Source organism: Oryx dammah, unplaced genomic scaffold (assembly GCF_014754425.2).
Source record: "Oryx dammah isolate SB20612 unplaced genomic scaffold, SCBI_Odam_1.1 HiC_scaffold_17, whole genome shotgun sequence".
NCBI classification, from domain to species: domain Eukaryota; kingdom Metazoa; phylum Chordata; class Mammalia; order Artiodactyla; family Bovidae; genus Oryx; species Oryx dammah.
The window spans coordinates 15325202-15397290 of record NW_024070201.1 but is presented as its reverse complement, the minus strand read 5'-3'; the positions used below and the strand labels follow the sequence as shown (position 1 = coordinate 15397290).

The 72089-nt window shown below is 42.6% G+C and overlaps 2 protein-coding genes across 2 annotated transcripts; both read left to right on the top strand.

The window, feature by feature from the left end:
* Positions 1-16966: 16966 nt before the first annotated feature.
* On the top strand, positions 16967-51474 carry CUNH11orf97 (chromosome unknown C11orf97 homolog). Its single transcript, XM_040257906.1, has 4 exons — positions 16967-17169; positions 22700-22804; positions 35039-35164; positions 50785-51474. Exons 1-4 carry the CDS (start codon positions 17028-17030, stop codon positions 50787-50789), a joined length of 378 nt encoding a protein of 125 aa, XP_040113840.1. The 5' UTR covers positions 16967-17027; the 3' UTR covers positions 50790-51474.
* A 17433-nt stretch (positions 51475-68907) lies between these two features.
* On the top strand, positions 68908-70947 carry FUT4 (fucosyltransferase 4). Its single transcript, XM_040257904.1, has one exon. It carries the CDS (start codon positions 68926-68928, stop codon positions 70120-70122), a length of 1197 nt encoding a protein of 398 aa, XP_040113838.1. The 5' UTR covers positions 68908-68925; the 3' UTR covers positions 70123-70947.
* Positions 70948-72089: the final 1142 nt, after the last annotated feature.

The window sequence follows — 72089 nt, the reverse complement described above, 5'->3', positions numbered from 1 at the left end:
TGATGGGCGTGAACCTGCCATTTGAGTTCTGCTGGCAAAAGCATTGCTCTCACCCCGTGAAATCCCCATGGGGTGGGTGGCAAAGTGTCCAACACGATGAGCAAGTTTCACTTATTATTAGGAGAAAGTTGCAATTTGTAGCACGAAAACACAAATAAGCAAAGAATCCATTAGTTGGAAAACATGAGAGCCATAGTAATTTTTTTTAAGTTCGTGGATTTATACAACCTGATTTGATAATTATGAAAAGGCAGTTATCAAGGCAGTATGTTGGGATTGACATATACACGTTGCTGTGTTTAAAACACATAACAAAGACTTACTGTTTAAAAATATTATGGTATTGGTGGATGAAAATGTAAACCAATAGAACACAGTCTAGAAATAGACCCAGATACACACTACTCACTTCATTTTTTGTCCCTTTTAGCAAAGTCTTTATTTTCAAGAAAAAAGTACATTTTCTCATTTTCTGTTTTGGCTTAAATTTTAATTATTTCCAGTGGAACCTTTGAAACCACCTAAATCATTTTCGGTGTCATCTAACGTGAACTTCCTCTATTTCTTGGTAAAATATCCATTCACACATGAGCTGTACAATTCGATCACTCTTTTTGACTTCAAACTTTTCTCTGCTCCATGGACTGTAATCTGCCAGGATCTTCTGTCCATGAAATTTCCCAGGCAAGAATACTGGAGTGGGTTGCTATTTCCTTTTCTAGGGCATCTTTCTGACCCAGGGATGGAATCCGCCTCTCCTGCATTGGCAGGCAGATTCTTTATTGCTGCACCACCAGGGACGCCCTTTTCCATTGGTGGTACTGGGTAATCACAGGTACTGTATAGGTTCATAGAACCCAGCTGATGCCCTCGTTGGGGCAGGGGCTGGTCCAAGAGCAAGGCAAAGCAAAACCTCATGGCAGGGCAAAACATGACTACAAGAGGGAACAGGGGGAACAAGAATAACTTCATTTTCAACAAGGATGCTGAGGAATGCAGTGAGTTCTCTTTGTTGGGGGAGGGGCAATTCTCTTAAAGAATCCAGAACAACTTAATAGTCATTTGGGGAAAAATTAATTTATAAACAGCAGAGCAGTGGTTGCTTGGTGACAGAGACATAAGTTTAATTGCACAGCGTCAGGAAAATTCTCTTGGAGGTGGTGGAAATGTTCTGTATCTTAACTGCAGTGGTGGTTTTACAAGTACATATTGTCCAAAAGCCATTGAATTCTATGCTTTAAGTGGGATGAAGTTTTTAATGCATAAGTTATACTTTAATAGGTTTGATTTTTAAAAACTGTCATCCGGAGATGACTAATTTCATCCTTTTGTTATTTTCACTAGCAAGGAGGAATACATGAGAACCTCCTCCCCAAATTCTATGGGTATATCTTCCTGGGGGCTTGCAGAGTGTTGTGAGTTAGCAAAAAAAAAAAAATTTCACCAATTCACTGGAATTTTAAAATCCAAATCAAAAAACCCTTTGTAATTGCAAGGAGCAGTTTCTTAATTAAATGATAGAGTAGGAAACAAAATATTTGCCCCCAAATAGTCACTTGACAGCATTCAGCAAATTTGAAAAAGATGGTTTATAGTTACTGTAAGAAGGATTTTGTTGGCTTTTAAAATAATTTAGATCAAGGCTGTCAGAATCTAGAATAGCATACCAAAGTGATTGTAGCATCTATTCCTCTGAAGAAAAAAACAAAAATATTTTATCCCAACATCGTTAATTGAGTTTACTCCAACAAAAAGTTTAAAAGTTAAAAATAAATAAGTTAAAAGTTAACTTAAAAGTTAAACTAAAAAGTTAAAAATAAGTAAATCCCAAAATTGTTACCAAAAAATAACATTAAACATCTCATTGCTTATTCAATTGTCTTATTACTAAGCAGAAGAAAGACTAAGATGACTTCTGGAGATGTGTTTAAAATCTATAGAATTAAATATAGAATGTAAAACTTAATCCACCCGGATTTTTTTTTACTAATATTTCATTGAGTAACACAAAGTAATATATTGACTTTAGCAATATCTTGTTTTCTTTCCTTGATAAAGAATTTCTGTTTTTACATTAAATACAATTTTTTACTTGGTACCAGAAAATCTTAGCCTTGGGTTTTGCCTCCATCTAGTGGACATTTTGGTCTTTCTCATTTAACTAAAATGAAAAAGGACAATAAGCCTTTCTGCTTTTGTTGTTCATTTTTAGTTTTTTGGAATTAAAAAAAAAAGTAAGAAAAAAATGGTAACCACAGTTCATGGATAAAAAAATATACTTATTTTTATCAATATTTATTCCCCCAAAGATCTCAGGTGGTATATAATTAGTGGCATGCACGTAATAATTGGAAACAGAAAATCAAAAGCCATTTAGGAGAAAGAAGGAAATAAACCACCTGAGTTAATATAGTTACTATAATTGATGACTAAATTATCTCCAAGTATTTTGGTACTGCAAACAAAAGCAATAATTGCATAATTCTTTACCATTTGATCAAAATAAACCACATTTTCTTATGAATAAAAAAATTTTCAGACTAATTTTTTCTAACTAAAATATGCTAATTTTTGTATAATTTTATAGAGGTATGGCAAATGCAGTAAAGTTTAGAAATTGATGAATTCTATAGCGTGAACAAGTGCATTTAACTACCACCTACATCAAGACATAGAACACTGCTGCTGCTGCTGCTAAGTCGCTTCAGTCGTGTCCGACTCTGTGCGACCCCATAGACGGCAGCCCACCAGGCTCCGCCGTCCCTGGGATTCTCCAGGCAAGAACACTGGAATGGGTTGCCATTTCCTTCTCCAATGCGTTAAAGTGAAAAATGAAAGTAAAGTCGCTCAGTCGTGCCCGACTCTTAGCGACCCTATGGACTGCAACCTACCAGGCTCCTTCGTCCATGGGATTTTCCAGGCAAGAGTACTGGAGTGGGGTGCCATTGCCTTCTCTGACATAGAACACAACAGGCAGGAATTCCCTGGTGGCCGAGTTGTTAGAATTTGGTGCTTTCACTGTCGTGGCCAAGTTCAATCCCTAGCTGGGGAACCAAGACCCCACACGCTGTGTAGTGCAGCTACCCCTCTCTGCAAAACAGAACAAAGCCAGTGCCCTAAAAGTCAACCTTGTGCTCCCTCTTTCCATGCTCCCTCTTTCCGTGCTCCCTCAAAGGTAATCACTCTTCTAGCTTCTATCACCATCATTTGTTTTGCCTACTTAAATAGAATCATTCATTATGTATGTTTTGTTTGCCTCTTTCACTAAACATTACATCTGTGAGATTCATCCATATTTCCGCATGTAGCAGGAATTTGTTCCTTTTCATTGTTGTATTCTGTTATGGGAACATACAATATATGTACATTTTAATGCCAGTTTTTGAAGCACCTTGAATTGTTCCCAGTTTTGTATTTTTGTAAATAGTGCTGGCATGATATTCTAGCACAAGATTTTGATGTACATATATGTTAGGGCTGCTGGGGTGCAGGGTATACTTATACAGTCAGCTTTAGTAAAAACTGCCAAAACAGATCTTCAAAGTGGTTATGCCAGTTTATAATCTTAGCATCAGGGAATGAGATCTCCAATTGCACCATACCCTCCTCACCCTTCTTACTGCCATGTCTGTTTCTTTAAACAGCTGTTCTAGTGCATGATGTCCATGTGTAGAGTCTTCTCTTGTGGTGTTGGAAGAGGGTGTTTGCTATGACCAGTGTGTTCTCTTGGCAAAACTCTGTTAGCCTTTGCCTTGCTTCATTGTGTAATCCAAGGCCAAATTTGCCTGTTACTCCAGGTATCTCTTGACTTTCTACTTTTGCATTCCAGTCCCTATAATGAAAAGGACATGTTGACTTCCCTGGTGGCTCAGATGACAAAGGGTCTGTCTACAATGTGAGAGACCCAGGTTCAATCCCTGGGTTGGGAAGACCGCCTGGAGAAGGAAATGGCAATCCACTCCAGTACTATTGCCTGGAAAATCCCATGGACAGAGGAGCCTGCCAGGCTACAGTCCATGGGGTCGCAAAGAGTCGGACACGACTGAGTGACTTCACGCTAGAAGGTCTTGTAGGTCCTCATAGAACCATTCAGCTTCAGCTTCTTCAGCTTTACTGGTTGGGACATAGACTTGGATTACTGTGATACTGAATGTTTTGCCTTGGAAGTGAACAGAGATCATTGTTGTTTTTGAGATTGCATCCAAGAATTGCATTTCAGACTCCTTTGTTGGCTATGAGGGCTACTCCATTTCTTCTAAGGGTTTCTTGCCCACAGTAGAAGATATGATGGTCATCTGAGTTAAATTCACCCATTCCAGTCCATTTTAGTTCACTGATTCCTAAAATGTTGATGATCACTCTTGCCATCTCCTGTTTGACCACTTCCAATTTACCTTGATTCATGCACCTAACATTCCAGGTTCCTGTGCAACATTGCTCTTTACAGCATCACACTTTACTTCCTTCACCAGTCACATCCACAGCTACGTGTTGTTTTTGCTTTAGCTCTGTCTCTTCATTCTTCTCGAGTTATTTCTCCACACTTCTCTGGTAGCATATTGGACACCTACCCACCTGTGAAGTTCATCTTTCAGTGTCCTATCTTTTTGCCTTTTCATATGATTCATGGGTTTCTCAAGCTAAGAATACTGAAGTGGTTTGCCATTCCCTTCTCCAGTGGACCACATTTTTTCAGAACTCTCCACCATGACCCATCCACCTTGGGTAGCCATACACAGCATGGCTCATAATTTCATTGAGTTAGACAAGGCTGTGGTCCATGTGATCAGTTTGATTAATTTCCTGTCATTCTGATTTTCATTCTGTCTGTCCTCTGAGGTATAAGGATAAGAGGCTTATGGAAGCTTCCTGATGGGAGACTGCCTGAGGAGGAAACTGGGTTTTGTTTTGATGGGCAGGGCCATGCTCAGTAAATCTTTAATCCAATTTTCTGTTGATGGGTGGGACTGTGTTCCCTGTGTTTGACTTGAGACCAAACTGGTGGAAGTAATAAAGATAATGGCAATCTCCTTCAAAAGGTCCTATGCATGCACTGCCACACTAAGTACCCCCAACCCTGCAGCAGGCCATTGCTGACCCACGCCTCAGCTGCAGACTCCTGGACACTCACAGGCAAGTCTGGTTCAGTCTCTTGTGGGGTCACTGCTCCTTTCCCCTGGGTTCTTGTGTGCACAAGGCCCCCTTGGGGAGGCCTCACCCAGGCTAGGAGGGAGGCAGAACAACAGGGAGACTTGGAATTTTCTATGGCCTTTATAGTAGCTTTTACTAAAACAGAAGGGGATGACGAGGAAGAAGGAAAATGGGAACCAATTCCATATAAACTGCTGAAGGAGCTCAAACAAGCCTGTCATGATTATGGGTCTACCACCCCCTATACACCCTGCTAGATGCCTTAGCTGGAAGATGGATGACACCATATGATTGGAGAATGTTTGCAAGTGCTTGCCTCCCTGGAGCAGAGTACCTCCTGTGGTTGGCAGAGTATGATAAGTTGGCTAGACTGCAGTCAGTTCAGTTCAGTTCAGTTCAGTCATTCAGTCGTGTCTGACTCTTTGCAACCCCATGATTTGCAGCACGCCAGGCCTCCCTGTCCATCACCAACTCCCGAAGTTCACTCAGACTCAAGTCCATCAAGTCAGTGATGCCATCCAGCCATCTCATCTTCTGTTGTCTCCTTTTCCTCCTGCTCCCCATCCCTCCCAGCATCAGAGTCTTTTCCAATGAGTCAACTCTTTGCATGAGGTGGCCAAAGTACTGGAGTTTCAGCTTTAGCATCATTACTTCCAAAGAAATCCCAGAGCTGATCTCCTTCCAAATGGACTGGTTGGATCTCCTTGCAGTCCAAGGGACTCAAGAGTCTTCTCCAACACCACAGTTCAGTCAGTGGAAAACAAAACCTCTAGTGACACAAAGCTCAGGGCAGTGGGATCTGTGGCATTAAGAGGAGATGGAGAATACAAATCTAACTTAGCCCAAGAAAGGTTGTCTAAAGAAGCACTTAATCAGATTATGTCCATAGGTGACTTGGCATGGAAATCTTTGCCCCCTTCCAATGGAAAATTATCCACCCTGAGTAATATCAAACAGGGATCCAATGAGAAATATGAAGATTTCGTGACCAGATTGAAAACTGCTGTAGAGAGAACTATTAAGAGTACTGAGCCAGCAGAGATAGTTCTTAAACAATTGGCTTATGAGAATGCTAATTCTACCTGTCAGGCATTGCTTAGACCTGTTAGAAGTAAAGGAAGTCTTTGGACTTACATATAGACAGCCAGGAAGTAGGAACTTCCTTTATGCAGGGGGTAGTCTTAGCCACAGCTTTGAGGGGAGAAATGGCTGCCCAAGTTATTCAGGGAATGAGAAAAAAGGTTAATCCTAGTGGAAACGATTTTACAAATAAAAGGTGTTTCTCTTGTGGCCAAATGGGGCATTTTTGCTGGCAATGTCCTGCCAAGCAGGGACAACAGGCTGTGCCAGTACAGACTAATACCAACCCCCCAAAGGTACTTTGCCCAAATGCCAGAAAGGTTATCATTGGGCAAAAGAATATAGATCTAAATTTCATAAGGATGGGACTATGCTCAACCCCCAAGTATACGGAGGTAATTTTTCCCAGTTTCAGGGAAACAGGCAGCAGGGGCAGCCTTGGCAGTTGTGTTGAATCCCTTTATCCCCTTTATCCCATCTCAGAACTCCTCAGAGCAACCCCAGGTAGTGCAGGACTGGACCTCAGTTCCACCACCGCAACAATATTAACCCTCAACGTACTGGTTACTCCGATTCCAACAGGAGTGGCTGGTCCCCTGCCTGAGGGCATTGTAGGACTTGTGCTAGGGCATAGCTCGCTTTCCCTTCAAGGAATTTCAGTGGTGCCTGGTGTAGTAGATTCTGATTATACAGGGGAAATTAAAGTTTTGATCTCGCCACCTATTAAAACTGTGCAAACTAATAAATTTTAAAGAATAGCACAGCTTTTGCTTTTACCTTATTATCAGACCAAAGAATCCTGACAGAATGTGGTCCACTGGAGAAGGGAATGGCAAACCACTTCAGTATTCTTGCCTTCAGAACCCCATGAACAGTATTAAAAGGCAAAATGATAGGATACTGAAAGAGGAACTCCCCAGGTCAGTAGGTGCCCAACACGCTTCTGGAGATCAGTGGAGAAATAACTCCAGAAAGAATGAAGGGATGGAGCCAAAGCAAAAACAATACCCAGCTGTGGGTGTGACTGGTGATAGAAGCAAGGTCCAATGCTGTAAAGAGCAATATTGCATAGGAACCTGGAATGTCAGGTCCATGAATCAAGGCAAATTGGAAGTGGTCAAACAAGAGATGGCAAGAGTGAATGTTGACATTCTAGGAATCAGTGAACTAAAATGGACTGGAATGGGTGAATTTAACTCAGATGACCATTATATCTACTACTGCAGGCAGGAATCCCTCAGAAGAAATGGAGTAGCCATCATGGTCAACAAGAGTCTGAAATGCAGTACTTGGATGCAATCTCAAAAACGACAGAATGATCTCTGTTCGTTTCCAAGGCAAACCATTCAACATCACAGTAATCCAAGTCTATGCCCCAGCGAGTAACGCTGAAGAAACTGAAGTTGAACAGTTCTATGAAGACCTAAAAGACCTTTTAGAACTAACACCCAAAAAAGATGTCCTTTTCATTATAGGGGATTGAAATGCAAAAGTAGGAACTCAAGAAACACCTGGAATAACAGGCAAATTTGGCCTTGGAATGCGGAATGAAGCAGGGCAAAGACTAATAGAGTTTTGCCAAGAAAATGCACTGGTCATAGCAAACACCCTCTTCCAACAACACAAGAGAAGACTCTACACTTGGACATCACCAGATGGTCAACACCGAAATCAGATTGATTATATTCTTTGCAGCCAAAGATGGAGAAGCTCTATACAGTCACCAAAAACAAAACCAGGAGCTGACTGTGGCTCAGATCATGAACTCCTTATTACCAAATTCAGACTCAAATTGAAGAAAGTAGGGAAAATCGCTAGACCATTCAGGTATGACCTAAATCAAATCCCTTATGATTATACAGTGGAAGTGAGAAATAGATTTAAGGGACTAAATCTGATAGATGAGTGCCTGATTAACTATGGAATGAGGTTCGTGACATTGTACAGGAGACAGGGGTCAAGACCACCCCATGGAAAAGAAATGCAAAAAAGCAAAATGGCTGTCTGGGGAGGCCTTACAAATAGCTGTGAAAAGAAGGGAGGCAAAAAACAAGGGAGAAAAGGAAAGATATAAGCATCTGAATGCAGAATTCTAAAGAATAGCAAGAAGAGATAAGAAAGCCTTCTTCAGAGATCAATGCAAAGAAATAGAGGAAAAAAACAGAATGGGAAAGACTAGAGAGCTCTTCAAGAAAATTAGAGATATCAAGGGAACATTTCATGCAAAGATGGGCTCGATAAAGGACAGAAATGGTATGGACCTAACAGAAGCAGAAGATATTAAGAAGAGGTGGCAAGAATACACTGAAGAATTGTTCAAAAAAGATCTTCATGACCCAGATAATCATGATGATGTGATCACTAACCTAGAGCCAGACATCCTGGAATGTGCATTCCATCATGGAAAGCATCACTACGAACAAGGCTAGTGGAGGTGATGGAATTCCAGTTGAGCTATTTCAAATCCTGAAAGATGATGCTGTGAAAGTGCTGCACTCAATATGTCAGGAAATTTGGAAAACTCAGCAGTGGCCACAGGACTGGAAAAGGTTCGTTTTCATTCCAATCCCAAAGAAAGGCAATGCCAAAGAATGCTCAAACTACCGCACAATTGTACTCATCTCACATGCTAGTAAAGTAATGCTCAAAATTCTCCAAGCCAGGCTTCAGCAATACGTGAACCATGAACTTCCTGATGTTCAAGCTGGTTTTAGAAAAGGCAGAGGAACCAGAGATCAGATTGCCAACATCGGCTGGATCATGGAAAAAGCAAGAGAGTTCCAGAAAAACATCTATTTCTGCTTTATTGACTATGCCAAAGCCTTTGACTGTGTGGATCACAATAAACTGTAGAAAATTCTGAAACAGATGGGAATACCAGACCACCTGACCTGCCTCTTGAGAAACCTGTATGCAGGTCAGGAAGCAACAGTTAGAACTGGACATGGAACAACAGACTGGTTCCAAATAGGAAAAGGAGTACATCAAGGCTGTATGTTGTCACCCTGCTTATTTAACTTATATGCAGAGTACATCAAGAGAAACGCTAGACTGGAAGAAACACAAGCTGGAATCAAGATTTCCGGGAGAAATATCAATAACGTCAGATATGCAGATGACACCACTCTTATGGCAGAAAGTGAAGAGGAACTAAAAAGCCTCTTGATGAAAGTGAAAGTGTAGAGTGAAAAAGTTGGTTTAAAGCTCAACAGTCAGAAAACGAAGATCATGGCATCTAGTCCCATCACTTCATGGGAAATAGATGGGGAAACAGTGGAAACAGTGTCAGACTTTATTTTGGGGGGCTCCAAAATCACTGCAGATGGTGATTGCAGCCATGAAATTAAAAGACGTTTACTCCTTGGAAGAAAAGTTATGACCAACCTACATAGCATATTCAAAAGCAGAGATATTACTTTGCCGACTAATGTCCATCTAGTCAAGGCTATGGTTTTTCCTGTGGTCATGTATGGATGTGAGAGTTGGACTGTGAAGAAGGCTGAGCGCTGAAAAATTGATGCTTTTGAATTGTAGTGTTGGAGAAGACTCTTGAGAGTCCTTTGGATTACAAGGAGACCCAACCAGTCCATTCTGAAGATCAGCCCTGGGATTTCTTTGGAAGGAATGATGCTAAAGCTGAAACTCCAGTACTTTGGCCACCTCATGCGAAGAGTTGACTCATTGGAAAAGACTCTGATGCTGGGAGGGATTGGGGGCAGAAGGAGAAGGGGACGACAGAGGATGAGATGGCTGGATGGCATCACTGACTTGATGGGTGTGAATCTGAGTGAACTCCAGTAGTTGGTGATGGACAGGGAGGCCTGGCGTGCTGCGAATCATGGGGTTTCAAAGAGTCAGACACGACTGAGTGACTGAACTGAAGTATTATCAGACAGGAAAAATCTTGACTTCTCAAGCTAGGGGTCCCAGAGGATTTGGATCCAGTGATCTAGCTTTTGGGGTGCAGGAAATTACAACTTTTAGGCAGGAGGATAATGGGACGACAGAGGATGAGATGGCGGTTGGCATCATTGACTCGATGGATGTGAGTCTGAGTGAACTCTGGGAGTTGGTGATGGACAGGGAGGCCTGGCGTGCTGCAAATCATGGGGTTGCAAAGAGTCGGACACGACTGAGCGACTGAACTACACTGAGGCCTTTGAAAGTTCTTTTAATTCAAGGAAATAAAATGTCAGGGCTGTTAGATACTGGAGCAGATGTCTCTTGCATTGCTGGAAAAGATTGGCCCTCGTCCTGGCCAACAGGCTTGACCAGTGCCACCCTGATAGGAATACGGTCAGTGGCCTCAGTCGCTAAGAGCTCACAAATTTTGACATGGTCAGATGAGAAGGGGGCACAAGGCACCTTTTGTTCATATATGGTTCCTTCACTACTTTTTTCTTTATAGGGGAGAGATATATTCTCTCAGATGGGAATGCTGTTGTATAGCCCAGATGAAAAGGTTACTAATCAAATGCTGCAAATGAGGTATAATCCTGATAGGGGGCTTGGTAAAGATCAGCAGGGAATTGTTTCTCCATTAAAGGCAGTTCCTAACAAGAATAGAGAAGGTTTAGGATATTCAAATTTATCCTAGAGGCTGTTGTTGCTCTTGCTGCCAACCCTATTACCTGGAAATCTGATGATCCAGTATGAGTGGAGCAATGGCCTTTAACAGCTGAAAATCTACAGGCAGCTGAGGATTTAATTATGGAACAACTGGCCCCTGGAATACTCCTATTTTTGTTATTAAGAAAAAATCAGGAAAATGGAGATTGTTACAAGATTTGAGAGCTATAAATGTGACTGTGGAAGACATGGGGGCCCTCCAGCCAGGCCTCCCTTCCCCAGTGGCTGTGTCTTTTCAGGATAATGTGATAGTTATAGATCTATAGGATTGTTACTTTACCATTCCCCTGGCTGTTCAGGATTGTAAAAGGTTTGCTTTCAGTCTCCCTTCAGCTAATTTTAAACAGCCCTATAGAAGGTTTCAATGGAAAGTTTTGCCTCAGGGAATGAAAAATAGCCCCACCTTGTGTCAGAAATTTATAGACCAAACTGTGCAAAATGTTAGAGGAAAGTATAAAGATCTACATTTGATATATTATATGAATGATATTTTGGCAGCTTATAAGGGCAGAGCCTTGTTGCAACAAATTTTATCTGAATTGATTGAGGCCTTGGAAAACTGGAGTTTAAAGGTAGCTCCAGATAAGATACAAGTAAATCCTCCTTTTTCTTATTTAAGGAGGGTGTAAAATACACATACCGTGAATCATGCCCCTTTGTAGCTGTGGAGAGATCATTTACTAACTTTAAATGATCTCTAAAAATTATTAGAGGATATTAGTTGGATATGCCCACATTTAAAACTGACTACTGCAGATTTAAAGCCTGTTTGATTGCTTAAAAGGGGATCCTAACCCCAGTTCTAAGAGAGAATTGACTAATGAGGCCGAGTCAGCTCTTGTTAAGTGGATGAGGCTTTAAATGATCAGTTAATTAGGATTAATATTACCAGAGGATGGGATTTAATTATTCTCACCATGGAACATACACCCACAGGATGCTTATGGCAAGAAGGCCCATTTGAATGGCTCCATCTACCAGTGACCCCAAGAAAAATAGTTTTATCTTATCCCAGCTTGATGGCACAATTAATTGTAAAAGGTAGAAAAAGAAGTGTGGAATTTTTTGGAAAAGAAGTAGCAAATATAGTGATTCCATTCAATAAGGATCAACTGCAATTTCTTTTACAAAATAGTGATGATTGGCAAGTTGCCCTGATAGATTTCAGGAGTCAAATTTTGTTTCATTTGCCCTCAAGCCCCCTTTTGCATTTTTTGAAAACACATCCAGTGATTTTTCCAAATAAATTTTCTATTTAACCTTTGGAAGGGGCAATTTTAGTTTTCACAGATGGTTCCTCTACTGGTAAAGCAGTCACAGTTATTGATGGAAAATACCATGTTCGGGTAACTGAAGAGACATCTGCCCAGGGGGCTGAGTTACAAGCAGTTATTTGGGCTTTTCAACATTTAAGAGACCACACCTTCAATCTTCTGACTGACTCCCAATATATTGTAGGGTTGTTTCCTCATATTGAGACTGCTAATATTCCAGAAAATAAAACTACCATCTTCTCCTTGTTATCTGATTTACAAAAGGAGATTAAACATAGAGATAAAAAATATTTTGTGGGACACATTAGAGCCCATTCTGGCTTGCCCAGCCCTTTGCATGAAGGAAATGCTTTGGCAGATGCACTAACTAAAATAGTTGCTTTAAACTTACATGAAAAGATTGACAAGGCCAAAAATTCTCACAAAATTCATCATCAAAATGAAGCTGGTTTAAGATATGAATTTCATATCCCTAGGGAAGCAGCTAGGCAAATAGTTATGTCCAAATTGCCCAAAATTTAATCCATCTCCCCCATTAGGAGTTAATCCCTGAGGCATTAGGCCTAATGCTCCCTGGCAAATGGACGTAACTCATATCCTGGCCTTTGGAAACCTGTCCTTTGTGCATGTTGCCGTGGATACCTTTTCTCATGTTATCATAGCCTCTGCTAGATCGGTTGAAGCAGCCAGAGATGTAATTCAGCACTTGTTTCAATGCTTTTCCCAAATAGGACTCCCTGAACAGATAAAAAACAGATAATGCCCCAGCTTATACTTCTGCTGCTTTCAAGAGATTTTGTCAACAATTTTCCATAGTACATTCAACAGAAATACCTTATAATCCCCAAGGCCAAGCCATAGTGGAAAGGGCACACCAGACTTTAAAAAATCAGATAGCTAAATTAAGGCAGGGAGAATTTAAGTATTCCTCTCCACACCATGTTTTACACCATGCTTTGTTTGTAATTAATCATTTAAACGTGGACACACAGGGGCAGACTGCAATGACAAGACACTGGACTCCTGAAGGGGCTATGACTTGGCCCCTGGTTAAGTGGAAAGACCTCCTTACAAGAGAATAGAGAGGGCCAGATGTGTTGCTAACTTGTGGGAGAGGGTATGCTTGTGTGTTTCCACAGGATTCCACTTCTCCTGTTTGGATTCCTGACAGACTGATTCGACATGTCCAGTCCAATGAGATCTCCAGGATCACAAAGACCCCCGGGGTCACTGAGATCCCTGGGGTCCTGGAGTCTGGGACCAAGGAAGGATGGGGAGACCAGAAGCTCATCGAGTCCAGACCTGAGGGAGTCAAGGAAAAGCCAAGGGGCGAATGACCCTTCATCTGAGGTTTCACCGCTAGTACATTGCTTCAGGCACCTGGTGCTTCAGGAGAGACATGCTGATCGAGTTCAACCGTATTCTGCTCCACCTCATCACCATCATCGTACTCAAGCAACCACCTCCAGCATGGTACCAACTTGGGGCCAACTAAAACATCTCGCTCAGCGGGCTGAAGAATTCATAGAAAGGGGGAGATATGAGGCCACTCCTATGGCAACGTTTGTGGCTTTGCTTGCTGTGTTGGCTTGTCAGCCGAGGCCCTCCAGCGCAGAAAAGGTTCACTGGGCCTATTTGCCTGATCCACCTTCTTTTCAGCCTGTTGATTGGATGAATGAGCCCATTCCTGTTTTTGTTAATGATACTCTTCTTTTGGGCGGGGCTTCCATCTATCCTAATAATGTTAAAACAGTGGTCAGCACTCCCTTCAATTTTTCAGGTGTGTCCATTTATCCACCTATTTGCTTTGCCATACCTTCCTCTTTACAAGGAGCAGCTCCAGTTTTGAATGGATGCATTAGCACTTCCTTGAAAGGCATGCTTACTGATTCTCCAAGAAGTGATGGCAAGAGAGAATTTTGGTCTTTACAGCTGCTGATGCCGGGGGTACAAGAAAGAGTATTTGATGCCTTAAACAAGGTAGCCTCTCATTTAAAGGACTATCCAAGCTGTGCATTCCCCACTCCGGACTCTGATGAACAAGGACTGCAGGTCTGGGAAAGCATAAGCAGAACTTCTGGCTTTGCTCATTGGAAAGAATGCTTGTATGCCCTAAGGTCACCTATTCCCATTGTTGCCACCAGACATTTTCTGATTGAATGGGGGTGCCCCTATCATTCGGATCAATGATTGAACTTGATTTTTAAAGAACCTTATAGATCCATATGAAATGATTCATTTATCCCTTATCCTTTAGCAATTATTAGATGGCATGTTAATGGATGGGTTCCTCCTTTAGTGAGTTTCGGTGGAACAGGTCCCACGCAGCCTGAATTATGGAGAGTATTGAACTGAACTGAAGGACATGAAAAATCTAACAAATTAGCAAGTCACCTAGAGATTATCATATTAAGTGAAGCAAGTCAGAAGGAGAAACATAAATATCATATATCACTTATATGTGGAATCTAAAAAAATGATACAAGTGAACTTATTTATGAAACAGAAATAGACTCACAGACATAGAAAACAAACTTATGGTTAACAAAGGGGATGGAGGGGAGCTAAATTAAGAGTTTGCAATTACAGAGGCATACGACTGTATATAAAATAGGTAAACAACAAGGACCTACTGTGTAGCATAGGGAACTATACTGTATATCTTGCAATAATCTATAGTGGAAAAAATCTGAAAAACAATCTATATGTATATATTATAATATATGTAGTGTTATACACTACATATACACATATACACAAACCAAGTCACTTTGCTGTACCCTTGAAACTATTAAAACACTGTAAATTAACTATCAGTTCACTTCAGTTCAGTCGCTCAGTCATGTCCGACTCTTTGTGACCCCGTGAATCACAGCACGCCAGGCCTCCCTGTCCATCACCAACCCCTGGAGTTCACTCAAACTCGTGTCCATCAAGTTGGTGATGCCATCCAGCCATCTCATCCTCGGTCGTCCCCTTCTCCTCCTGCCCCCAATCCCTCCCAGCATCAGAGTCTTTTCCAATGAGTCAACTTTTCACATGAGGTAGCCAAAGTACTGGAGTTTCAGCTTTAGCATCATTACTTCCAAAGAAATCCCAGAGCTGATCTCCTTCCAAATGGACTGGTTGGATCTCCTTGCAGTCCAAGGGACTCTCAAGAGTCTTCTCCAACACCACAGTTCAAAAGCATCAGTTCTTCGGTGCTCAGCTTTCTTCACAGTCCAACTCTCACATCCATACATGACTACTGGAGAAGCCATAGCCTTGACTAGACAGACCTTTGTTGGCAAAGTAGAAAGAAGTGAAAAAAAGAACAAGGCAACTATTAACTCCAAGTAATTTAAAAAGTTATACAAATGAAAAAAATGACCCTAGGGTATTAGGTGGTGGATAAACTTGTCTGCAATTAGAGTTTACATCGGAGAAGACAATGGCACCCCACTCCAGTCCTCTTGCCTGGAAAATCCATGGACGGAGGAGCCTGGTAAGCTGCAGTCCATGGGGTCGCTAAAAGTCGGACATGACTGAGCGACTTCACTTTCACTTTTGACTTTCATGCATTGGAGAAGGAAATGGCAACCCATTCCAGTGTTCTTGCCTGGAGAATCCCAGGGACGAGGGAGCCTATCTTCCCTGTCTTTTGGGTCGCACAGAGTCGGACACGACTGAAGCAACTTAGCAGAGTTTACATAGCCATAGTAATGAAAAAACACTAGACAAAATTTCAGTTTATCTATATTCAGAGTCTGAAAAATATAAAAAGCGGCAAAGTAAGCATTTGGTTATGTGTTGTAGATACTAAATTACCAGCCCAAAGACGTGAAAAGTGGAGTAAAATGGAGGTAATATGGAGGCGGTTGCATTGGACTACATTCTTTGTAGAACTTTTTAATTCTGCACATTTAGCTTTCATAAAAGTAACACCACAACATTGTTTTAAATAACTACAAAAACAAAAGCAACCTCATACTCCAAAAACCCTAGCGTTTCCATTTGCTATTCAAATTAAACTTTGAGTTTGACTTCATCTGTAAAGTCAGTTATTATATGGATTGAAATAGATTGTGAATACAAAAGTGCTTGGACACTACAAGAGTTGTTTAACAACAAGAATTTACAATCCAGAAGTTAGTAATCCTTAACATTGATTTATTCCATCATGTTGTGTGTGTAGCAAGAAGCCGGGACACGACAAACATTATCACTGCGTGAAATCAGTGACCTTGCCTGAACTCACATGTCCAGTCCCTGCTCCCGCTCTTACCTGTTCCAGGTGGCTATCTATCTACTCTTTGGCCTCTGGGACCAAACTTTTCTGAATTCGGATTCTGGCTTGTGCCACTTCTGGTTGCCTAACTCCAGGCAATGTTCTTAGCTTTTTGAATCTCAAATTCCCTACCAGGCAATAGTAAAGCCTCTCTTGGCGAAACTGCTGTGACAAACACACGAGAAATTAACAGAAAGTCCTTTGCTTTGGTGGGTAAGTAATCGGAGAAGGCACTGGCACCCCACTCCAGTACTCTCGCCTGGAAAATCCCATGGACGGAGGAGCCTGGTGAGCTGCAGTCCATGGGGTCGCAAAGAGTCGGACACGACTGAGCCACTTCACTTTCACTTTTCACTTTCATGCATTGGAGAAGGAAATGGCAACCCACTCCAGTGTTCTTGCCTGGAGAATCCCAGGGATGGCGGAGCCTGGTGGGCTGCCCAGCTCCCCAACTCCAGCGTCTCTCTTCCTGGGCGCGCGGGACACAGGAGACGCCAGCATAATAGAGCTGCTAGGCGCTGGGAGGATCCCGTCACCATGGCAACCAGAGACGCCTAGCGTTCCCCCGCTGCCCGCGGCAGAGCCGAGAAGGCCAGACAGCCGTCAGCCACGAAGACCCCGGCGGCATGAGAGGGGAGGAGGCAGCGGCAGCCGTGCCAGTGCCCGAGGCGGGCCGCGATGGCGAGCAGCCCCGGCCTCCCGCAGGCCTGGGGGGCGCGGCGCGCGGAGAGCCGGGCGGCGGCGGTCCTCAGGAGTCCCGCAAGCAGTGTGAGTTCCCTTCCAGGCGTCGACACCGTGGGAGGGACGTGCGCTAGGCGAAGCCGCGAAAGGCGGCGAACCGGGGAAACCGCGGTGGCACTAGCTGAAGCCGCAAAGGTTTTGGAGGAGGGATTGGAGTAGCTGTTTTGGCAAAGGTAAGGGCCGAAGGTATCTGGTCCATTTATCCAAGCCCTCCTTCATTAAAGGTTCTCAGCCCAGGTAGCCTCCAACTTAATGGGTAGTGGCATTGTCCTGGAAGGTATTGAAAAAAATTGTGCACGTGTGAATACACATACATATAGTATTCAAAATATTAAATTACAAAATATATTTTAATTATAAAATGTGTAAAATATATAAATTTGTTTTTACAAATAAAATATGAAATTAATTTTTATATACATAAATTATATACACACGCATGGAAATACAGGTATCGTTTTTGTCAATTCCTTCCTTTTACAAACCGGGAACTGAAAGTCTAGACTAGCGGAAAGGACGTACCTTGCCCACTATCACTCAGTGCAGAAGAACGCCTTCAAACACTTAAACTCCTCTCTCTTGGATTCTCCGTTCGTAAATTATGATTACCTGACCCTTTTAGAGTCTCACAATTAGGGGCCACATGTTAACACACTGCTGCTGTTTCCTCCTGTCCGGCCAAACACAACCTTGCAAGAAGTAAAAAGCAGTTCTGGTTCACAACCAACATAGTTGAAAGTTGAGTCCTCCAGGTCGAAGCGCTCATCCATCTTGTTCCATAAATTTATAGATATTTCCCAGCCCCGTGTGCCCCACACGTCTTCAGTGGGTGCTAAGGAATGATGAAGATGAAAATAATAGACTGAAGAAGGTGAGCAATTTCCAGCCATTCTGCAGAGCCTCGCTGATTACCTCTCTAGAGAGCAAGGGTTGGGCAGAAGCGGCTCGACTTCCACTCCCCCAGGGACCACACACCCCCTCTTGGGAGCCCGGGACCTCCCAAGGCACCTCAGAACTGCTGTTGCCGCCTCTTTCCTCATCATCAGTCACAATAAATCTGATTATGATGTCTCATTCTTGTTCTTGTGAACAGTACGCAGAGACCTTATTTAGAGCAACTAAGTTCAGTGTATATGTAAGTATTCAGTATATTTAAGGAATTCCTTACTCTGACTTGAAATTCTCCCTGGAAATTTTCTCATAAGCCATAGTAGAATTTAGAGGTTCTTTATTCCTTTTGGCTGTAGGAGTAAAAGGTGGAATTAGTCATTTGCTTGTCAATTGAACAAATATTGAGTCCTGATTGCGTGCCTGCCATTGGGCAGTTGCTGGGAAATGAGTAATGAATTAAGGCTGGTGTCCAAACACTCAGGGGCTGACAGAGTCAGGGTGGAAACATATGAAAAGTACCTGCCTCAACCTTCCGGAGCTCATTGTTTAGGGCCTCAGCTGAAGTAGAGAGAGATTATCCACACCTGCACAAGTACCCATTTAATTTTCAAATGTTTTTTTTTCTTTGGAAAGTCTTCAGTCTCCCTTTTTTTGGAAAGGTCCTCAGGGTCTGTACAGCTTCTACTCCCTAATCACACATTTGTTCCCAAATATACACAGATAAAATGTGGTCCTTTCCCCCTGAAACATTTTTGAATTATATAATGGTGGCTATTTGAGCCCCACCAAATCTTTTATCGCCTCAGTGTTACCTTTATTTATTCATTTTAGTGTTATCTTTAAAATAATTTGTAGTGTTCTCACCATGCTGGCTGAACTATCCCAATATTCTTCATTTTATTAAATCACTGAATCCAGTATTCTAGGTACCAGCAGATTAGGGTAGTGTGGTGGGACCAAAACTTCCCTTGATCTGAACATTATACTTCTATTAAGTGAATGTATATAAATTCACAATAGCTGTTTAGGCAGACGCATTAGATTATTAACATACAACAAATGCAATCTATGACATCCTTAGTTTCTCTTTTCCTGTCTGTCCAATTGAAAACATTTGACCCAGGCCTTTTCTGTCCTATATTTATGCAGTTCCTCTGTTTGGTTCTAAATGCAGGTTGTTATATTATCCCCATCAATATCATCCTATGGATATGAACACTTCAGTCCAAGTGTGAAAGGCCCTTTGAGTCCTGAGTTTGCCATTCAGCACTTAAACCATTCACCAAGTCTGTGTCATTCTCACATTTGGTGAGTTTGCTGAAAGTTCCTATATTCAGATTAACTAATTAAATGGTGAACCCCACAGTCCAAGTAGAGTCTCTGGAAGCCTGTGATCTGTCAAGTAGCATCTTTGGGTGGGCACTCTGCCTCCTATATGAATGCACTTTATCAAATGTCTTGCTGAAATGCAAGTACTATACTATGGCTGCATCTCCTTAATCTAGCCAGTATAGTAACTTGCTTTGAGAGGGTCAGCCATGTTGTTCAGTCGCTAAATCATGTCTGACTCTTTGTGATCCCATGGACTGCTAGCATCCCAGGCTTCCCTGTCCTTCACTATCTCTTGGAGTTTGCTCAAACTCATGTCCATTGAGTCAGTGATGCCATCCAACCATCTCATTCTCTGCTGTCCCCTTCTCCTCCTGCCTTCAATCTTTCCCAGCATCAGGGTCTTTTCCAAAGAATCAGCTGTTTGCATCAGGTGGCCAAAGTATTGGAGCTTCAGCTTTAGCATCAGTCCTTTCAATGAACATTCAGGGTTTATTTCCTTTAGGATTGACTGATTTGATCTTGCTGTCCAAAGGACTCTCGAAAGTTTTCTCCTGCACCACAGTTTGAAAGAATCAATTTCTTTTAATTTTTATGACTAGCTTTTTTGAAACTTACCTTCTCATCCATAAGTGAAAGTCGCTCAGTTATATCCAAACCTTTGCTACCACATGGACTGTATGTAGTCCATGGAATTCTCTAGGCCAGAATACTGGAGGAGGTAGCCTTTCCCAATCCAGGGATTGAACCAGGTCTCCCACATTGCAGGCAGATTCTTTACCAGCTGAGCCATAAGGGAAGCCCCTCTTCCATAAAGTAGGAATAATTTTACTTTCCTATAGGCTGATTGTCAAGAAGAAAGATAGTATACATAAGATGCCTAGGGCATGGTAACATTCAATAAACCGTAGCAATTGTTAGTAGCCAGCTTGTTTGCTTCCTTCCTTTCTTTGTCTTTCTTAGAGCAAGGAACATTTGCCCATACTAGCTCTTTATGAGTTTCCCAGGGGGCACAGTGGTAAAGAATCCACCTGCCAATGCAGGAGATAGGGGTTTGATCCCTAGTCCAGGAAGATACCCTGGTAGGAAATGGCAACCCACTCCAGTATTCTTACCTGGAAAATCCCATTGTCTGACAGAGGAACCTGGTGGGCTACAGTGCATGGGGTCCCAAATATTCGGACATGACTTAGTACGCACGTGTATGCACACACACACACACACACACACACACACACACACAGCTGTTTACAAGTTTGTCATTTTTCATAGTTCCTTGAAACCTTTGATGATTTCTTCTGTGAATTCTTGTGAGAGAAGGGCTGAAATTTGTCAAGAGACTTAAAATTATAGCAAGTGATCTCTTCCTTTCTACTGAGCTATTATAGACTTTTCCTCTTAGCCAAATTTCTTAAACCCTTTTCTGCCTGAAGATTATAATTTAACAGAATTTTAAGCCAGAGTTACACGAGTAATGCTGACCCACATTCATCTCTCATTCGTATGACTCTGAATTTGGGGGAAAACAAGACCAAACCTAGAGAGTATCTCACTCTACCTTGTTCATGTCTGAGGGTGTGTTTGAGTCACACAAGCAGGAATAACCCAGACCCACAGCTAAAAGCAGTGGATCTCTTGCCCCATTTGCGCCAGTCTGAACACAAGTCAAATTTGTTCTTTATCAGTTAGTCTGGAAAAGATGACACCTGCCGTATCTTTGCATCAGTCATTGAGATTCTCCATGGCTCCCTGGATTGAGCTTTTAAAAAACACTAGGATTAGAGCTACTGGCTGCCTGCTGTTCACCGGGCCGTGTGGGCAGACACACATAGAGGAATCTGTGCTCCACCTGATTGAACAATGCTTTAGTTCCACTTGAACACACACTTGTTGAGCATCTATTATTTTTTTAATTTGTATTTATATTTGTCTGTGCTGGGTCTTTGTAGCTTCACGCAGGCACTCTCTAGCTGTGGCAAGAGGAGGCTACTCTCTAGTGTGCCGGCTTCTCACTGCCATGCGTCCCTCACTGAGGAACACGGGCTCTAGGCTCAGCAGTTGTGGTGCACAGGCTTAGCTGCCCCGAGGTATGTGGGATCCTTTGCATTGGCAGGTGGGTTCTTAAACACTGGACCAGCAGGGAAATCCGGTTGAGCATCTATTATTATGTCACACTCTGTTCTAGGACTCTGATGAGCTGAAAAGACAACACCTCTGCTCTCACGGTATATAGCCTGGCAAGGGAGACATATGGTACTAATAGTTACACAAATAAAATTGTACATAAAGTAAATGAGGGTGCATATACATTGCAATAAATCAAATGAAAGCAAAGAGGAGAATACTATGAGAAAAAGTAACTAGGGACATTGTGGAGCCAAGGAAAATTTCCTTAAAGAACTGACATCTCAGCCTAGACCTGACATGCAGGTAGAAGTTACCCAGGCAAAAATAATTATGAGAAAGACAGTTAGGGCAGAGAAAATAGAATGTACAAAAGAGACAATGTGTGGGGATGGACAGAAAGGCCACGTGGCTGGAGCTCAGAGAGCAAGAGAGAGAAGGGCTGACAGGAGAGTCTGGAGAGACAGATGGGCTCAGATGACTCCCTGGGCTGAGCAGAAGAAATGTAGCTAAAGAGCTTAGAAAAAATAGTGCATCCTCAACTATAGCAGTGAAGTCTTGTGGGGCCAGGTTTGGAGGACAGGAAAGGGTCATATGTCCATTAGAGACACTCCACTACAATTCAGGTTTATTCTTTAAAAAAGATGATGAAATACTGCTAGACTGTTCTAGATCATGTATCTGGATTGTAGGCTCTATGCATGAAAGTGAAAGTTGCTATACACTCTTTGGAATTCTCCAGAATACTGGAGTGGGTAGCCTTTCCCTTCTCCAGGGAATCTTTCCAACCCAGGGATCAAACCCAGGTCTCCCGCATTGCAAGCAGATTCTTTACCAGCTGAGCCACCATATATCTTTATCATTCACTGCTGCGTCCTCTGCCCCAAATGCCTGGCACAGAGTGTGTCTTTAATAAGAATTTATTGAATAAATGAACGTTTTCTTCAAGTTAATGAAGAAAACGTTCATATATTACTTCATAACATTTAAAAGAAGTTATCTGAAACTTAACCACAAAATATAAAGTTCTTCCCCTGGCAAAGCTAAATGTTACACTGGAAGGGATCTTTCCAAAATAGAGTCTGTAGGATGAAACACCTGCTGTTTGTATGGAAGGATTTGTCTCTTTAAAAAACAGTTATTTATGTAAATAATGGCTAGAAGGTTGGGCAGAACTTATGGTAAGTAACCAATTTTGTTAATACCTTTACAGGGAAGAAGTTTTTATATTGTGAACCACATAAGAGAATTAAGGAAGTACTTGAAGAAGAACTTTATATAAAAAGAGATGAATGCCACATTAAACATCCACCTGCAGGTAATCTCAGTGACAAATGAAGTATATTTGCAAAATGGGTATAAAATTGCCTGTTTGATGGCAGTGATTATTATATTTATTGCAAAACCATGAGTATTAAAAGAAAAACAGCCCCCTGGGAGGTTCCTGGCTAATTTTATAATTATTTTGGCTTTGCCCAAATAAACTGCTGTATTTAAATTGCTGTCCCACATTTTTGGTGGATTTTATTTCTATTTAATGATAAGTGGAATTTTTTCCAAGTGTCTGGAAAGCACAATAACATCCTCAATCTTTATCAATATAAGTAGTACCAATAACAGTGATTCTCAAAGTATTGACTGCATCAGAATTATCTAGGAATTACTTGTTAAAAGCAGATAGCTAAGCCCCCAACTATAGAGTAACTGGCTTAGAAAGTCTGGGGTGGGGGCCCAAGAATTTGCATTTGTACCAAGTCCCAAGTTGATGATGCTGGTCCAGAGACCCCACTTTGCAAATCACTGACTCAGAAGGATCTAAGTCATTTAAATAGGTCAATTCACCCCAGGATTTTATCTCACATACACATAGTATATGGGTCACATGGTCTGAGCTCATACTGATGATTCATTTGAAAAAAGATATGCTCTAAAGAGGGTTTCCCTGGAGCTCAGAGATAAAAAGTCTGCCTATCCATGCAGGAGATGCGGGTTCGATCCCTGGGTCAGGAAGATTCCCTGGAGGAGGGCGTGGCAACCCACTACAATATTCTTAACCTGGAGAATCCCATGGACAGAGGAGCCTGGCAGGTTAGGGTCGCACAGAGTTGGATATGACTGAAGCAACTGAGCACACACACACATGCATGCTCTAAAGAATCCCTTATAGACATAATTTTGAAACTGCTGGAGCTCCTTATTTTTTATAGTTCCTTCTCAGTGATTACTAGGTGCATATTTCATGTTTTTATTGAAATCCTCTTGGATAGCTTCCCCGGTGGCTCAGAGGTTAAAGCGTCTGCCTGGAATGCGGGAGACCCACATTTGATCCCTGGGTCGGGAAGATCCCCTGGAGAAAGAAACAGCAACCCACTCTAGTACTCTTGCCTGGAAAATCCTAGGGACGGAGGAGCCTGGTGGGCTACAGCCCATGGGATCTCAAAGAGTCGGACACAACTGAGCGACTTCACTTTCTTGGATGCCAGCAGTTGCTTGAAGATATAAAAGAAATGAGACATGACTCCTGTACGTAGAGAACTTGACATTTTCTGAGGAGAATTGTTGAACAACAGGCTGTGCTGTGCTAAGTTGCTTCAGTCATGTCTGACTGTTTGCAACCCTATGGACTGCAACCCACCAGGCTCCTCTGTCCATGGACTTCTCCAGGCAAGAATGCTGGAGTGGGTAGTCATTTCCTCCTCCAGGGGATCTTCCTGACGCTGGGATCGAACATGTCTCAGGTCTCCTGCACTGTCAGGCCTGTTCTTTACCATTAGTGCCACCTGGGAAGCCCAGGCTAGTGGGACCCAAATTAGAGCAGAGGCTGCAGGCCCAGAGGTACAACTTTTCAGACTCTGACATAGTTTCACACTTTGTGGGGTTTTTCCTATTTCTTCCTTCCCCGTTCTGTCCCGTTAATCTTAATACCAATGCCACATTGATACTACAGGTTTTAATAATGTCTTCTTTTTCCTTTAAGAATTGTTTTCCCTCCACTCTACATTTTAAAACCAGCATAGAAGTGCCTTTTAAGGTCTTCTGTATCACCCATTCTTATGGAAAGAGAGGCCAAAGGAATGGCTAATTTTGTTCATACAGTGTCTTGAAGGAAAGTTTAAAGTCTTAGAGTTTGAACTCTATGGATGGATACAGAATGACCAACTAAATTGTTTCTCTGAAATCCAATCTACATATACCGTTTCCCTGGTGATTAAAAAAAATATTTAAGTCTATGCAATTGTATTTGGGTCCTTCATTTCAGAGATTACATAAAAGCTAATTTATACACTATTTGGATGGTATGTTGATTCTTAATGGATAAATTTATTTATGTCAGTCTGAATAATTAGGAAAACTCATTTGGTTTATAAAAATTCATTTTTCTAGGCAATCTTCTTAAATATTGAAAATGAAAGTGGCTCAGTCGTGTCCAACTCTGCGACCTCATAGACTATACAGTCCATGGAATTCTCCAGGCCAGAATTCTGGAGTGGGTAGCCTTTTCCTTCTCCAGGGGATCTTTCCAACCCAGGTATTGAACCCAGGTCTCCCGCATTGTGGGCAGATTCTTTACCAGCTGAGCCACAAGGGAAAATCAAGAATGCTGGAATGGGTAGGCTACCCCTTCTGCAGAGGATCTTCCCGACCCAGGAACCCAACTTGGGTCTCCTGCCTTGCAGGTGGATTCTTTATGAACTGAGCTATCAGGGAAGACCTCTCACATATTTTTCATATGAAATGAAGACCGCATGGGGTGCTGCATTTTTTATAGCATCCACCAGAGGTCGCACAGAGGTGCTATTTGAGCCTAGAAAAAATCTTTCAAGGCTGAGAATTGCTTCTGTAAGGTTAAGTTTTAAAGGGCTCTGATGATGAAAAACGGAAGCCTACTAAATTTTTTCTTTTTCGTTTCTTCTCCTTTTCATGGCTGAAAGCCTCATGTGGACCAGAATAGGAAACTAGCACCTAGGGAGAGTTCCACACTCTTCCAGCCAAGCCCCAAGAGCTAAGGCTGGCAGCATGCACCAGCTACTGTAAACTGGAAGGTTTACAGTGACAAAGTCTTTTAAATATCAGAAGAAAGATATGGCCTCTCTTGCTGGAGGACACACCTTGCCACATACACCCAGAATTCTGCATAAAACTCTTAGGGACTTTTAGGGGCTTGAATGTAGTCTTCCCAGGTAGTGCAGTAGTAGTAAAGAATCTGCCTGTGAATGCAGGAGATGCAGGAGACAGGGGTTCGATCCCTGAGTTGAGAAGATCCCCTGGAGGAAGGCATGGCAACCCACTCCAGTGTTCTTGCCTGGGAAATCTCATGGAAAGAGGTGCCTGATGGGCTACAGTCCATGGGGTTGCAAAAGAGTCAGACACAACAGCACCTGAGCATGCACACACACGACTTATATACAGCCATCCCTAGACTTAGAAGTAAGTACACTTGACCCGTTATTTCTACTTGTTCACTTATTGGCTCTGTCACTCATCCCAACTAGGCCTTTGCTTCCACACATGCAAGAAAATTGTTCTTTTCCAGATTGCAAATGACCTCTGTTGTTAAGGTCAAATGTAGTGATCTTCAAGGTCAAATCCAATCCACAAACTCAACTTCTCCACAGCATGTGACATAACCATTTACTCCTTCCCTGGAAAACACTTTCTCAGCTCAGCCTCCAGGTCACCATGCTCCAGTCTCCTGGTTTCAGTTGTACCACCCCTTCTCAGAGTCCTTGCTGACTCTGCTTCTTCTATGCTCTAAAATGTGTAAAACTCAGTCATGGATCTTTTTCTGTATCCATACTCCCTCCCTGCAGATCACGCTTGGCCCTCTTGTCCTGACAACTCCAAAATTTATCTCTCTGGCCTCTGATTTTCAAATTCCCAGAAGCCTACTTGGCTTGGATATCTAAAGGCCTCTCAAACTTAGCATGACCAGAACAGAACAGAATAAAAATCTTAAAAAATTTTTTACTATGGACCATTTTAAGTCTTTATTAAATGTTTTATAATATTGTTTTTGTTCTATGTTTTGAGTTTTTGGCCATGAGGCACGCAAGATCTTTGTTCCCTGGTGGTAGTGTTTTAGTTGCTAAGTTGTTTTCCGACTTTTGCGACCCCGTGGACTGTAGCCTGCCGGGATCCTCTGTCCATTGGATTCTGCAGGCAAGAATAGTGGAGTGGGGTGCCATTCCCTTCTCCAGGGAATCTTCCCAACCCAGGGATTGAACCCAGGTCTCCTGTATTGCAGGCAGATTCTTTACCGATTTAGCTATGAGGGAAGCCCAAGTTCCCTGACCAGGAATCAAACCTGCACCCTCTACAATGGAAGGTGAAATGTTAACCACTGGACCACCAGGGACATCACTAAATCCCAGCTTTTAAAATCCCACTCTTCAGTGGGTCTTCCCCATCTCAAGAAATGGTACCACCATTCACTCAGTTGATTAGGCCTAGAGGCAAATCTTCTCTCCATGGTCAGTCCATCAGTGAATCCTGTGAAATCTACATTTGAAAGATATTTGTAATCTCCCCACCTTGCCCAAAACATCTACTTCTGCCTCATTGACTATGCTAAGGCCTTTGACTGTGTGGATCACAACAAACTATGGAAAATTCTTCAAGAGATGGGAATACCAGACCACCCTACCTGCCTCCTGAAAAACCTGTATGCCAGTCAAGAAACAACAGGTAGAACTGGACATGGAACAATGGACTGGTTCCAAATTGGGAAAGGAGTACATCAAGGCTGCATATTGTCACCTTGCTTATTTAACTCACATGCAGAGTACATCATGCAAAATGCTGGGCTGGATGAAGCATAAGCTGGAATCCAGACTGCCGGGAGAAATAGGGAGAAATATCAGTAACCTCAGATATGCAGATGACACCACCCTTATGGCAGAAAGTGAAGAGGAACTAAAGAGCCTCTTGATGAAAATGAAAGAGGAGAGTGAAAAAGTTGGCTTAAAACTCAACATTCAGAAAACGAAGATCGTGGCATCTGGTCCCATCACTTCATGGCAAATAGATGGGGAAACAGTGAGAGACTTTATTTTGGGGAGCTCCAAAATCACTGCAGATGGTGACTGCACCCATGAAACTGAAAGACACTTACTCCTTGGAAGAAAAGCTATGACCAAACTAGACAGCATATTGCCAACAAAGGTCAGTCTAGTCAAAGGTGTGGTTTTTCCAGTAGTCATGTATGGATGTGAGAGTTGGACCATAAAGAAGGCTGAGCACTGAAGAACTGATGCTTTTGAACTGTGGTACTAGAGAAGACTCTTGAGAGTCCCTTGGACTGCAAGGAGATCAAAGCAGTCAGTCCTAAAGGAAATCAGTCCTGCATATTCATTGGACGGACTGATGCTGAAACTGAAGCTCCAATACTTTGGCCACCTGATGGGAAGGGCTGACTCATTAGAAAAGACCCTGATGCTGGGAAAGATTGAAGGCAGGAGGAGAAGGGGACAACAGAGGATGAGATGGTTGTATCGCATCAGTGATTCAGTGGACATGAGTTTGAACAAGCTCCAGGAGATGGTGGTAGACAAGGAAGCCTGGTGTGCTGCAGTCCATGGGGTCACAAAGAGTCAGACATGACTAAGCAACTGAACAACAGCAACCACTCTGCCCACAATCACCTTCCCCAAACCCCAGTCATCTCTTGCAGGCTCAGCAATAGCCCCGAATGACAATTTCTACTCCTTCCCCCTGTAGTCTATTCTCTTCTCAGAAACCAGAGGCATCTCTGACAAACATAAATCTTTGCCCATCACCACCATGCTTAAAGCTCTCCAGAGCCTTCTTATTTTCCTTAAGCTAAATTTCAACTTTGTCGTGTGACCTGCTCACCTCTGTGAACTCATCTCCCATACTTTCTGACTCCACTTTAGCCACACAGGTTTTCTTGAAATTCCCTTGAAAGTCTTCTCCAGCACCACAGTTCAAATGCATCATTTCTTCAGCACTCAGCCTTATTTATGGTCCAACTCTCACATCTATACATGACTACTAGAAAAACTAAACCTTTGACTATACAGACCTTTGTCAGCAAAGTGATGTCTCTGTTTTTTAATATGCTGTCTAGGTTTGTTGTAGCTTTTCTTCCATGGAGCAAGTGGTAGAAATAAGAAATAAAGTATTTCTATGGTATCCATGCCTCCAATAAACGTAGAGAAAGAAAAAACTGGGAGAGCCAATTATTTCTGACTTCTAGCCTCCTCTACTTATTTATATTATTTGCCTGGCCCTTTCTCTCTCTTTTTTTTATGTGCATATACACATATGAATATATATTTTTATTTGAATTTAAGCAATATATACTGTTCCTTATATCCCAAGCCTATCTAAATTCTGGGACTCACTAACTTACTGACCTCACTGGGCCTCACTTCTAGCATTATTTTATTGTTTGGGGGCATGTCTCTTGCTCTTGTTACATGTGGTTGTTGCTAAATAAGCCTACTTGGTTTTGTTGTTAAGCAAGTCTGCTTCCTTGAGTTATCATTAACTTACAGGAGTCTCCTATACCTTTTACTTTACTTATGGTCTCCCAGTGGGATTAGCTATTTAATCTCCTACTTTGTCCCTTTACTCTTTCCCTATCACTATGCTTCCCATTTTGTAGCTCTAGAAGCTGAGACTAGGGGGAGGTACAGTAACTGTTGTCACTCAGTGGAATAACTGATACATGAATGTAGGTTCATCTGAAGCTGATATCTTTGCTCTTTGTCATTGGGTTATACTTTATAAGATTATATTTTCTTAGAGGGAAAAAAGATTTGAAACTGCATTGGTAGCAAATAGTATTCTTTTCAGTTAACACAATGTTGTCATGATCTTATCCAGATTCAGGGTCAAACCTGAGACAGAACAGGTTTCAGAGGCTTTACACATTCTGTCAGATAAGCCATTGGGCCTGGATCCACAGAATCTCATCATCCTGAAAAAGAGAAATGCAATTTTCTGATCAGCAGTGCAGGACCATCTGTAATACAGAAGTGTGTGTGTGCTCAGTGCTCAGTTGTGTCCGACTCTTTGTGACCTCATAGACAGCAGCCCCCCAGGCTCCCCCGTCCCTGGGATTCTCCAGGCAAGAACACTGGAATGGGTTGCCATTTCCTTCTCCAGTGCATGAAAGTGAAAAGTGAAAGGAAAGTCACTCAGTCGTGTCCGACTCTTCGAGACCCCATGGACTGCAGCCTACCAGGCTCCTCCGCCCATGGGATTTTCCAGGCAAGAGTACTGGGTGCCATCGCCTTCTCCGTCCTACATTGGCAGGCAGATTCTTTAGCACTACCACCACCTGGGAAGCCCTGTAATACAGGAGATGTGGGTCAATCCCTGGGTCAGGAAGATGCCCTGAAAAAGGAAATGGCAGCCTACTCCAGTGTTCTTGCCTGAGAAATCTAATAGACAGGGGAACCTGGCAGGCTACAGTCCATGGGGGTTTCAATATTTGGACATGACTTAGCAACTAAACCACTGACCACCACCATGTAACTTTCTGGATAAGTAAGAATTTAGCTAACATGATAATTCATGTATTTTTAGTGGTTCCCTGAAATTTTTCCCCTCCTTCCAATTTTTTTAAAAGAGAAGGTAGGTTTATGAGGTATGCATTATGGGACCATTGCGTTCATTTTGCCATTTATTTTAAAACAATATCTACATTTCAAAAAATTCTGTAAGAGGACCACACAGAAGTAAATTAATGTACTAATTTAATGGTTTTAAATTGCTAGGGTTTTTTGTATTTTTCTGGCTAAAACTAGCAGAGTTTATGGATAAGGTCGTGAAAATTTTGATGAATGAAGTTTACTAGTTTTCTCTTACACAACATTCTGTTTCCTGATTAATTTTGGGAGTGTGCTACCAGACACATTCATTTGTGTCTATATGTGCCTGAATGCAGGCAAACTTAACTTTGAGTCTGGTTTATTATGTTTAGCATAAATTTAAGAAATGTAAAATGTTACCCAGCAACTGCGAATATTTTTGCTATTCGTTAACACATTCAACAAAAATGTTTTTTTCACCTGCAATATACAAGGAACTTACTAGACACCAAAAGCACGTTAGAATAATTACAAAAAAAAAAAAAAGATAATTACAGAGCTCAGAAGTCACCAAACATAAGTTTAAATGACTTGAAATTTTCTTCTTCTGACGATGTTTACACAAAGGAAGCATAGACAATATGTTTCTAAGCTGGTTTTTCAAGGTCTAATGTTCATCATTCACAGTCTGGAGACAGCTGAAGGAAACAAAAATATTTTTAAAGGGCAGCTTTCTCTGTCGGACCAGGTCAGATCCCATCAGCCAAAATTTTCAGCATAAAGACTTTGTTCTGTAACTGTAAAATTCAGGATAAAAGCACACCTAAAAAGATTTCTGAGTAGAATAGGGTTGAAGGCAAGAAAAGAGGAGAAAGAAAAAAATCTCTATAATATTCCTACCTTCCAGAAAGGACTTAATTCTTTTCTCCTGGCTTCTCTCTGTGCCTGCTTCTCTTTTCAGGTTAAGCTGCTGGCATTGAGGTCTCTCTGGCCAGCTCCACCCCTCCCCCTCCTTGTCCTCCTTTCTCCACCTGGAAAGTATTTGCCCAGAGCTGAGATGCTGAAGCTCCCCCTAAAGATGCCGCTGTTTCAAAGGGTATTCATACTTTTTGCTGGTCCTCTTTTCCTCCAAGAGAATGTATCACTTTCCGTAACATTTTCATCCAAAAATATCCTATCCACTCAAAATCATGCTATTTATCCCAGCAGCCTCTGTCCCCAAGTACAATAAATGCTTGTGCCTAACGATTCATGGGGTTGCAAAGAGTCGGACATGACTGAGCAACTGAACTGAACTGAACTGAACAATATTTTGCTATGAGAGTTTTCTTTTTTCCCCCAGGTGTTTCTGGGCATATGCATTTGTGCTTCAGGCACTTTCTCTGTTAGGGCTTTCCCGTTGGCTCAGCAGTAAAGCATCCTCCTGCCAATGCAGGAGATTAGGGTTTGATCCCTGTGTCGGGAATATCCCCTGGAGAAGAAAATGGCAACCCACGCCAGTATTCTTGCCTGGGAAATCCCAAGGACAGAGGAGCCTGGTGGGCTACAGTCCACGGAGTCGCAAAAAGTCAGACGTGACTTAGGGAGTAAACAACAACAGCAACAAATTTTTTTCTATCAAGCTGTGCTTGCATCTGAAACAGCAAGCGAAATTAGATTGGTACAATCTTTCTATCTAATTTGAGATGGGTTTTCTACAGAGTCTTGCCCCTGGATCTTTTTTTTTTTCATATTTATTTATTTAGCTGTACTGAGCTGCATATGAGCTCTTAGTTGTGGCATGTGGGATCTAGTTCCCTGACCAGGGATAGAACTCAGCCGACCGCATTGGGAGCATGGAGTCTTAGCCACGGGACCACCAGGGAAATCCCTGCCTCTGAATTTTTAACTGTTTTCTATTTACCAGACCTTCCCACAATATGGAATAAATCTAAACCTATTTCCTTGGTCTCACATAAGGTGTCACAGGGAGTATTGAATAAATGTTTGTGGACTCCTTCATCTGAGAGTGTATTACCCTTTTCTATGTCTAGACAGGGCAGAAGAGGAAACTGGCTTGATCAATTAAGAGAAGATTTGGGTTAGATATTAGAAACAGCTTGAATTTTGTAAGGTCTTGGCAGAAGGAGGTTATGGAGGCTTCCTTGAAGGTCTTTAGAAAGGAGGGGGGAACTAATCTTGACAGATAGCTTCAGCCGCTCCATTAGGAGCAGAGAAGGAGTCAGTTCAGTGAGTCAGTTCAATGACTATGCGTCTGGAAACAGTCTCAGTCCATGCTTGGACAGGAAAACCATTGTCTCTGTTAAAAAAAAAAAAAAGCTATTTATTGGGTACAAAGCACTTATGTCCGTTTCACCCGAATGCAATAACAATCCTTCAAGGTATATATTATTGTCATCCCCATGAGAGAACTGACACATACTGGATTAAATGACTTGCCCAAAGTCATAAAACTGGTAAGTGGTAGAGAAGGGACTGAAACCAGATCGCCTCGGATCCCAAAAGCTGTGCCCCCGGTCATTACATGTTATAGACTCCATTCAGGAGGAATCATGCCAGTGTGTTTGCCATGGGCAACCTTACATCTATGGAGAATATTGGATATTAACATTTGTAGCTTTAGAAATGGGAAAACCAACTTATAGCACTTACCTGAATTCACTTCTTTATTTAACTTGGGTCACAGTTTTCTACACAGTAAATTCTCACTAAATACTTGTTAACTGACTCCCCAAATCTAAACATGTGATTTTAAGATACAGAGAAAAGCCCAGTGCAAATCATTACTAAGCCAACACTTATTGACAGTATCAGGATTTAACACTATAATTTGCCTTGTGCAACGAGTAGACATTCAGTTCAGTTCAGTCCCTCAGTCGTGTCCGACTCTTTGCGACCCCATGAACCACAGCACACCAGACCTCCCTGTCCATCACCAACTCCCGGAGTCCACTCAAACCCATGTCCATTGTGTCAGTGATGCCATCCAGCCATCTCATCCTCTGTCGTGCCCTTCTCCTCCTGCCCTCAGTCTTTCCCAGCATCATGGTCTTTTCAAATGAGTCAACTCTTTGCATCAAGTGGCCAAAGTACTGGAGCTTCAGCTTCAACATCAGTCCTTCCAATGAACACCCAGGACTGATCTCCTTTAGGATGGACTGGTTGGATCTCCTTGCAGTCTAAGGGACTCTCAAGAGTCTTCTCCAACACCACAGTTCAAAAGCATCAATTCTTCTGTGCTCAGCTTTCTTTGCAGTCCAACTCTCACATCCATACATGACTACTGGAAAAACCATAGTCTTGACTAGATGGACCTTCGTTGGCAAAGTAATGTCTCTGCTTTTGAATATGCTATCTAGGTTGGTCATAACTTTCCTTCCAAGAAGCAAGTGTCTTTTAATTTCATGGCTGAAGTCACCATCTGCAGTGATTTTGGAGCCCAGAAAAATAAAGTCAGCCACTGTTTCCACTGTTTCCCCATCTATTTCCCATGAAGTGATGGGACCAGATGCCATGATCTTCGTTTTCTGAATGTTGAGCTTTAAGCCAACTTTTTCACTCTCCTCTTTCACTTTCATCAAGAGGCTCTTTAGTTCTTCTTCACTTTCTGCCATAAGGGTGATGTCATCTGCATATCTGAGGTTATTGATATTTCGGCAATCTTGATTCCAGCTTGTGTTTCTTCCAGACCAGTGTTTCTCATGATGTACTCTGCATAGAAGTTAAATAAGCAGGGTGACAATATACAGCCTTGATGTACTCCTTTTCCTATTTGGAACCAGTCTGTTGTTCCATGTCCAGTTCTAACTGTTGCTTCCTGACCTGCATATAGGTTTCTCAAGAGGCAGGTCAGGTGGTCTGATATTCCCATCTCTTTCAGAATTTTCCACAGTTTATTGTGATCCACACAGTCAAAGGCTTTGGCATAGTCAATAAAGCAGAAATAGATGATGTCTTTCTGGAACTCTCTTCCTTTTTCCATGATCCACCAGATGTTGGCAGTTTGATCTCTGGTTCCTCTGCCTTTTCTAAAACGAGCTTGAACATCTAGAAGTTCACGGTTCACATATTGCTGAAGCTGGCTTGAAGAATTTTGAGCATTACTTTACTAGCGTGTGAGATGAGTGCAACTGTGCAATAGTTTGAGCGTTCTTTGGTATTACCTTTCTTTGGGATTGGAATGAAAACTGACCTTTTCCTGTCCTGTGGCCACTGCTGAGTTCTCCAAATTTGCTGACATATTGAGTGCAGCACTTTCACAGCATCATCTTTTAGGATTTGAAATAGCTCAACTGGAATTCCATCACCTCCACTAGCTTTGTTCATAGCAATGCTTCCTAAGGCCCACTTGACTTCACATTCCAGGATGTCAGGCTCTAAGTGAGGGTGAGTGATCACACCTTGATGATTATCTGGGTCATGAAGATCTTATTTGTACAGTTCTTCTGTGTATTCTTGCCACCTCCTCTTAGTAGACATTACGTTACAAATATTTTGCAGTGATGTTTCCCAGTTGGTTTACTGTTTTCTTTCAAGTGGAAGATTAACCAGCATCTAGTTTAAAATATTGTAGGATCTATTGGAGGAGTTAATCTGGTAACTTTGGGTTATGTTATCTTTGGAAATATTTTGTGCTTCTGGAAGTTAAATCAGAATCAGATAAGACTGACCGATGAAGTCCACATATTACCTATTACATATTCCTAATTTCTCTGTGTTTTGCTGTTGGTTTCTTTTTTGACTTTTCATCTCTTTCTTTAGGGGAAGTTAAATTAGTAGCACTGTAGATGTTTAACTGCATAGGAAATAATTGAACAAATGAACTGGAATTACACATTAAACAAATGCTAAAGTCTTTGGGTAGTGTAATTAAGTCAAATAAGTTTCCACCCAAATCTGAGAAAAATAATTGCCAGGTAAATAGTTTAAAAACACTTTGTGCTAAAAGCAGTAGAAACTAATAATCATTATCTTGCTTTTGAAAATATTGACAGTGGCCCTGGAAGGGATTTGGAGCATTAAAAGGAACCTCCCTGTGGGAGGCTTGAAGCCAGGACTGCCGAGCAGGAACAGCTTACTGCCACAAGCCAAGTACTATTCAAGGCATGGAGGCCTGAGAAGTAAGATCCTGATACCCTTGATATCCCCCTGCTCCCTAGTGGCTCAGACGGTAAAGAATCTGTCTGTACTGAGGGAGATCTGGGTTCAATCCCAGGGTCAGGAAGATCCCCTGGAGAAGGGCATGGCAACCCACTCCAGTATTCTTGCCTGGAGAATCTCATGGTCAGAGAAGCCTGCTGGGCTACAGTCCATGGGATCACAAAGAGTTGGATACACTGAGTGACTAACACTTTCTTTCTTTCATACTTGATTTCCAAGCCCAGCGTGGAGGGTGCTATTGCTATGCTGTCGTAAGTCACTTCTGTTATGTCTGACTGTTTGCTACCCCATGGATTGTAGTCCACCCGGCTCCTCTATCCAAAGGGTTCTTTCTCCAGGCAAGAATACTGGAGTGGGTTACCATTACCTCCTCCAGGGGATCTTCCCAACCCAGGGATCAAACCTGCATCTTACAACTCTTGCTTTGGCAGGCAGGTTCTTTACCACTAGTACTGAGCAGTTTATAAACCAGTGATGTGATTTATTTATAGTTCTCAGTCAAAACCCAATCTTCTTTTGACTTGCTTCTCTCAGGTTACTTGTAGTTTAGCAGTTCAATTCATTGCCTTATTGTGGAACTTGAACAGTTACAGTTCAGGTAACCAATTTACCCCATGGATACAATAGAAGTTCACACTCCTGAGATACGCCCCTGACTCTTTCTATCCGTGGCACACTTTGCAGCCCACAAACTCAGCGGGTAGGAATCTTGCACTGTCCTTTTCTTGTAGATAGATGATCTGTGTTTGCTAGTGGCAATGAGGAAAGACAGATGAGGAAATTCAGGAAGAATAAGGTAACTGCTTTGCTTGGTTCCATGAGTTCTACCTTGTTTTAGGTAGGAGGCCAACAGGCTGGCCCCAGTACACTGTTCCTCACAGACAGTATGTTTGGGGAAAAAAGTATTACTCATTCCTCCCTCTCCCGCCAGCATCTGCCAGCAATATTTGTGGCAGGATGTGGAGAAGGCAGGGATTCTCACAGGGGGGTATAAGCAGCATCCAGATAGTGGAGGGACATGCAGTTAGGTCCTGAAAACAGCTCTACATTGAGAGGAAACCTTGGGCCGAGAAGGGAGAAGTGGGTAAGTGCCAAGCTTGGGTACTCGTTACCTAAATGTGAGTCATACTGGCAAGTGCTGTGGAGCGCTTTGTATTCTAGACCCTTTTAATGTAATTATCTATTAAATCTTCACAACAATCACATGAAGCAGGTACAGTTCTTTTCACAGATGAGGAAACTGAGGCCTAGGAAGCTTTAAATAATTTACCCAAGTCAGTCAGCTAGTGAGAAGAAGTGACTAGATGCCAGCAGCTCTGTGAGCCCGCAGTGCATAGGAGCCAGGCTGTCTGCTGAGCCTGGAGGCAGGTGAGGGTTCAGCCCAAGTGCCACAAAAGAAGGGGCTCCCAGGGAGGCAGCCTCTGGAATATGGATTCAGTAGGAGGAAAATACGGAGAAGGCATTGTTACAACCCACTCCAGTACTCTTGCCTGGAAAATCCCATGGGCAGAGGGGCCTGGTAGGCTGCAGTCCATGGGGTCGCTAAGAGTCGGACACGACTGAGCAACTTCCCTTTCACTTTTCACTGTCATGCATTGGAGAAGGAAATGGCGACCCACTCCAGTGTTCTTGCCTGGAGAATCCCAGGGACAGTGGAGCCTGGTGGGCTGCCATCTATGGGATCGCACAGAGTCAGACACGACTGCAGTGACTTAGCAGCAGCAGCAGCAGGAAGAAAATACAGCCACTAAAGACTGACACACAAGGTGAAAAGATAAACAAAAACTTGTTACCTAAGGGATTCACATAGCAAAAAGGAACCAGTAACGGAGACCTGGGTTTACTAATAACATAGTCATAAACACCATTTACAGTGTGCCAGGGATGGCAGTGGGTGTTTTATAGTTATGTAATCTGCAGAGTCACACAAGATGAGGGTTTTAGTCTCCATATTCCAGGTGAGAAAATTGAGGCTTGGAGACTTTTTGCATTACCCAACTTCTTGTCTAGGGAGTAGTGAGGCCAGAACTATAAGCCCATGTCTGTCTAACTTCCAACACTATGCTTCAGCCTCTGTGAAACCACAGCAGAGAAATTCACACATCGGACAACAAGGGCTGAATAGTAGTGGTTAAACAGGCTCAAATGCCAGGGCCATAGGAATGCAGGGTTAGGAACCTGGGAGGCAACTGAATGCAAAATCCACAAAGATGTGAGTGTCCTAAAGTAATGGTTGTTCAACCCAAGTCTGGGACACTTGCCCAGTGGGGACTGTTTATTTCAACTTTCCACCCAGTTAGTCAGGTCCCAACTCTAGAGGGTAAATCCAACATTCCAATAAAACTCACAAAGCAATTTATTTTAAAGGTGATCTTCTAAGGTCATACTATAAGACTGGTTTGAGGCACAAGTTACCTTCAGCTTAAGACATAGAAGTGCAACAGATTCCCTGACTTATCAATTAAAGGCATATAATAAAAAAACATATGTTTGATTTTGACTATAATTACAATACTTTCACCCATACAGTTTAGGAGAAACTTGTTCACAGCTCCCACTCACTGATACTCATCCACACTGCCTTCCTAGCGGCCCTCAGCCCTCTATCTCCAGCCCACTGTCAAGCTCTTACAGATATCATGTTACAGTAACTGTTATTGTTGAATGTTTTAGCTTCAACTCTGTAAGTTACCAGCTGCATTTTGCCATCTAAAATGCTTCTATCTGCTATACAAATCATAGTTGATGAATCCATAAGAATCGGTTGATAATTGATAGCTAAGAATCACTGCAGTGTAGTGATCACGGGAGTTGTGACTCCTCCAACATCTAACACACGCCATTTAAAATTAGAATCCTTTTTAGTTCTAGAATCAATTGTAGTTCTAAATTCTAAAACACTTCGGTTAGACAAGAATACTCAACGCAGCAAAACTGTTCAGATTTGATGGAGAAATCAAAAGCTTTCCAGACAAGCAAAAGTTAAGAGAATTCAGCACCACCAAACCAGCTTTACAACAAATGCTAAAGGAACTTCTCTAGGCAGGAAACACAAGAGAAGAAAAAGACCTAAAAAAAAATAAACCAAAAGTAATTAATAGTAATAGGATCATACATATCAAAAATTACCTTAAATGTAAAGGAATTAGATGCACCAACCAAAAGTCATAGACTGGCTGAGTAGATGAAAATGTGTGCATGTATGCACTTCCACCTACGACATCACTCTACTTAACTCCCCCAATTGTACATAATTATGTTAAATTGTTAGGTTAATCATGTTTCTATTATAGCTTGCAATTGAAATTATCTTTTATTTTTTTGTCTGGCTATTGATTGTGAAAACTGATAAACATCTTTTACTACTGTGATTATATAACTATTATTCATTTTAATACCATTGTATCATGATTGGTTAACAGAAAATAATAGAATTCTATATCACTAAAATTACCATTTAATTAAAAAAACACCTGTAATCACTTTTTAAAATCCAAAAGCACATTAGAATTATCTTGGAATTTTTTGAAAAATACAAATGCCCAGGTACTGTTTTTTTCTCCAAAATTGCAGATGCAGTTCTAAGGAGCAGCCATGTTTAAAAACAACTGGACTCTATGATGATGTTTTACTTTTATCTAGTTTGTTTTACTCTTTATATTTCAATTCAATGCTTTCATTTAGTTTATGTTTTCCAATTTGCGTCTTTTTTGTTGTTGTTCTTTCTCAAGGCTTTATCAAATGTCGTAGAAAAGCTTTTGCATGCATATGTATATAAATGGAACTTCCTGGGTAGCTCAAACAGTAAGTAATCTGTCTGTAATGCGGAAGACCTGGGTTTGATCCCTGGGAGAAGGGCATGGCAACCCACTCCAGTATTCTTGCCTGGAGAATCGCATGGACAGAGGAGCCTGGTGGGCTACAGTCCATGGGGTCTCAAAGAGTCAGACACAACTGAGCGACTTACACACACACATATATATATATAAGTAATATGCATAATATAATATATATATAAAAGATATAAACTTTTATATGCTTAAAATAACTCAAGAAGGACGTAGAAACTGGTTACAGAAGTTGTCTCTAGGGATGGGAAAGACACTAAAGGCGAGACCTAAAAACTGAAGCGTAATATACATACAAATAAGTTCACATATTGTAGGTGTACAGCTCAGTTTTCACAAACTGAGCACATCTGAGTAATCAGCACTTAGAATAGGAATCAGAACTTTATCAGCATCCCCAAAGCAAAAAGGGTAACCCTTTATCTTTTATGTTTTGGCTGTGCTGAGTCTTCATTGCTGGGTGGGCTTTCTCTAGCTGCGGAGAGTGGGGGCCCCTCTCTGGTTGCGGTGCTCAGGCCTCTCGTCGCAGCGGCCTCCCTTGTTGCGGAGCATGGTTTCCAGGGCTCACAAGCTTCAGTAATTGCTGCTCTCCTGCTCAGTAGCTGTAGCCCACAGGCTTAGTTCCTACACGGCAACTAAGGGATCAGGGATCCCTTCCTGGACTGGGGATCAAACCCATATTTCCTGCATTGGAAGGTGGATTCTTCACCACTGAACCACCAGGAAACCCACTTCTGTTGTTTATGTTCCAGTTTTTTGTTGTTGTTTTGGCCATGGGGCCTGTGGGATAGTCTGACATTTTAATTATGTGTCTTGGTGCGGGTCTCTTTGGGTACATCTTGTTTGGGACTCGGTGCTTCCTGGACTTGGTTGTCTGGTTCCTTTGCCAGACTAAGGAAGCTTTCAGCCATTATCTCTTCAAATAGGTTTTCTGTCCCTTTCTCTTTCTTGTTCTGGGACCTCTTTTATGTGAATGTTCCTCCCCTTGATGTTCTCTCAGTGGTCCCTTTACTATCCTCACTTTTGTTTTCTTTTCTTTCATGACTGAGATTTTACTGGTTGTTTTGAGGATCAGGACACAAACAGTTCAATTTGTATACAATTCTTAATGTACATGCCAAAAAAATCTAAAAAATTATGTAGATGTGATTCTTTCTGAATAGTAATTCCAGTGACTTCCCAGCTGAAAAGGTGGAGGCAAATTTTCCTTAACAGGATACAAGTACCAATATCTTCAAATGTTGATGTGTTGTTATGTCATGCTGCTGCTGCTGCTAAGTTGCTTCAGTCGTGTCCAACTCTGTGCGACCCCATAGACGGCGGCCCAGCAGGCTCCCCCATCCCTGGGATTCTCTAGGCAAGAACACTGGAGTGGGGTGCCATTTCCTTCTCCAACGCATGAAAGTGAAAAGTGAAAGGGAAGTCGCTCAGTCGTGTCCAACTCTTAGCGACCCCATGGACTGCAGCCTACCAGGCTCCTCCGCCCATGGGATTTTCCAGACAAGAGTACTGGAGTGGGGTGCCATTGTAAGTCCCACTAATTCACAATTTGATATTATATACAAAACCTACTCAAGTGTTTCGAGTTTTTGATGAGCTCACAGCACATTAACAAAGTTACTGGGAAAATTGGACTACCATGACCGAAGAAATGGTACAGCTGTAGTGCACAACATTCTGACCAGGATAGCCAAGATCAAGGAGTGGTTTGTTTCAACATGGGAGGAGAAGTAAAGTGCTCAGTGAGACTTCCCTGGTGGTCCCGTAGTTAAGACTACGGTCCCATGCAGGGGGCATGGGTTCAATCCCTGTTCGGGGAACTAAGATCCTGCATGCCATGTGGCACAGCCAAAAAAAAAAAGTGTTCAAGACATTAAATGCACAACTGACTCCAAACTGTCATTTGGTATTCTTTGTATCATAGGATATAAAATCTACCCCATCTATGGAATATTAAGCTGACACCTAACACAATCAAAATTTCCCATATTCAATATCCCACTATTTCTTTTTTTTTTTCTTCAGATTTTATTTTATTTTATTTTTTTTACTTTACAATTGTACCAAAAAAAAAAAAAAAAAAACAAAGAAAGAAACAAAACAATCAGCACATGGATGGCCCTAGAGATTGTCATACTGAGTAATGTCAGACAGAGAAAGACAAATACCACATAATATCACTTATATGTGGAATCTTTAAAAATGGTACAAATCAACTTATTTACAAAACAGAAATAGAGTCACAGATGCAGAAAACAAACTTATGGTTACCAGGGGGTAAGGGGGGAACACATTGGGGTTGACAAAGACACACACTTTATATAAAATAGATGACTAATAAGGACCTACTGTATAGTACAGGGAACTCTACTCAATACTCTGTAATGGCCTATATAGGAAAAGAATCTAGGAAAGATTGGATATCTGTATATGTATATATACATATACACTGATTCACTTTGCTATATGTGTGAAACTAATACAACAGTGTAAATCAACTATACTCCAATTACAAAAAAAAAAAAAGCACCTACACTTTAAAAATGAATAAAGTGGGATTCCCTCTTTCTTAAAAATACCACTAGAACTACTAAAAAAACTTACATTTACAAACTAATTAATAAAGATATTCATCTGGATTGAACGAGAAGGTAGACAGGGACCACCGATAGGACCCGGTGTGTGATGTTAACCACACATAGCTTCTTTCTTTCCTGCTTCCTCAGAGTCTGGCCTCTCTTCGTTTTCAGTTTCTCCATTTTATGCAGCTCAACCTCCAACCAGAGGTTTAGTCACTTCTGCCTGTTTTCCCTTTGCTCCCCTTTTCCGTTTTGTTTGCACTTTTCTGTCTGAAGATTTATCCTTTCCTGCTGCCTTTTTATGGCTCTGTTTCCACATTTGGAGGAGCAGGTTTAGATGGCAACCTCCCAGGTCTCCTCTTGGAGTCCTCCATTGCTGTCCTCTTTACGGAGCTGCCCTTCTCGAGCATGCCAGTGGCGAGGCGGGCGCATGCTGGGGTGCTGAGAGAAATCCAGAAGCTGGGCTGCCTGTCCACTGCTGCTCCTCCTGCTGCCAGAGGAGCTGGGACCCCTCATGAGCCCTCTTATTTCTTTCTTTTATTCTCTTTCCTTTTTGCTATTCTGATTGAGTGACTTCTACTATCCTTCTTTTCCAGATCACTGATCTTTTTTTTTTTTTTTTTGATTCTCTGATCTCCTGCTGGTTTCTACTAGTGTATTTTTTTACTTCAGTTAATGAATTCAAAACTGTGAAAAGTTTCTTTTTTAATATCTTCTAGCCCTTTGGTGAAAGAGGTTTACAATCCTTTTAGCCTTTTGTTGATTCTCTCCCTGAATTCATCCAGTTTTCTACTGAGTCTGATAAGCATCTTATGATTGTTACTTTGAATTCTTTATCTGGTAAACTTTATCTCCTCTTTCTTTCAGTTCAGTTCAGTTCAGTTCAGTTCAGTTCAGTCACTCAGTCGTATCCGACTCTTTGCGACACCAGGCCTCCCTGTCCATCACCAACTCCTGGAGTTCAGTCAAGCTCATGTCCATTGAGTCAATTACACCATCCAGCCATCTCATCCTCTGTCGTCCCCTTCTCCTCCTGCCCCCAATCCCTCCCAGCATCAGAGTCTTTTCCAATGAGTCAACTCTTCGTATGAGGTGGCCAAAGTACTGGAGTTTCAGCTTTGGCATCATTCCTTCCAAAGAACACCCAGAACTGATCTCCTTTAGAATGGACTGGTTGGATCTCCTTGAAGTCCAAGGGAATCTCAAGAGTCTTCTCAACACCACAGTTCAAAAGCATCAATTCTTCAGCACTCAGCTTTCTTCACAGTCCAACTCTTGCATCCATGCATGACCACTGGAAAAACCATAGCCTTGACTAGATGGACATTAGTCAGCAAAGTAATGTCTCTACTTTTCAATATGCTATCTAGGTTGGTCATAACTTTTCTTCCAAGGAGTAAGTGTCTTTTAATTTCATGGCTGCAGTAACCATCTGCAGTGATTTTGGAGCCCCAAAAGATAAAGTCTGACACTGTTTCCACTGTTTCCCCATCTATTTCCCATGAAGTGATAGGACCAGATGCCATGATCTTTGTTTTCTGAATGTTGAGCTTTAAGCCAACTTTTTCACTCTCCTCTTTCACTTTCATCAAGAGGCTTTTTAGTTCCTCTTCACTTTCTGCCATAAGGGTGGTGTTATCTGCATATCTGAGGTTATTGATGTTTCTCCCAGAAATCTTGATTAGAGCTTGTGCTTCTTCCAGCCCAGTGTTTCTCATGATGTACTCTGCATAGAAGTTAAATAAGCAGGGTGACAACATACAGCCTTGATGTACTCCTTTTCCGATTTGGAACTGGTCTGTTGTTCCATGTCCAGTTCTAACTGTTGCTTCCTGACCTGCATAGAGATTTCTCAGAAGGCAGGTCAGTGGTCTGGTATTCCCATCTCTTTCAGAATTTTCCATAGTTTACTGTGATCCACATAGTCAAATGCTTTGGCATAGTCAATAAAGCAGAAATAGATGTTTTTTCTGGAACTCTCTTGCTTTTTCCATGATCCAGCAGATGTTGGCACTTTGATCTCTGGTTCCTCTGCCTTTTCTAAAACCAGCTTGAACATCTGGAAGTTCACGGTTCACGTATTACTGAAGCCTGGTTTGGAGAAATTTGAGCATTACTTTACTAGCTTGTGAAATGAGTGCAATTGTGCAGTAGTTTGAACATTCTTTGGCATTGCCTTTCTTTGGGATTGGAATGAAAACTGACCTTTTCCAGTCCTATGCCCACTGCTGAGTTTTCCAAATTTGCTGACATATTGAGTGCAGCAATTTCACGGATTTGAAATAGCTTTCAGGATTTGAAACAGCTCACCTGGAATTCCATCTCCTCCACTAGCTTTGTTTGTAGTGATGTTTTCTAAGGCCCACTTGACTTCACATTCCAGGATGTCTGGCTTTGGGGAGTGATCACACCATCTTGATTATCTGGGTTGTGAAGATCTTTTTTGTACAGTTCTTCTGTGTATTCTTGCCATCTCTTCTTAATATCTTCTGCTTCTGTTAGGTCCATACTATTTCTGTCCTTTATTGATCCCATCTTTGCATGAAGTGTTCCCTTGGTACCTCTAATTTTCTTGAAGAGATCTCTAGTCTTTCCCATTCTGTTGTTTTCCTCTATTTCTTTGGATTGATCGCTGAGGAAGGCTTTCTTATCTCTTCTTGCTATTCTTTGGAACTCTGCATTCAGATGCTTATATCTTTCCTTTTCTCCTTTCCTTTTTGCTTCTCTTCTTATCACAGCTATTTGTAAGGCCTCCTCAGACAGCCATTTTGCTTTTTTGCATTTCTTTTCCATGGGGATGGTCTTGATCCCTGTCTCCTGTACAATGTCACGAACCTCAGTCCCTAGTTCATCAGGCACTCTATCAGATTTAGTCCCTTAAATCTATTTCTCACTTCCACTGTATAATCATAAGGGATTTGATTTAGGTCATACCTGAATGGCCTAGTGGTTTTCCCTATTTTCTCCAATTTAAGTCTGAATTTGGTAATAAGGAGCTCATGATCTGAGCCACAGTCAGCTCCTGGTCTTGTTTTTGCTGACCTTATAGAGCTTCTCCATCTCTGGCTGCAAAGAATATAATCAGTCTGATTTTGGTGTCAACCATCTAGTGATGTCCATGTGTAGAGTCTTCTCTTGTGTTGTTGGAAGAGGGTGTTTGCTATGACCAGTGCGTTCTCTTGGCAAAATTCTATTAGCCTTTGCCCTGCTTCATTCCATGTTCCAAGGCCAAATTTGCCTGTTACTCCAGGTGTTTCTTGACTTCCTACTTTTGCATTCTAGTCCCCTATAAGGAAAAGGACTTCTTTTTTGGGTGTTAGTTCTAAAAGATCTTGTAGGTCTTCATAGAACCGTTCAACTTCAGCTTCTTCAGCATTACTGGTTGGGGCATAGACTTGGATTACTGTGATACTGAATGGTTTGCCTTGGAAACAAACAGATCATTCTGTCGTTTTTGAGACTGCATCCAAGTACTGCATTTTGGACTCTTTTGTTGACCATGATGGCTACTCCATTTCTTTTAAGGGATTCCTGCCCACAGTAGTAGATATAATGGTCATCTGAGTTAAATTAACCCATTCCAGTCCATTTTAGTTTGCTGATTCCTAGAATGTCAACGTTCACTCTTGCCATCTCCTGTTTGACCACTTCCAATTTGCCTTGATTCATGGACCTGACATTCCAGGTTCCTATGCAATATTGCTCTTTACAGCATTGGACCTTGCTTCTATCACCAGTCACATCCACAACTGGGTATTGTTTTTGCTTTGGCTCCATCCCTTCATTCTTTCTGGAGTTATTTCTCCACTGATCTCCAGTAGCATATTGGGCACCTACTGACCTGGGGAGTTCCTCTTTCAGTATCCTATCATTTTGCCTTTTCATACTGTTCTCAAGGCAAGAATACTGAAGTGGTTTGCCATTCCCTTCTCCAGTGGACCACATTCTGTCAGACCTCTCCACTATGACCTGCCCTTCTTAGGTGGCCCCACCGACATGGCTTAGTTTCATTGAGTTAGACAAGGCTGTGGTCCTAGTGTGATTAGATTGACTAGTTTTCTGTGATCACGGTTTCAGTGTGTCTGCCCTCTGATGCCCTCTTGCGACACATCCTGTCTTACTTGGGTTTCTCTTACCTTGGATGTGGGGTATCTCTTCACGGCTGTTCCAGCAAAGAGCAACCACTGCTCCTTACCTGGGACGAGGGGCATCTCCTCACAGCCACCCCTCCTGACCTTTGAACTACTCCAGGTAGCTCCTCTCAGCCCTCCTGCGCCTGAACAGCCACCACTCCCTGGATGTTGGGGTTGTTCCTCTCCGCCGCCGCCCCTGGCCTCAGGCCGTGGGTAGCTCCTCCAGGCCACCGCCCCTGACCTCGGATGTGGGGTAGCTTCTCGGCTGCCCCTGCACTGTTGCAGCCTGGCACTCTCGGCCTCCACCCCTGACCTCGGACACGGGGTAGCTCCTCTCGGCCGCGCTTGTGCACCGTCGCAGCCGCCCGCGCTGTGCCCGCCTCTTCCTTTAGTTCTTTTTTTCCCCCCTGAGGTTTTATCTTGTTCTTCCCTTTGAAAGATATTCCGTAGTTTTTTCATTTTGCCTAATTCCGTTTCAAACCGGACAAGGAAAAACGGACTAGTTCCAAATTGGGAAAGGAGTAGTCAAGGCTGTATATCGTCACCTAGCTTATTTAACTTATATGTAGAGTACATCATGCAAAATGCTGGACTGGATGAAACACAAGCTGGATTCAAGATTGCCAGGAGAAATATTAATAACCTCAGATATGCAGATGACACCACCCTTATGGCAAAAAGTGAAGAGGAACTAAAGAGCCTCTTGATGAAAGTGAAAGAGGAGAGTGAAAAAGTTGGCTTAAAGCTCAACATTCAGAAAACGAAGATCATGGCATCTGGTCCCATCACTTCATGGGAAATAGATGGGGAAACAGTGGAAGCAGTGTCAGACTTTATTATTTTGGGCTCCAAAATCACTGCAGACGGTAAAATTAAAAGACACTTGCTTCTTGGAAGAAAAGTTATGACAAACCTAGACAGCATATTAAAAAGCAAAGACATTACTTTGCCAACAGAGGTCCATCTAGACAAAGCTATGGTTTTTCCAGTAGTCATGTATGGATGTGAGAGTTGGACTAAAAAGAAAACTGGGCACTGAAGAATTACTGCTTTTAAACTGTGGTGTTGGAGAAGACTCTTGAGAGTCCCTTGGACTGCAAGGAAATTCAACCAGTCCATCCTAAAGGAAATCAGTCCTGAATATTCATTGGAAGGACTGATGCTGAAGCTGAAACTCCAATTCTTGGGCCACCTGATGCAAAGAACTGACTCTTTGGAAAAGACCCTAAGGTGAGAGGAGAAAGGGATGACAGAGGGTGAGATGGTTGGATGGCATCACTGACTCGATGGACATGAGTTTGAACAGGCTCCGGGAGTTGGTGATGGACAAGGAAGCCTGGTGTGCTGAAGTCCATGAGGTTGCAAAGAGTCGGACACTGCTGAACTGACTGACTCCTGAACTCTGTTTCTGCATATATCAGCTTCATCACCCAGTCTTGAAAGGGTAGCCTTATATAGGAGGTGTCCTATAGGGCCCAGTGGTACAATCTCCCCTGGTCAACACAGCCAGGTGCCCCAGGGGTATCCCCTGTGTAGGCTGCATGTGCCCTCCTGTGATGGGTAGACAGCAGTTGTTGTGGGTGTGCTGGTGGGTGAGGTTGGTCCCCAGGCAGGCTTCCCTGTGACTGCAGCAGACACCCTAGTAGGTGGGGTTGGTCCCTAGTCCAAACATCCACAGACCTGGCTGTGACTGCTGTAGGGAAGGGGTGCTGGTGTGTAGGCCTGGCCTCTTGGGTTCTCAGGAGAAAGGAGGGCCAGAGCAGGTAGTGTTAGTTAGGCTGATGGAGACTGATAGAAACGGTGCTCACTAGCACCAGGGCAGCTACATGGGAAGAAAGTGAAAATGAACGATGATCTGCAGGTACTTCTGCCCCCAGAGGAAGTTCCACTGGACCCCTGTCAGGGGACATTCAGCTTTAAGGGATGCAATATGTTATTCTTTTCTTTTGTGTGCCGTTTCTCAAGGATTCTCTATTCCTTATCAGTTCCCGGAAAACAGGAACGAGCAGAGCTGCACACAGTTCTCAGGACAGAGATCATGAGACGGGGCACCCACTTGGATTCCTTTCAGTGCCTCCCTTCAGTGCCTCCCTTCAGTGCCTCCCTTCAGTGACCTGACTTAAATGTAATCTATTCAGTTATTCCCCTCTTACTCAGGATATGGAATGCTTTCTGGCCCTTTGAAGATTGTTATTTGCTTGGCTTTGTTTTTGCTCAGTTTTTTTTTTTTTTCACTGCCTAAAGCTACCTTCTATGAAGATATATAAACATGCATTTCTGCAAATAAAGCACCCTTGTTTCACTCGAGACTTGGGTCCCCTGCGTCCCTCTTCTCATCAACTCCAGTCCCCAGGTCCAGGTCTACAAAGACCATGACAGACCCCTCCCCCTCTGGGCCCCCAAATGAGTCAAGGACTCCCCGTCTTGTATGGCCCAGGAGCTTTTCAAGCTGCTGCCTCTGTGCTGGGTTTGGAGTGAGTGAGTTTCTGTGAGGAGTCCTTTAAGAATGACGTCTCCGTCCTTTCCCAGGGCATCCCCATCCTCGTCCCCCCACCCCAACTCCCCCAGATTGGATCCTTGCTGGTTTTCAGAACCAGCTCTTTTGGGGACTCAGCTCCCCAGTTAGGTCCTGGTGCTGGGGATCATGATGTGGGACTTGGCCCCCTGGCTCCTCAGGGGGTACCTCTGTGGTTGTGATGTCTCTTGGGGTTGTGGGTCGCCTCACAGGAGTAAAACCAAGGTTTGATTCTCACAGACCAGGACTCTGCACCTCCTGCCTTTCTCATCGTGGCCTTTTCCTTATACCCTTACTTGTAGAAAGTCTGTTGTGCTAGTCTGCAGGTCAGTCCTGAGAGACAGTTGTTCTTTACGAGGTTGTAGTTTTGGTGTGTCCCTGGGAGGAGGTGAGCCCAGGGTCGTCCTACTCCACCAACTTGACCTAGAATTTGTGCAAGGCACTACCCTAAGCCCTTGGCCCAACCCAGCTCTGCTGCTAAGTGAGCAGTTCCCTGCCCCAGTGCTCAATTTCTGTGTCTCCAATTCCCAGATGTAGGGACCTGCCCCTAAAAGATCTCAAGAGAGTAGCAGAAAGGAGTACCTTTCCTCTGTCAGAAACTCTATCTCAGATGCCAAACCCAGAAAACCAGTTCAAGAGTGATCCTGCTTCCCCTCACTGCCAGCCACCTTCAGATCTGACATAATATATATAGTTTAGGAAACTTATGAATTTTTGCTTAGCTAAAAAATTTATGACATTTTGGTTCCACTTCTTTGACTAAGTATGAATTGAATGCTAGATTTCTAATTTATGCTCACTCAAAACTTTGATATAGTTCCATTTATTCTGGCATCTAGTATTACTGCAAAAAGTCTAGACAGCTTATTATCTTAATATTAAAAAAAAAAAAAAAACTTTGAAGCTTGAAACTTTTAATCCAATTCTGAGGATACAAAGAAATACTAAGCTGTAAAAATAAAGAAAAGAAAAACAGGAAATTAACATGTGATACAGTATTATTAACTAAAGTACAGCTTTGTTCAAATTTCACAAAATTTTATGTTAGTTTCCATTATTTGTTTTCATACCTATTCAAGATTCCACATTGTATTTAGTTGCATTGAGCAACTTCAGCTGCATACAACAAACTCTGGTAAATTATTTTCATTTTTATTCTCTTACAATTATTTTCTAATTTTTCTTATTAAGGCTTCTTCAATACACCCATCATTTAAAAGTGGACATTTAATTTCCAAATATATGGGATTTTAAAAATATCTTTGATATCAATTTCTCATTTAAGTGGTTTCTTCTCTGCAATCTGTGTTTTTTCAGTCTTTTAACTTTACTGAGGCTATCAACGACTAAGTCAAATGTCTCTCTTGGAAAATGTCACATTGCACTTGAAAATATGTGGGTTATTTTCAGATATCTTTTGATATTGATTTCTAACATAATACCTCAGTGATAAGAGAACAGACTCTGTATGATTTCAATACCTTTAGACCATGAAATTTTTGCACCTTGTTTTATGTCCCTGGATATGTTCCAGTGTCTTATAGTTTATAGTCCATGGGAACTTGAATACAATTTGTATCCTGCTGTTGTGTGAAAATTGTATAAATCTTAGTTATGTTGAATTGGTTCATAGTGCTTTTCAGGTTTACTATCGCCTTCTAGTTTTCTGTCTATCCATTCTATTAATTTTTGAGAGTTTGATATTGAAACTCCAGCTAAAAATCTTTATTTTTTTAAGCTGAAGTTTTTGGTTGGAGTTTCAATATCAAACTCTCAAAAATTAATAGAATGAATAGACAGAAAAGTAGAAGGATATAGTAGACCTGAAAAGCACTGATACATGTTGATGTATGGCAGAAATCAACACAATATTGTAAAGCAATTATTCTCTGATAAAAAATAAAATAATAAAATAATTGTAATATATAGTGGCACTATATGTAACTTTGTTCTGTATTTTCCAAATCTCCTGTGGATGTGTTACTTTTATAATTAAAAAAATTTTTAAAAACCACTTTAGTTAGAGACTGTGAAGTATCTCCTCTTTCATTATACTAATAAGATTGAGCTATTTACTTTTATCATTTCCTTCATATTCTGTGGCATGTAACTGAACAACAAAACAATAATAATAAAGCTATCTAGCCCAGCTCTTCTCAGGCTTTAATGTGCCTGTCAATCACATGGATATGTTATTAAAAAGAAGTTTCTGATATAGTCAGTCTAGGGTAGGGTTTGAGATTTTGCATTTCTAACCAGCACCCAGGGGATGATGCTGGTGCCAGTCCAGACACTATGCTCTGAGTAAGGGGGAATCTAGAAGACTGAGGCTTCTCCAGTTACTTGAATCTCTTGGGTGATTTACATGCTTTTACATGCTGCTCTGCCCAGTGAAACACTGTTGAAAACATTAAATCAATTTTAGATTAAAATGGGGTTGGGACTAAAGAACATTTCCCCCAAAAGATAAACTTGCTTATTTGTCCACTTATTTCTTTACTCTAGGATAAGATGAACAACTTTTCCATGGGGAAGAAACTTCTTTCTCCTGATGTCTGAAAAACAGAAGAAAGCCAAGCTTGTTTCACAGTTTAGATGTGTACAAAAAAATTATATTAGCCTGTAATTCCTATTATTGGTATTAGTCCCTATCTGTAAATTAATCCAAAGCAATTAAAGATTATTGGTAAAGTTTGCTAAGCACCTGAAAACAATGAAGGAAAATATTATATTTATTTTTAGTTGTCACAGTTGGAATACATTGGATGTCTAATTCAGCTTGTTTTATTAAACATGCCAAATATGATAAGAAACAAAGGCATTTTATTGAGTCCTCAAGGTAAACATTATAAATGTTAACCTTTCACTGTAGTATAATTGTGGTCATCCATTAAAAAGAATATCCAGGTGTAGGTAAAAGTTAGTAAATGAATGGCAAAGATGAAAAGCCTCTGACTCAGAGACAACCATTTTAATGCTAGCCTTGGTAGAGCTCATCACTTCTCTAAAATTTGTCCACTAAAAAGTAAGGAAATGGGAAATTTATGAAGTGATCTTGAAAACAGGAGTGGGGGTGAGAGGTTTTACAAATGCTCAATATAATACTACGGGGCTAAAAAGGTTAAAAAGGAGAAAAAAAAAAAAACCTAACCTTCCTTTCCCCCACAGTTGTCAAAAGTAATATATACCATATAGAAAAACTGGAAAATAAAAGAAAAAAAACCATCTGTATTTCATTTCTAGAAATAACCACGGATAACATGCTGATATAGTTTTATTATTTTTTCCTATGCATGTTTTATTTCACATTTGAAATCGCATTGTATGGTATATATGTTATCCCTTTTTAACATATCATTCCTATTCATTAAAATATAACTGAATAATTATATTAAAATTTGTATATATTTGTACTAATTTTTTTTTTTGCATTTATTACTCTACTTTTTGGATATTTGGGTTTTTCAGATAGCGTCTCCTGCATCCCCTGCATTGCAGGTGGATTCTTTATTGCTGAGCCACCAAGGAAGCCCAATTTACTTACAGCCTTCCCCTCAAACTTATTTTTATTATTATTTTTTTTGATATATTCATTTAATTCTTTATTCACTTAATACTGTATTCTATTTTTTTATTTTATTTTACCCCCCAAATTTAAAAAAGTTCTTTATCCTAGTCTTGTGATTACACAACTTTCATTCACCTTCCTCTCTCAAGCTCATCTTAACACTTTCCCCAGTTTATAGTTCTCAAGTTCATTTCTCAGATTTAATGAAATAAATCAACTCAGGTCAACAAAGATTTGTTGACTGGGTATGTCCCTTCCCTACTTAAAAATATTTACGCGATGAAACAGTCAACACCTCTTGAGTCAAAATCTAAACTTTTCCAGATTTAATATAAAAATTTCCACTTAGTCAATTAAGAGATTCTACATGTAAGCCAGTTCCAGCTACCACCATGTTTATGGAACTCTCTCATCACTGGATACTTAAAAAACAGTGTTGTGAACCAGTGGCTAAAATTGGAGAGATTACATCTTCAAAGAAATATAACACCAAAAACTACCTGGAATTGGGGTAAAGGATTTACTATTCTTACAAATCTAAAATCTTAACCTTATCAAAATTCTTACCATCAACCTTTCTACAACCTTTCAACATGTGTGTGTGTGTGTGTGTATATATATATATACTACTTTTACTAATGTGCTCCAAGGCATAAAACATAGATTGCTATGGTTAGTATTCAGAAAATGAATGATGAATGTGACTTTATTCCTACTTATCATCACTGGCATCATTGTTTTGTCAGTTACCTTTTATTCATTATTTACTAGGCTCCAGGCATTGGGGCAAGTTTTATTTTCTTGAATAAAGGAAAGGAAAGTGAAGGTGCTCAGTCACGTCCACCTCTTTGCGACCCCATGGACTGTAGCCTACCAGGTTCCTCCGTCCATGGGATTTTCCAGACAAGGGTACTGGAGTGGGTTGCCATTTCCTTCTTTTCTTCAATAGCAAGATCCTATTTAACAATAAATACATTGCTAATCTCATGTTACAAATCACATATACATATGACAAGACAGCCAAGACTGAGTATTTAAGTAATTTGCCCCAAATCCCAAAACTTGCCCTAATTCACAAGACGACATAAATGCTAGATGATTAGACTATTCTCTGTAAATATTGGCTGAATAGATTTTAATTTTCATAACAAAATAGGAAGCATCCTTTTATTTCTGATTAATAAACATGTTGTGAAGGAAAGATTAGAAAAAAACTTTGAAAACTGTTTTCCTACTGTAATAGAAAAAATGGTTATTAGGTACTCAAGTACAGATACAACACCAGACAGTAATACTCAGAGAAGATTTCTGGGCTCATATACCTTTCCACGTGGCCACAGGCAAAAGGGACCTGGAATGACGTTGTCCCAAAGGGAGCTGGCTGGTAGTTCCATCTAGGCAGCAGCAGGGCTGCTCTTAATGCCAGAAGTCTGAATCTTGTTTCACCATAAGAACGATAGCTCGGTTTCTATTGGTGCTACGTGTAGAGTAGATACAAGCCTTGCTGTTAGCTCACAGACCCCAAGTGGGACTCTGTAGGTTGCCTGGCTTTTATTTGCCAATGCTGCTCAGTCATGTCCAACTCTTTGAAACCCCATGGACCGTACCCAGTCAGACTCTTCTGTCCATGGGATTCTCCAGGCAAGAATACTGGAGTGGGTTTCATTTCCTCCTTCAAGGGATCTTCCCCTCCCAGAGATCAAACCCGCGTTTCCTAAGTCCTCTGCATTAGGAGGCAGATTCTTCACCACTGAGCCACCTATTTTTAGAAATGATGTCCTCTTTGACTAGAAATTATGTCCTCTTTGCACTTGGGCTTTCAGGGTGACTTTAGAAATATCCTTCCCCATGTCTGCTCTACTCCTGCCCCCAAACAAGCTCCCCCCAGTTCATCCTCAGCTTTGCGGTCCGGACTGGGGGGCTCCCCAGCAGCCTCTCCCTTCCGGACCAACCGCTAGCACACACGGCAGCCTTCCCCCTCGGGACTGATGTCACAGCACTGTTTCCTTGCTAGGACTCCTCTCTCTTTTCCACTTTGGGGCCTTGGTCCTTTTGGGATCAAATTCTGTTCTTCACTGCCCCACTGCACAAACCGGTTTCATGTACAGGGTTTTTCATGCCAGGATTGTTTATAATAACAAATAATGTAGAGGATGATTTTAAAAATTACTATATAATAGGATGCCTCTTGTTATTTTTCTTTTTTAAATTTAAAAAGCACTTTTAAATGAAACCTCCTTGAAAGCCAGGGTTACTAGGACATTCTTTCAAATGATAAAAATCTATAGCAATCTTAAATCAATGGCTCTTTTTATTCTTGATGAAACACGACAGAAGCATTCTTTTTGAGGAGAGGACAAAAGAAAACTGCTTTTTTCCTAAAGATGCTTGGATCTTGCCCACTTTCCTCCTTCATTTTATCCGCTCCTGGGTCTGGAATTCCCGTGCTTCCTGGGTTCAAGCCAGGGACAGTTGCCATGGGGTGCTGAGTGACTTGAGTCACAGGGCTTCACCCCCCTTCCTAATTTGGCCAAAGAGTCTGTCTCTCTCTGTTTCTCTCATTTCTCCCCTGTTATACTCCCTCTCTTTTTCCTTTCTTCTTTCTCACCTTTCTTTCCTTTCTTTGTTTTTTTCTTTCTGACTATCTGTCTGCCTTCCTTTCTTCCTTTCCCATATAGCCTTTATTTCTTTATGCTCTGGCCAGTTTCAAAAAGAGATTTATCACTTCAGTTTCCTGTACAATGAGATTTTTAGTCTCCCTACTCTAAGCGTGCAAGGATCATTAAAAGCTATGTCTTTTTTCTCCTGATCCTGATCTTTATTTCACTCTATTCTTTCATTTAAATTCTAATTTAAAGTTTATCAAGTTTGATCCTGGTAGCCAATATCGAAAGGAAATCCTGATAAGTAAAATAACATTGTTCATAACATTTAAAAAACCTCCCCGGTTTGAATATAAGTTGGATTGTGTCTCCACAAAAATTTTATGTTGAAAACTTAACTCCTAGTACCTCAATAAAGTTGATTTTTTTAAAACGCTTAGATTAAAAAAAAAAAAAACAGGGCTCCTTGGAAAAATGTCTGATTCTAGACCCGAGGCAGGAAATCTCCAGGGTGAATTTAGAACATCTTGTTTTACCAGAAAATAGGGAAGTTTCCAAAATTAATAGGTCACATCCAAAGCACTTAGGAGTCACTATAAAGCAGTCCTCTGTCCAAAGATGGGGAAATTTGAGCACAAAATAAATGACACACTGAATATATAAACAGCCATGAGTTCATATGGATATTTTTTTAAATGAGAGAGAATGAAGGCAAATGGCAACAACAGAAACAAAACCCAGCTTCACTAAATACCAATCAAGATTGCAAAGGCATTAATTCTTATTTACAAAGGTAGTAACTAAAAAGAAAGAATCATCTATGATCTTACCTTTTCTGAGCAATTTGGTAATTTAAGTACCTAAGATACCTGGTGGAGAAGGCAACGGCACCCCACTCCAGTACTCTTGCCTGGAAAATCCCATGGACGGAGGAGCCTGGTGGGCTGCAGTCCATGGGGTCGCTGAGGGTCGGACACAACTGAGTGACTTCACTTTCACTTTTCACTTTCATGCATTGGAGAAGGAAATGGCAACCCACTCCTGTGTTCTTGCCTGGAGAATCCCAGGGACGGGGGAGCCTGGTGGGCTGACGTCTATGGGGTCGCACAGAGTCGGACACGACTGACGTGACTTAGCAGCAGCAGCAGTAGCAAGAGCCCTAGTAGATTAAGGGATATCCTCTTTACAGAATTTCAGTTAATAAATGTGGAAAGAATGAGAGATTAATGAAACCATCATTTTATAATCCACAAAGTGTTGACTGACTCTACTCATCAGTGGATGAAACCATTAGACAAGTGTTGATGAGAGATTCCTCATTGGGAGGGAAGGCTGGGCACCACCAGAATCTGTAATTTATCTTCATGAGACACAAGTGCCACAATGGGACACTGAGTGCCACCTGGTGTCAAGTTACCCGTGGCTTGATTAGATTTATGCAATTCCTTTTGAGTGAGTAGACTTTGTAGGTGGCACAGTCATGAAGGAGTGAAATGATATGATAAATGAGATTTACCTGAAAACATAAAAAGAAATAAAGGGAAAGTGGTTAAAGGGAGCATATGTGGGTAATCAATAATTGCTGACTCTTGATGAAGGGAACTAAGGGGCTCATCACCCTTTTCTTCCTAAGTTTGTATGTGTTTTTTCTTTTTTTTTATATATAATTTATTTTTTTTACTTTACAATTCTGTATTGGTTTTGGCATACATTGACATGAATCCACCATGGGTGTACATGCGTTCCCAAACATGAACCCCCCTCCCACCCCCCTCCCCACAACATCTCTCTGGGTCATCCCCGCGTACCAGCCCCAAGCGTGCCATATCCTGCATCGGACATAGACTGGCAATTCGATTCTTACATGATATTATACATGTTTCAATGTCATTCTCCCAAATCATCTCACTCTCTCCCTCTCCCACTGAGTCCAAAAGTCTGCTATACCCATAATAAGTTGTTTTACAGTAGAAATAAGGAAGCATTTGTTTATGGAAATAATAGACTGAGAAAGTTTCTCCCTTGGTCATCTGTTTAAAATAAAAAGGAAAACAAGAGTCAGACACCTCTTCAGAACTGTTCAGCTCACACAGGTGTTCATTTCTCTGAGAACTACCATCCCCACTCCCTTCCCTAGCCCATCCACTGACCACCACACCTCTGGACCCTATGCCAGACCATAGCTAATTTCACTAGGTGAACACCACACCCAAGATAGTCCGGTCAGATTCTCGCTGCCAAAGACTTAAAATTGAAAATCAAAGTTGCTTGTCAGACAATGCTGTTGGAGAATCATGGAGCTATGGAGGATTATGTTCTGCCTAGCAAACGGGAGAAACACAGAAAGAGCTGATGGGGGTGGCAGGGTGGAGGGAAAGAAGCAGATGTAGAATTCTGACATCGTTCTCTGCCCCACAGTCCTCCTTTTGGACTTTGAAACCCCTCTCACAAGAGAGTAACTTTTGTTCAAGCGAGCCCACTGTCACAGATTAGCTTTGGGTGCAGGACACCAAGGCCTTAGCTACCCATGAGTGTCAGATGAGAGTCTGGGAGCCAGCGGACTTGCAGGGCATCACTGAACACTGTCCCTCAGTGGAGGGGCCTTTGGCCTCACAGATGGCTTAAATCTTTGATCATTTAAGGAAATTTCTGCTGAGTGACTCTATAACTTAATTACACTAGCTTTCTTACTATCACTAATAAAACTCTCCAACTCAAAAAAATAAAAAAGGAGGGTCACTATGAGACCTACTTCTTACATAATAGTAAATTTTGTCCCCCACCCTTTTCTTTTTTGTCAAAAGCTGCCTCTAGCAGGTCACTGTAATTGCAGCCAAAAGAATCCTTAGTAGTACTGTTAGGGGAAGCACACTGATTGAAACTGCCCACCCTGGCCAGGCACCATAGTTAACATTTGCATGAGTTGTTTTATGACAGGACATCCTGATAAGGAATAAGGAACTAAGAAGCCACCACCAATCCGAAGAGTTCGGGAAAGGTCGAAAAGAGGCACCACGTGTCCATCCACTTCCCAGAATCCCTCTCTCTAGCATCCATCTCGGCTGAGTGATGTGTGCAGCACCAGAAAAGACTCTGAATTAGAATGATTGGCCAAAGACCACCCAGAAACTAATCCCATCACCATAAAACCCGAGACTGCGAGCCACGTGGCAGAGCAGTTCTCCAGGTTTCTTTCACCCTACTGCTCTCCATCCGGGTGCTCTTTCCCAATAAAATCTCTTGCTTTGTCAGCACATGTGTCTCCTTGGACAATTCATTTCCGAGTGTTAGACAAGAGCCCAGTTTCAGGCCCTGGAAAGGGTCCCCCTTCCTGCAACAGTACAACTGCTTTTAGTTTTATCTGTCTTAATTATAGTGCTTCCTTGAAGCACACCTATGGGCTAAATAGCTTCCTTCCAGTTTATATTTCCACATCTCTATAACTAAAGGTGAGAGAGTAGAAGCTTTGGGTGGAGAGACCCATGTCTACACCCCGCCCCTCACAAATCCTAGCTTCCCTTTAACCTGAAAAATTTATTTGACAGTATGAAAAAATCTTGCTTAACTAATTATAACTGGATATGAAAGAGTTGCAGAAATAGGTATCTAAAAGAACTTTCCACTCTGATGGTGACACTTGATTAATGCAAAATTACAAAGGACAAAAGTGACAAGGCGATCAAGGAAATGTTGCTTCAAGAGGCAAATGGGTAGGGTTACTAAAGGCCTAACACATCACAGCTTTTTTTTTTTTTTTTACAGTTCGGTTACAGCTCAACAGTTTTATCCGGCAAACAAAGAATCCTACAACCTCCAGGTGTGAGGGTAGGCAGACTCCAACAGAGAGGCCTCAATGGGTTTTGGCTCCCCTTTTTATAAGTTTTTGTCTCCTCCCCAGTGAGCCTGCCCTATGCAAATTAGGGCTAGCCAGGGAAGGGCTGTGTTTTTTCACCTCACATAACAGCTTCTGAAGTCTACGTTTAGATTCTTCAAGTCTGAAATTTCTCTCAAGCCATAGTTCACCGTATGGGGTTGAATGTGACAGTTAGCATGTCCCACAGGGGTAGAAATGTTCATTTGTTTGTTTGTTCAGGTATACCTCACATGCCTGGCACACACTTGACATCCAATAAGTGTTACTGCACTAAGTTATTTGCAAATTTTTAAACCCAAACAAGTTCTGACCCTAATGTAGCCTTGCAAATATGGAGTTGGCCAAAAAGTTTGTTTGGTTTTAAACCAACCCAATATCAATACAGAATGATTCTCAGTGCTATATGGCTTGGAAAACACTTTAGGAATAGCTCTACAAGCTGATAATGTCAAAATATATCAAAAATAAAGGAAAATCACAGCATTTTATCTTTTAAAGGAACACAGATAATCCTGAGGTCATCATACCAAAATCTGACAACAATCCCTAAAGTTCTTTCTCAAACTGTGGACAGGGAAATTGGTCTTTGAGAGCCTGGAGGGAACCCAAGAGGCAAAGTATCTTTGCAATGATGAAGAGCAGGCTCTGTGAATGGTGGTCAGACAGCATCTCCAGTTTTCAATCACTCGAATTTCTCTTCTCTGACTTTAAGAGGGGCAATGGCACCCCACTCCAGTACTCTTGCCTGGAAAATCCCATGGACAGAGGAGCATAGTGGGCTGCAGTCCATGGGGTCGCTGAGAGTTGGACACGACTCGGTGACTTCACTTTCAGTTTTCACTTTCATGCATTAGAGAAGGAAATGGCAACCCACTCCAGTGTTCTTGCCTGGAGAATCCCAGGGACGGCGGAGCCTGGTGGGCTGCCGTCTATGGGGTCACACAGAGTCAGACACGACTGAAGTGACTTAGCAGCAGCAGCACTCCTCCTACTGTCTTAGATGCTCCTGGAAATTGTCTTTGAACAGTGACTCATGCAAAGAAGTTTCCTTTTTTTGTTTTTTTGCAGAGTTGTATGGTGCTGCAAGGCCAGAAATATTTCCGGCAATGCAATCAGACAGTTGGGGCAGTGTTTAGTCACCCGCAGAATCTCTTTCTCCTGAGATCAAATGTTTGTTGAATCCGGTTAAACATTGCTATGGCTTCCTAGGTGGTGCAGTTGTAAAGAATCCACCTGCCAACGCAGGAGACTCAAGAGACGCAGGTTTGGTCCCTGGGTCTGGAAGATCCCGTGGAGTAGGGAATGGCAACCCGCTCCCGTATTCTTGCCTAGAAAATTCCACTGAAAAAGGAGCCTAGCAGTCTCGAGTCCATGGGGTCGCAAAGAGTTAGACACGACTGAGCATCCAGAAACATTCTGAGGGTAAATTCAGACCCAAAGGTTCTTTTTGGAGTGATTGAAAATAATATAACCAGCATTTTTATGGTGATTTCACAGCAGCGAATCATGCAAGATTTCTGGGCTGTGGTTTATTTGACCACAATAAGCTGGTCATAAAAAATGTTCCCTTGGTATCTCTAATTTTCTTGATGAGATCTCTAGTCTTTCCCATTCTGTTGTTTTCCTCTATTTCTTTGCATTGATTGCTGAGGAAGGCTTTCTTATCTCTCCTTGCTATTCTTTGGAACTCTGGATTCAAATGGGTATATCTTTCCTTTTCCCCTTTGCTTTTTGCGTCCCTTCTTTTCACAGCTATTTGTAAGACCTCCTCAGACAGCCATTTTCCTTTTTTGCATTTCTTTTTCTTGGTGATGGTCTTGATTCCTGTCTCCTGTACAATGTCACAAACCTCCATCCATAGTTCATCAGGCACTCTGTCTATCAGATCTAGTCCCTTAAATCTATTTCTCACTTCCACTATATAGTCATAAGGGATTTGATTTAGGTCATACCTGACAGAAATGGTAGGAACCTAACAGAAGCAGAAGATATTAAGAAGAGGTGGCAAGAATATACAGAAGAACTGTACAAAAAAGATCTTCATGACCCAGAAAATAATTATGGTGTGATCACTCATCTAGAGCCAGACATCCTGGAATGTGAAGTCAAGTGGGCCTTAGCAAGCATCACTAAAAACAAAGCTAGTGGAGGTGATGGAATTCCAGTTGAGCTATTTCAAATCCTGAAAGATGATGGTATGAAAGTGCTGCACTCAATATGCCAGCAAATTTGGAAAACTCAGCAGTGGCCACAGGACTGGAAAAAGGTCAGTTTTTCATTCCAATTCCAAAGAAAGGTAATACCAAAGAATGTTCAAACTACTGCACAATTGCACTCATTTCACACGCTAGTAAAGTAATGCTCAAAATTCTCCAAGCTAAGCTTCAGCAATAAGTGAACCATAAACTTCCAGATGTTCAAGCTGGTTTTAGAAAAGGCAGAGGAACCAGAGATCAAATTGCCAACATCTGCTGGATCATCGAAAAAGCAAAAGCATTCCAGAAAAACATCTATTTCTGCTTTATTGACTATGCCAAAGCCTTTGACTGTGTGGATCACAATAAACTGTGGAAAATTCTGAAAGAGATGGGAATACCAGACCACCTGACCTGCCTCTTGAGAAACCTGTATGCAGGTCAGGAAGCAACAGTTAGAACTGGACATGGAACAACAGACTGGTTCCAAATAGGAAAAGGAGTACATCAAGGCTGTATATTGTCACCCTGCTTATTTAACTTCTATGCAGAGTACATCATGAGAAACACTGGGCTGGAAGAAGCACAAGCTCGAATCAAGATTGCTGGGAGAAATATCAATAACCTCAGATATGTAGATGACACCACTCTTATGGCAGAAAGTGAAGAGGAACTAAAAAGCCTTTTGATGAAAGTGAAAGAGGAGAGTGAAAAAGTTGGCTTAAAGCTCAACATTCAGAAAACGAAGATCATGGCATCTGGTCCCTTCACTTCATGGCAAATAGATAGCAAAACAGTGGAAACAATGGCTGACTTTATTTTTCTGGGCTCCAAAATCACTGCAGATGGTGACTGCAGCCAGGAAATTAAAAGACACTTGCTTCTTGGAAGGAAAGTTATGACCAACCTAAACAGCATATTGAAAAGCAGAGACATTACTTTGCCAACAAATGTCCATCTAGTCAAGGCTATGGTTTTTCCAGTGGTCATGTATGGATGTGAGAGTTGGACTGTGAAGAAAGCTGAGCACCAAAGAATCGATGTTTTTGAACTGTGGTGTTGGAGAAGACTCTTGAGAGTCCCTTGGACTGCAAGGAGATCCAACCAGTCCATCCTAAAAGAGATCAGTCCTGAGTATTAATTGGAAGGACTGATGTTGAAGCTGAAACTTCAATACTTCGGCCACCTGATGTGAAGAGCTGACTCATTTGAAAAGACCCTGATGCTGGGAAAGATTGAGGGCAGGAGGAGAAGGGGACGACAGAGATGAGATGGTTGCATGGCATCATCGACTCGATGGACATGGGTTTGGGTGGACTCCGGAATTGGTGGTGGACAGGGAGGCCTGTCATGCTGCGGTTCATGGGGTCACAAAGAGTCGGACACGACTGAGTGACTGAACTGAACTGAAACTGAAGCTGGTCATGGAACTATAAAATGTGGCTGCCCCACTTCTTTGGCAATAATTTTCCCTTGCCATGCATGAGCAACATGGATTACCCTTCCATTGTCATATGCTTTCAAAATCATTTATATGTCACTAGTTTTGTTGACTTTAATCCAGCAAGTATTTCTTAATATTTCAAGTACCTCAGACTCCTTTTAGAAGAAGAATCGCAGGATCAAGCGTGATGGAATCTGATCTGACTACTTTTGTGTTCTCAGTGGTTGCTTGAGGGAAATTTGCTGGTTGAGGCGAACTTCCCTGACTTCTATGGAAAATGCATCTCCTCTCCATTTTCTGTAGTGAGGTGTGCCCTGGGTCTGTGTGAGAACTGGGGTCAGAACAGGGGAAAGATGAGGGGATTCACCATCCCTTCCTCCAACTGTAAAGAGTTGGGCTCCCTTCCTGAGTTCGGGTCTTCTCTTGAGTTAGGGTCTGATTGCCTTGAGTATGGCCACACATAAGCTCTGATGTGGAGCCGGTACCATAGTAAACCCCGATCAGACCTGTTTGTGATCCTGAGACTGTACAGGATTTGTGCTAACTCATTTGACCAAGGACCCAAATAGACTTCAGGTGAGGTATGAAGACAGTGCTGGTGAACATGAAGAGGACTTGGGGAAGCCAGTATGATACTCCACATTTTTACCCTACGCTTGTGCTATATTATTTATCTTAGTCATTAGTTTCCAGTCCAATGTCTTTTACATACTCTTCATGAATGAATAAAGTGAACTGTTTCATAAGTGCTTCATGAAATGTAAAATTACAAGTAGGCATTTCCCTGGTGGTCCAGTGATTAAGATTCTGCACTTCCACCTCAGGGGGTGTGGGTTCAATCCCTGGTCAGGGAACTAAGATCCCACATACTGAGTGATGCAGCCAAAAAAAAACAAAAAAAAAATTAAAAGTCGTGTTCAGTCACTCACTCATCTATTCGCTTATTTAACAAATATTTATTATACACCTTGCATGTGCCAGGCACTGCACTGTGTGATATTAACATGTTCATTGCAATGCCAACATAATTTTCTATTTTGGGGGGAGGTAAGAAGTGGGTTTATTTAGAGAGAAACACATTCCACAGGCAGATTGTCGGTCACCTCAGAAGGCCAAAATAATTTTCTTTTGTGTAAGTCTTGTATTCCATAACTTGTACATGTGACTGCAAATACACTCTAAGAAAGAGTATTTTAACAAGGAGAATGCAGATGTAAGCCCTACAAACATTTTGAATATGATACAAATATTTCTGACTGTAAACCAGAATTTGACAATGTACCTTTTCCTGAACATCCAAAATTCTTGCCTTACCTGTTCAGTCAAGTAAGAATACAGAAAGGACTCGAGTGCATAAGAGTTAAAATCCTAAAGTAAGTGCAATACATTCTCATATTGACTATTCATCACAATCTCTTAGGGGCAGTAAAATTTTGCACTGAGATAAAGACGAACAACCTTAAAAGTTGGTGCTAGTTTTATTTTTCTATCAAGGATTTAAGAGGGCAATGAACAATAACTTGTGGATTGTTATGGAACTTACACAATCCTTAACAGTTATTAACTAAGTAACTCCATAATCGTCAGCCCAATCATGCACAGGAAAAAAATCATATCTGACAAAAGAAATAATCACCTTTCTGCATACAAGTTAGCTTTTCCAGTTATACCTGCTCACTGGTTGCTCCCCATTTCCTAGTAAGTATGTCATCCTGGGAGGAACTTTGCCCTTTTCTGTCTTCAATGGAAAAAAAAAAATTGAAGTATACTTAGCAGGTCAATGTTCAGTTACAGAAATCTCAGATCTAATAAAAAAATAGCAACCCATTTGAGGACAGTCTGGCTCTCATGGACCCAGGCTGACCGTGAGCTTGGTGCTCGTGGGCAGACCCAGGGCAGTCACAACACATTCTGAGGCATCTCTGGAAAATAGCAGCTGTCTCTGGGAAGGAGCAGTGTGTCTGTGTGCTCAGTCACTTAGTTATGTCTGACTCTTTGTGACTGTAGCCTGCCAGGCTCCTCTGTTCATCAAATTTTCCAGGCAAGAATACCGGAGTGTGTTGCCATTTCCTACTCCATGGGATCTTCTCCACCCAGGGATGGAACTCATCTTACATCTCCTGCTTTGGCAGACAGGTTCTTTACCACTGCCCAACTTGGGAAGTCCTGAGGAGCAGCAGGACAGGCTTAAAATGAACTCTTTCCATGTAGAAGAACAAAGCATGAGTTGAATTCTTAGGAACTTCAGTTGGCCTGGTTCTTGCCCCCAGAGACCTCCAGTCCCTATATCAAATTTTGGAACTGAATACACAATCCTCGGTCCCATTCTTGATGAAGTGAGCCTTGCATTTTGGAGCTCTCCTCTAGTTTGTACAAACCTTTAGTCAAAATTCTTTATTGATGCCTGACATTGTCATCATGCTTGTGACTGAAATCCAGTTCTTCTTGGGTAATACTTTGTGGAAACTAGGAGGTCTTTAAATACATACAAAAGAAACATTTGCTTATCGTTACAAAGTTAAAAAGAATCATAGAATGTTTAAAGTTCTAAAGTGATTTAGAATTTATTTAGAATTGCACAAGGCTGGTAGACACGTGATTTTGGTCTCTGTCACTGTCCCTTCCCTCTTCTTAAGGTAAGAGCACTTCACTTTTTCCTTTGGGGAATTACCTTTCCCCCATTTTAGTCCACAGTCTTTATATGAGATCGATTCTACCCCCTAGACCCAGAAGAGGGTCTGAAGGGAGTCCGCATGCCCTGACCACAGTGATTCTTCAAGCATAAGTGCCTAATTCAGGTTGTGCCAGTGAGACCCAGCCTAATTTGATGGAGTTTCTGATGACTGTCCTCAGGGTCCTGATTAATATATGTATAGCATTTACCGCTGAAAGCCTAAGGAACTACTTAAAGTCACAAGTCATTCAAATAGCCAGTTTCTCCTGATACTTGCCCACTTTCTAGTTGGAGATCAGTGATATTAACAGAGCATTTTAATAATACAATAAGAGCATTCATTCATTCAACAAGTATTCATTGAGATGATGAATACAACTAGATGCCTGGTTCTGTGCTAGGGATAGAGTTTGACAGAAATAGCCATGATCACTGCCCAATCATGTTCTGAAAGATGTATATATAGGGACACACAGGAGGGGCATGTGATCTACCCCAGATGTATGCATATGGATGTCCAGGAGGGCTTCCTGGAGAAAGAGACTGGCCTGCTACATATCTCTGAACTGATTCTCCTTTAAGTTTAATTTAATCTCATTCTCACAGCTACTATCTTAGTTCAGGCTCTCTGAATTATAGCAAGAGCTTTCTAACTAGACTAGATACTTCTTCTACTTTTATCCTGGCCCCTAATACCCAACTTCCCTGGTGGCTCAGATGGAAAAGAATCTGCCTGCAATGCGGGAGACCTGGGTTCAATCCTTGGGTTGGGAAGATCCCCTGGAGAAGGGCATGGCAACCCACTCCAGTGTTCTTGTCTGGAGAATCTCCATGGACAGAGGAGGCTGGGGGGCTACAGTCCAAACAGTCAGACACAACTGAGAAACTAAGCACAATACCCAGTTCATTCTTCACTGATGACAGAATGATTTGTTTCTTAGCAACATTTTATTGACATACTATACATATATAAAATCACATATGTAAGCATACGGTCTGATGAAGTTCCTCAACCAAATATACCCATTAACCAGTGCCCACATCAATAAACATGGCCAGCATGCCAGAAGCCCATCTCATGTGTATACTCATCTCCTTTCACAAGTGAGCTTTTAAAAATACTAATCTTGATGGACATGTACACACATCTATATTTAAAATGGATAACTAACAAGGTCCTATTGTATAGCATATGGAACACTGCTCAGTGTTATGTGGCAGCCTGGATGAGAAGGGCGTTCTGGGGAGATTGGATACACACATATATGTATGGTCGAGTCCCTTGTTGTTCACCCTAAACTATCACAACATTGTTAATTGGTTATGTTGTTGTTTTTCAGTTGCTAAATCATGTCCAGCTCCACGACCCCATGTACTGTAGTCTAACAGGCTTCTCTGTCCATAGGGATTTTCCAGGCAAGAATACTGGAGTGGGTTGCCATTTCCTTCTCCAGGGGTCAAACACTTGCTCCTTGGAAGAAAAGCAATGACAAACCTAGACAGAGTATTTTTAAAACCTAGACATCATTTTGCCTACAAAGGTTCATCTAGTCAAAGCTATGGTTTTTCCAGTAGTCATGTCTGGATGTGAGCTGCTGCTGCTGCTGCTGCTAAGTCACTTCAGTCGTGTCCAACTCTGTGTGATCCCATAGACGAAAGCCCACCAGGCTCCCCCGTCCCTGGGAGTCTCCAGGCAAGAACACTAGAGTGGGTTGCCATTTTCTTCTCCAATGCATGAGAGTGAAAAGTGAAAGTGAAATTGCTCAGAGTCTGACTCTCAGCAACCCCATGGACTGCAGCCTTTCAGGCTCCTCCGTCCATGGGATTTTCCAGGCAGGAGTACTGGAGTGGGGTGCCATTGCCTTCTCCCTGGATGTGAGAGTTAGACCATAAAGAAGACTGAGCTCTGAAGAACTGATGCTTTCAAACTGTGATGCTGGAGAGACTCTTGAGAATCCCTTGGACAGCAAGCTCTAACCAGTCAGTCTAAAGGAAATCAACACTGAATATTCACTGAAAGGACTGATGCTGAAGCTAAAGCTTCAATACTTTGGCCACTTAATGCAAAGAGCCAACTCACTGGAAAAGACCCTGATGCTGTGAAAGATTGAGGGCAGGAGGAAAAGGGGGCAACAGAGGATGAGATGGTTGGATGGCATCACCAACCCAACGGACATGAGCTTGAGCAAACTCAGGGAGATAGCAAAGGACAGGGAAGCCTGGCGTGCTGCCATTCCATGGGGTTGCAAAGAGTCAGACATGACTGAGCGACTGAACAACAACAAGGGAAAATTGAATAAATAAGCAAGCAGATTAACATTTACCAAATGCCAGACACAATGTAAGGTTTTATCTATGATGTCTCATTTTACTGAAGTTGGGGAGAGAGGATGGGCATAAGGGTATAGATTTCTCAATCATACAAAAATAAAACCCAACATGTCCTTTCCTTCCTTTGAAAGGAAGTTATTCATTCATTTACAGCTTTTTCTTTCTAATTAAAAATAAACTGAAGAATCACTGAGATATCTTATTTCAAAGGCTATTTGTTTAACTATTAATAGCTTGAAAAGTGATTCTATGGAAAGAAAAACATTCTAAAAAGTTTTGGTGTAGGAGAAAGTATCACAAGGTTGATGGGTATAGCCAGAGCACCTAACACTGTTCATTCAGCTTCCAAACTGTCAGTGCAGGCAGGCAGGAAGTGCCACCTGAAACCATTTTTATGGAAGCTTTTACAATCTGTACTTGGTTTTCAATGAAAAAGTTCTTCACAATAAATCCATATGGCATAACATCAAAAACACCTCTCAGGTTGGCCCCTTCCCAGCAAGTCTATTTCTTCCCTAACGTCTTGTAACTTACCTGGCAGTGGGGCTGGGACATCACCCATGCACCGCTGGGCTCTAAAAATTCTCTCAAAACTGCCTGCTCTTCTCAGGTCAGCAGCCCGCCCATGCCCTATTTAGAAATTTGCTGAAGAAAAATTTAGTTACATAAAAGAAGGTCAAAATCCAGAAATTCAAAATCAAGCCATAGAGAAAAAACTCCTTAAGTCACTGTGGAGGTATATGCCTCGGTTGCTTCGTTGATCAACCAGAAGGTACCACTGTGATACTTATCCTTTATATCCTAAACTTGGATGCTATATTTATTAGTCATCCTTTTATAGTCCTATGTTTTGAATTATCTTCCTATTCCTAAATGCAGACAAACCATTTCTTAAGTGCTTAGAAGAAAAAAAAAAAATGATGGCGTTCATCCATCCATCTCATTGAATAGGCAGGAGTTTCCCTGAGGACAATGGCCTCAAGGGCCACATTTTTACGTTTGGTTTATTGAGTTCTCCTAGCCCTGGTACAAAGAAAGCTTTGAGCCAGCAGGCAGAAGCGTTCATTCAGTGGCGGAGGGAAGAAACAGAACAATTCCATTGTTTAGAAACAATTCTCCCTCCACTGCTGGAGCGATAGGCAAAGCTAAGGTCTTTTTGACAGAAGGCTTTCCTGGAAAACTTGGTTTCACAAAATGCACCACCTCTGTGGACCGCGCAGAGGAGGCCGAGTGCAGGACCTGCGGGGTCGGCGGCAGGTCACGAGGTCAAGGCTGCCCCTCCGTCCGCTCCGCACCTCGGCCTCGCAGGCTCCCTCCCTCCCGCAGGCGTCACCGGCCCTGGACAGCACGAGAGGAAGGAAGCGGTTCCCCGGTCCCACCCCCAGGCTGCCTTTCTCCGGTGCCCGCCTCCTCTCGCGCCGCCAACGCGGCTTCGGGAGGGTCTCACGCCGCCTGCCCGCGCCAGGGGGTGAAGCCGGCTCTCACCCTGGAAGGCAAGCGTCTGGGCCGCCGCGATTGAGGGGGGCGTAGCTGGGAGGGCATATTCCGGGCCGAGGCTTGGGGTGGGCGGAGAGAGGCTGGAGCCGCGGGTGCGGCGCGGCCGGGAAATCCAGGAACCCTGGAGGGGCGCAGGAGCGGACGGAGGTGCCGCAGGAGGCGCCCGGGGCCTGGCCGGGCCGGTCGGGCCGGGGACGCGGTGGAGGGGAGGGACCCAGCGGCGCCAGGTTGGGCCGTCGGGTCCGCCCCGCTCGCCCTGGAACCTCGCCGGGAGGGGAGCGGCGGGGAGGAGAGCGGGACCCGCTGGTCCTCGGATCCCGGGACCGCCCTCTCGCGCTCCAGGGCGGGGGGAGAGCGCCTAAGAAGGCTGGAGCCGCCGCGGCAGCATGAGAGCGGGCGCCGGCGCTCCACGCTCGCGGCCGCGCGGCGGGCAGCGGCGGCGGCTCTGCCGGCGCTCGCCATGCGCGCGCGCTGGGGCCGGCGGGGCACCCGGCGCGGAGGTCTGGGGCTGCCCCGCACCCACTTGGCGCTGCTGGCCGCCAGCCTGCTGTCCACCGCCCTGGCCATCTACGTTTGCTGGAAGCAGCTGCCGCCTCTGCCCTGGGGCTCCCCCAGCCCGGCGCGGCCGGTGAACGTGCTGCTGTGGTGGGAGCCCTTCAGGGGCCGACACAACCCCCGCAGGCCGCCCCCCGACTGCCAGCGGCGCTTCAACATCAGCGGCTGCGTCCTGCACACAGATCGCGCGGCCTACGGGGAGGCCCAGGCGGTGCTCTTCCACCACCGAGACTTGGTGAAGGGACCCCCGGACTGGCCCCCGCCTTGGGGCGTCCAGATGCCCCCGGCGGAGGAGCAGAAAGGGCTGGTGATGGACGACGTGGGGCAAGAGGATGAGGCCGAAACCCTGGCCGCCTTGGGCCCCCGGCCCCCGGGCCAGCGCTGGGTGTGGATGAACTTCGAGTCGCCCTCCCATTCCCCAGGGTTGCAGGGCCTGGCAGGTAACATCTTCAACTGGACGCTCTCCTACAGGGCCGACTCGGACATCTTCGTGCCTTACGGCTACCTCTACCCCAGGACCCATCCCAGCGAGCAGCCGCCTGGGCTGGTCCCACCGCTGGTCCGGAAGCAGGGGCTGGTGGCCTGGGTGGTGAGCAACTGGGACGAGCGCCAGGTGCGCGTGCGCTACTACCGCCGGCTGAGTCAGTACGTGACCGTGGACGTGTTCGGCAAGGGCGGGCCCGGGCAGCCGCTGCCCGACGCGGAGCTCGTGCACACGGTGGCCCGCTACAAGTTCTACCTGGCCTTTGAGAACTCGCAGCACCTGGATTATATCACCGAGAAGCTGTGGCGCAACGCCTTCCTGGCTGGGGCCGTGCCGGTCGTGCTGGGCCCAAACCGTACCAATTACGAGCGCTTCGTGCCCTCCAATGCCTTCATCCACGTGGACGATTTCCCTTCTGCCTCCTCCCTGGCCGCCTACCTGCAGTTCCTGGACCGCAACCCGTCTGTCTATCGCGGCTACTTCAGGTGGCGCCGGAGCCATGCCGTGCATGTCACCTCCTTCTGGGACGAGCCCTGGTGCCTGGCCTGCCAGGCTGTGCAGAAGGCTGGGGACCAACGCAAGAGCGTCCCCAACTTGGCTGGCTGGTTTCAACAGTGAGGTCACTGTCCCCCCGGGTGTGACCCTGGAGGCCATGTCTGGATGCTCTGCGGTGCCTCTCCTTGACGGCCGAGTCGTGGGACTGCATTTCCTAAATACCCGTTTTTAATCTATGCGAACAAGTTGATTTACCAATTAATATCATTCAACACAAAGACTGGGTGGGAAGGATCCTGGGTGCTCGTGGTTTTTGCATAACTTGCGGTTGTCCGAGGGCCCTCCTTGTAAGGTGAGGAAACAGTTTACCTACAAGAAACAATGGTCCATGGCTCTGAATTTCCTCATCTGCCACAGGCTATATTTGTGACCTGTGCTGAGTCCAAATTTCACTGACTCCTCCACTCACATATCCCTGGGCCAAATGCTGCAAACCCCTGGTTTTAGAAAGAGCCTTGTTGCAGGATAGCGAAGGGACTGTGGCCACCAGTGGGTCTTACTCCTTGTACCTGGATTCCTCAAAGCCTCATCGCCTAAGAAAGGTGAGGAGGGCGGTCCAAGACTCCACTGACTTCAGTAACAACTTCTGTTGCTTGTTCCCCTGCTTTATGAATGGAAACAAGATGCTGGATTGTCCTTGGAGAAGAGGGAGAGTGAATATTTGGTGTACCTCACTTTATACAAATGTATTCCTGAAAGGCCGCTTTTTAATCAAATCCACTGTTATAAGAGAGCACAGTGTTTAATAGAACCCTGTGGAGAATCCCTTTACAATGTGAATAATCATCTCCTGATTTCTTCTGTATCCATTTTTCTATAACCTGGATTTTTAAAAAAGCATAATTATAGATGTGAAAATAAAGCAGAAGCAACCTTCTTCTCACTTCATCCCAGAAATCCAGCCTGTGTTTACATAGAAAAGGAAGCCATACTATCATTTTCCACGGAATTATTTATTTTTGTGTCTTTACAGGAGCTGAAATTTAAACCCGGAAAGTCAGTCCTCCGGGGGTGCTGGCATTACCCCTCTGCAGAACAGCGAGTGAGATTGCACTGTATTACGGAATCATGCAAAAGGAAAAAAGTCTGCCGGCTGTTAATGGCAGTTTTTGACTCTTGTCAGTTTGAAGTTAAATGTTTGGTTGCTAGGGAATAGAACTAAATCTGTGCCTGCAGGAAAACTTTATCTTTTGTTACAAAAATCTGCAATTCTCCCTGGGGCCATGTACAAGCTTAGTTGCTCAGTCCTGTCTGACTCTTTGTGACCCTATGAACTGTAGCCTGCCAGGCTCTTCTGTCCTTGGGATTCTCCAGGCAAGAATACTGGAGTGGGTTGCTATTCCCTTCTCCAGGGGATCTTTCTGACCCAGGAATCAAACCCAGGTCTCCTGCATTGCAGGCAGTTCTTTACCATCTAGATACAAACATTTCTGTGGCCCTTGAGACTGTGCTGTGGGACCAACTTTGAAAATATACCCATTGACTAAAAACTGTTGAATGAACAGCATATTAGGTGTCACCATGTACCTGCACTGTGTGAAACCCTGAGTGTGAGAAAGACAAAAATATTTAAGACAAGGTCCCTATCATTAAGGCTCTTGAAATCTACTTTTGTCAAAAAGCAATTGGCAGAATTTATTTTTTAAAGTAACATTCTTTTTTTTTAATTAACATATTGTTGACTTACAATGTTGTGTTTCAGGTATACACCAAAGTGATTGAGTTTTGTATATATAATATATAATACATATATTATCTATGCATGCTAAGTGGCTTCAGTCATGTCCAACTCTTTGTGACCATATGGACTGCAGTCCTACAGGCTTCTCTGTCCATGGGTTTCTTCAGACAAGAATACTGGAATGGGTAAACATTCCCTTCTCCAGGGGATCTTTCTGACCCACAGATTGAACCCGAGTCTCTTATGTCTCCTGCATTGGCAGGCCAGTTCTTTACCACTAATGCCACCTGGGAAGCCCAACATTCTCTATAACATATATTATAGGTATATATATTCTTTTTCAGATTCT

Bases quoted from the DNA above. Each gene is read 5' to 3' on its own strand.
- CUNH11orf97 (XM_040257906.1), top strand. From the start codon at position 17,028: ATGAGAGGGGAGGAGGCAGCGGCAGCCGTGCCAGTGCCCGAGGCGGGC. The intron at 17,170-22,699 runs GTGAGTTCCCTT...ATACCTTTACAG, and splicing joins TCAGGAGTCCCGCAAGCAGT to GGAAGAAGTTTTTATATTGT. The intron at 22,805-35,038 runs GTAATCTCAGTG...AAATATTGACAG, and splicing joins CATTAAACATCCACCTGCAG to TGGCCCTGGAAGGGATTTGG.
- FUT4 (XM_040257904.1), top strand. From the start codon at position 68,926: ATGCGCGCGCGCTGGGGCCGGCGGGGCACCCGGCGCGGAGGTCTGGGG.